This window comes from Sceloporus occidentalis, unplaced genomic scaffold (genome assembly GCF_023333645.1).
Source record: "Sceloporus occidentalis isolate IW3139 unplaced genomic scaffold, rSceOcc1.0.p SCAF_26, whole genome shotgun sequence".
In the NCBI taxonomy this organism is placed as follows: Eukaryota; Metazoa; Chordata; class Lepidosauria; order Squamata; family Phrynosomatidae; genus Sceloporus; species Sceloporus occidentalis.
The window spans coordinates 4,108,062-4,180,150 of NW_028317006.1; the positions used below are offsets into that span (position 1 = coordinate 4,108,062).

Consider the following 72,089-nt stretch of genomic DNA (forward strand, 5'->3'; position numbering starts at 1 on the left):
CCAATCCCAGTGATCCTTTCTTGCTGGAAGAGCTTACATGACCTTGTATATTGCGTTTTACAAGTCTAAATCAAGACAGCTATGTTAGAGGTGCAGCAAGAAAGTGGTGGGTCGGGCTGGTGCTGGAAAGGCTAGGACCAGGACATGCCCACCTGTCCACCTTACAGGATGAGCCAAGTCAGGACAGTTGTCCAGGGTCAGTTTATCATAAACAATATTCACCTGGTCTTGGTTGCCTAACGCACATGAAAGTTGTGTGGTCCCTTTAAATGTCTGGTGTTTCTTTTGCAAATGTACAATGGGATTCTACAGAATCTCCCCCAAAAGCATCTGCCCTGCCTCAGATATTTTGCATGCAGGAGATGTTTGCTGGTTTAGCGAACGCTGAAGGCAGGATTGTCTATTCCCTGTGTGCATGGATGGCAAGCATTCCTATTAATTTCAGTCAACCAGTCTTTGTTCAATCAGTCTTTGTTCTAATGAATGCATATTAATGTACTCGCGGAGTAGTTTAATATGCGTTCTTCTTTAATTGGCATGTTGGGGACATTAAACTGTCCTTTTAACAAACCATAGACATACCTAAGTCTAGCTCTTGACAAAGCATTGAATAGACACATTATACTGTTTGTTCTTGGTGGGTGGGTAAACTGTTTAAAGCTAGATGGCTGTGTATTTGTTTTCTGTGCAGGAAGTAATGCTGGCTATTTTTGCAGGGATGACATTTAACTTACAAGGTCTGTCTCCTGATCGTTATTCGCACGTCCGCGCTAGATCTGTGGGTGAGAACAATTGCTGGTCGCCAGATATATTTATTTAGCAATTGGCTCAGTATCTTCTGTCCCTATAGAAAGCGCGGAGAGGAAAATTAATTTCTATAGGAGTGAAATGTACTCTTGTAGGTATGATCAAAGTTGTGGATCCATGGTGGATTGCCCCATCCTATTTGTGTAAATGCATGGCAGTGCAAGCTGATTTAAAAGACATAAAATCCAAAACTTTTTGGAGGTAGTGTATGCGTTCTGTAAATCTTCTCTGCAACATTGTAAAAAAAAAAAAAAAAAAAAAAATTGAGGTTTTCTAATCTGGTATAATCCAGGGGAGATCATTTTTGTTGTTAAACAGGATTTCTCTTCTGCTAATACCGTTGTAAAGGCAACTTCTGATTAACTATTTGATTCTGATTTAAGTCTGCAGGTGAAACTGTTGTACACTGTTGTGCCTTAATGTGCAGATCCTAAAGTAGTAGTAGTATTTTGTGTGTGTGTGTGTGTGTGTGTGTGTGCGCATTTACAGTCATCTGAAAAAGAAAGTATATCATGAATTCTATGACTTTACATATTGGAACATAACAATCATCTGTTCCTTGGCAGGTCTAAAAATGTACATAACCTATTATGGTGTCATGATTTATTCAACAAAAATAAAGCCAAAATGGAGAAGCCATGTGTGAAAAACAATGCAAACTTTGATTCAGTCTCACATCGGAGGAATTTTGGCCCCCCTCTTCTATACAATGTTGCTTTAGTTTGTTGAGGTTTGTGCACATATAATGTCCTGATATGTAAATCCATAGACTTCAAAGAGGGTGTACCTTCTTTTTCACATGACTGCATTGTATCTGATTTATGAAGCACTCTCTGCCCGCTACAACGTGTGTGTGTATATGTATAATATGCCTGGGTCATTTTTAATATTGGGTAATCTATTTGTTTGTCAATGAAATGTATGTTTCTCTTTGTAACTAAGTTTGTTTTTGTAAATCTATGCTTTTGACACCGTATTAGGCTGTTGCATATCAACTATAAAAATCTAAACTTAAAAAAACATCCACGTAATTTGAGGAGCTTGTGGCTACAGTTGGACAAAAGCAAGGTTCAATACTATACTATGAATGCACATGCAATTTTGAGTTGACTCATTGGAAGTGCCTGCGAGGAAGCTGACAGATGATGAATTAACTATGTTAACACGGCTTGCTTTACTGAGGGAAAGGCATATGTCCATGAAGAAGGGCATCGTTTTCTTATTTATCGAATCTTTATCATCTTTATGTCAGACTATCATTAAATGGGCAATAACACATTACGGTATTTGCTCTACTATACCATGGCTTCCCCTTTGGACCATATTGAAAGAAAAAAAGATAACCCAACACTATCGGGGGGCGGGGGTCAAAACTTAATATGTATTTCATGTGTGCAAAATATCACCTGCTTATCAGAGGCTAAGAGCTGAGGAATAACACATGCCATGATGCTTTCTCAACCTTAAGTAAGGTAGCTTGAGTATCATGGGATATGTAGTCTACTGCACTTTGCCCATATTTGAACCAGCTCCTCTCCATAACTTGTGAAAAACAGCACAGGCTGATAGGCAGGAGTGTGAGACATTTGCTTTATGAACGTTATTCTTTAGTGATAGGGTCACGTGACCTGTGCCTACGTGTTACCGCATACTGGCTTGCAATTCAGAGTCTTTGAATGCATATAATGTGTCCTGGGGCTATAGTAGGCAGTGGAAATGCAATATTGGAGGATCTGCGGGTGGATCTGAGGTCTGAATAACAGGCAAGGTCGTTTTCAGGGGAAAAAAAAATTGGGAAATCAAGCAAATACAGTATATTGACAGGTTAATTAACCCACTTAACCCCCCCCCCCCAAGGTGTGTGTGTACAGATCTTGATAATGCCAGGTATCGGTATATCAATATAAGCAGATATTTTGATAGCATCACGAAATAGTATATTTCTAGTGTATAATACACCAAAACAAGACACGCAGTCATGCAAACACGTACAAGCCACCAGGAACTCCTGCCTCAATCTCAGAGTAATTTGACTGTCAATGGGGAAATAATAATGAACTCGCAGCAACAGCCCCGACAATTATTTAATTACTTGTGAGTCGTACGAGTTGCTGCCAATTCTGCACACGCCGGTTCATAAACCATTCCCAAAGACTGACATCAGACTCGGATACACCAAATGACTCCAAGAGGCCAACAAGTTATTGGATTTTCCCAATCTGCTTTTATTTTTGTCACAATATCTTTTTTGTTTCTTGGTAAACATTTTGCCATTGAACTGTGAAATGGCGAAACTGGAACCTTTATTCCAATGGTGGGACATTCCTGTGGGGAACTTCTGCTTAAGGAATTTTATTTATTCATTTTATTTTATATATTTTTGTGAGCATTTGGATACGGATTCTTCCAAAGTACTTTAATATGCGTTCTTCTTTAGTGAGGCTGGCAGAGACTTTTTAAGCAGTAGTACAAACTTCGTAAGTTCATGGAAGACTTTTTTTACATTGCAGCCCAAGCTACAACTTCCTACAATGGTTATTTTAAAAGAAAATGTATTCTAAACTTCATGCTATATATTGACCACCCTTAAATACATTTTTAGGATATGATACGGCAAATTGACTGTTTGGATTTTTTTTTTATTTTTTTTTTATTTTTTATTTTTTAGCATGCATGCAGCATCTTCCCACGTATTTGAATTCCAGCCAAGTAAATAACTTGACTGGCGGCACTTCTCTTAACGATCGGTACAAATATCCGCACTTGCGGTTTTTCTAAAGCTAGGCTCCCTTTCCTGAGGCGGTGTGACGGCAAAGCTAAATTACTCTGGTAGCCTTTCCTGTTGAAGAGGAAATTTTGGGGGTTTTTTTTGTTTTTGTTTTGTTTTTCTTATGGCTTAAACAAGGTGGGCAACATCAGGGAAAATCCGAAGGACTCTTTCTCACCAATTACTGATCTTGTTCCCATATAGACCAAAATCCTTAAGTTGGCCATCATATATAACTTTACTACTTATTGATTTATATAGCACCATCGTAGCGGCTTTGATGAATCTTGTAGCCAGGTTGACAGAACGCTGGAGTTTATAGAAAATCACCACCAGCTATGTAAATATTGAATTATGTTTCACTACTATGACGTTGTGAAAATCTCAAGATATATACCTTAGGTTCATGGTTGAATCTGAAAAAGTGGAATGTGTTTTTGTTTTTCGCCCTTTGTACAAATTATATAACTCCAGTGACGAGCGATGACAAAGTTCATGTGTTTGTCCTGTAGATAGTTTTTTAGAGGTATGTTTGATTGAACTTTTCTGTGTCAAGTTCACGACATTGTCATACTTTTCTGTACGGCTAGCGTTTTACTAAATATAAGTTATTGGTATGAGCAGAAATGGTGTCCTCAGTTTTTGATTTGCGTGCATAGTTTTAACACCATGAGTTATGTTGTAAAGGCGCATTCCTGCTGTCATATACTCTGTAATGCATGTTACAGGTGCACGGCCTGTTCTGCAGAATCTCCCCAAATGTACAGTATTTGTTCCTTTCCCCATCCTCCATCTAAATGCCATACAGGGGATCTCTTCAGCCAAACGCATATCCCTGCACGTGATGTAGTCCCCTCCATGAAGGCTGCGTGTGAGGTGTGGAAAGCCCTGGCACCGATTTCAGTGGGATTTCTGCCATGGATTGGCGTTTTGTGAAATCCTCACGGTGGCAAGAAATGTGGAATCATGGAGGAAGAGGGCAGCTTTTGCAGCAGGCCTGCAACTCTTGTGCCAGATGAGATCATTTATACACGTCTTGGTACAACGTGTATTAAAGTACTCGCAGATGGTTGAGATGATTCGGAAGTGTTTTTAATATGCGTTTTTTTTTTGTTTGTTTTTTTTTAATAGTTGGGCATGTCGGGTACATAGGACTATAATTGAGAAAAATGCATTTTTGTTTTTATGTGCCAACCTGACCTCCAGTTAGGCACATCTGCCCCAAGGCTTGCTACTCTGCCACCCAGATATGTCTTATACCCCCTATATGCCCTTCTGCCATGGCAGTTTCCCCCCTCTAAGACTGCATAGTGGGTGTTGTTGTTGGGGTTTTTTTTTTGTTTTTTCTCGGTAAACCATGGGAAATGCAGCTGAGAGGAACCCTTAGAGTTCACGAATGAAACCCCTGAGTTACTGCTGATGTTACCGGCCTCTATTAATGGATGGTAACACTTTGACCACATTGATGCGGTTCTCGGTAACATTGTACAACTATGTTCTGCTCTTTGGGCAGATCTGCCACTTCCTCAAACAGTAGGTTTTAATGTGTGATTATTCCTTTGTTTAGTTATATCTCACCCGTAATGAGGTGTTAAATCGACCCTTACAAAGGCTGCTTTAAGTAGAGGATATCGGAGCAGAAAACTGGTTAGGTTTATCAGGTCACCCTTGAAGAGCTTTTGAAGCAGTTTTTATTTGTTGTGGTTTTTTTGGTTTTTTTTTTTTTTACTGCTGTATAGCTATCACTACTAACATCAAGGCAGTGGGTTCCAAGACTGTATAAATTTATCTAAAACGTTTCATCTCATCTCCTTTTTATTATGTTATGACAAGTACTACAATAACATAGAAAAACATCTTACCTGTAGGTAGCACCCATCTTAATGCATAAAGCAAAGTCCCTCAAGAAGAGACTCGATGACATTCTGTGCCACGTACAGTAGAAAAAGTAAATCTAAATCCTGGGGGCAGTGAAGATTAATCCTGTATTTATTTATAAACGTATTGTGTCAGTGTGCTGTGAGCAAGTCTGTATCTATGAGTTCACTATGGAGTATCTGGGGGGTTTAAGGCATATGTGGGAGGCAGTGTGGCAAGCCTGGGCCTCAAATGTGCATAACTGCAGGGGGGGGGCAGGTTGGGAAATAAGATTCTTTTATTCGATTAAATTGAAAAAAATAATCGGCCAACTAATAGATTATGAAAATAATCGTTGGTTGCAGCCCTATATTTATACGTTATAAGTTATCTTATTAGTCTTTTCCCCATGTTACAGACATGAAATGTTTACTCTGTACATATACATGGCTTGTACATTCATAATAACACAATTGTAGTACGCAGTATAAAGTCAACATTAAGATCAAGCACTTGTCTAAATAAGTTTGGTTATTGTTTGTAAGATGTTATACCACGAGAAACACTCAGAGCTCATTTTGAGGTAGATTTGTCTATAAATGTACGGTATATATTATGAAACAGAACTAGTAGAACTTGTGATGGTCTGGTAATTAATAAGTGTTAAGTAGTATCATCAAATTAGTGTCGTCATTTTCCAGTATTAATGTGTATTTTGTAAATTTAAGTGAGATCAATGCTTTAATATGCACTTCATATTTAACAGTCCCTGGTGCCACACTAGATTGTCTCTCATCCAGTGTTCCGATCTGCCTTTGCTGGCTCTCAGGATCTTAGATCTTTCTAAGCTTGTTTAATGCTGTGACGTGACGGGCATGTCATTGGTCTTTAAGGGGTTAATGCATCTCTTAAATAGATTCAATCTCTCCTGTACTCCATCTAAAGAGGTTCAGGCTATAGCTGGTGTAGGTTACATAACTGGGCTAGCTTGCCTGGGACCCTGCATGTTCTATAAGTGTATTTCAAGTTGGGTGACCAACTTAGTCCATTTCAGGTCAGATTGGGACTCAAAATATGGCAGCCCGCTGTTAGCTGTTTTTGCTACTGGAACATTTTCTCTAGATGACTGGGACATTCTCAATACTGTATGGCACTACACATCTGTTCTAATTAGATCATTCACTAACAAACACGCGTCGTGCTAAAATTCCAACCCTACACAATTAAGTGTTTTCTTAACATTTGTTTTCTGCTAATTTTTGGCCTTGAATACATACTTGTATGTCATTAATACACAAATTAAAAAGCAAGAATAGAGGCCTGTGGTACCCCATTTTCAATTACAACACCAGAACAAATTCCATTTATAACTTTCCTGCTTCTTATATTTTAACCAGTGTTCGGCATTATTGGGCACCCTGATGCCTGGAAAGAAAACATAGATGTTTGTGTTTTTTTTTTTTTTTTTTTTGTTTTTTTTTTTTGCTTTGCTATGGATGGCTTGGCCAAGCATGCTTCTTGGATAAACGCTCTGTGGCTCTGTGGCACATTCGTTCTCAGCCCAGGACGTTGAAAAGAGAAACTGTTTTACCGGTTGATATCCACCCTGTGCTATTTGTCCTGGGTCAACATTAAGCATGATATCTTATCAACAATACTACCTATTCCCACCAAAGACTGTGTAAACTGCCTGTATTCTAACAAAGAATGAGTAAAAACAGGGGGTTTCTGTGAAGGGGAGCAGCTGGAATTTGTGGATTTGGCTAAGGCATGGGTAGAGATGACTCTCTTTCGGAGCTATTAGCGCTACAGTACTTTAAACACAGGATGCGATTCCTAAAAATTACTTACAAATGTGTGTCTGTATTTACTCCAGGTTTAAGTAAATTCCAAGTGGGAAGTGTGAGAAACTCCTGTATTTGCAACAATGGAGTTTGATAAACCGTCTGTCTGGGGATCTCTGAAGGAAAAGACACGGCCCCTACTTCAGAACTTAACAGTCCGAAAATCCAAGAGAAGCTCACGGAAGGTATTGGATGTTCGTAAAAGGCAGTTCTTGGGCCACCGGATGAGCGTTTCTGTGCCTGATATGATGGACATTGGATGTACAATTCAGGAGGAGAATGAGTACATGGAGTCTATGGTTTGTACAAGTTCTGTTTCTAACAGCCGTTCCTCCCCAGTGATGTCCCATAGTAGACAAAGGGAATACATTAAGCAGGCCAACGAAACCAGCACCTGGACGCAGGAAGAAAGTGTACGTGTGGAAATCACAGTGACTGAGACTGATGTGCTGGACTGTTCAGACTTTGAAACCCAAGAAGAGGAGATATATGGGGATGAGAAGAAAATCCTAGAGCTGATGAAGAAGGAGTGCATGGGTGATTATTTCACTGATAGAAAAAATGAGGTATGGTTTTGTTTTTTATGCATGACCTGTTTTTTTGTGTGTATATATGTATGTGTGTGTGTGTGTATATATATATATATATATATATATATATATATATATATATATATATATATATATATATATATATAATTCCTTAGTAGAAGTTAATACTTTTTACTGGGCCAACATAGAAATTCTAATGTGTGCTAATGTGGCAAGGTATATTTTTGTTTAAATTTATAAAACCAAGGTTTACAACTTAAACATTCTTTTTCAGAATTCATTATATTTTTTGGCAAAGGTAGATCAGGCAAACAAACAAACCAAAAAAACCTACAATGTTATTGGAACATGTGTGAGTCATATGTGCACAAGATCTCCTCATCCCCGGAGATGGTTTGGGAAGCTGTTTACTTAAATTGCTCTTATGTAGGCCTCCAATACTTCATTTTGGTTTAGGATTGTAATGAGTAAAATGTCAATAGCCAAGATCCCCAGTCTTTTCCTTTCCTGTAGTTGTTGACTTCTTCTTCCTGCATGCCACATGCCCATGGCTCTACACAGGAGTTACCATGGTCCTATAGTAAGAGAAATGACCTATTACAAACCCTGGAGTGCCCTAAGCCTCATCGGAGGCATTGGCTAACATGAGAGATGATTTAAGACACCTTGATTTATTTTTGCTGGCAATGCCCTTCAATGGGCAGGCTGGCAGATAAATAGAACAGCCTTTACCACTTGTGGTAGGCAATTTTAAACATGCACTAGAGAACCCATAAAACCATAATAAATCTAAAACCATAAATTAATCAGGAAAAATGGTCGGAGTAGATGGGCTGATGTTCTACATTTCTATGTAACGATAAAAAGGGCATCACTTTGCTCTCATTTGGCAGCACAAAGAAATGCCTTTACATAGTTTACTATGGGAGCTGTATAAATAGTCGCTATTTCTAACAATGTATGGTAACCAAGAGCAGTGGTTCTGAACCTTTTTAGGTGTCATACCCATTTGTGAAAAATCTTTTGATTACCATGTTTATTGGCCCAAACTTTAGGCTTGTGCAGGATGAGTTTGCATAAAGAATTTTGTATAGTTAATAGGCTACTTGAGGTGAACGCCACTGGTTAAGAACTGCGGACCCAGCGATATTATTTTTTACTTGTGTGTGTGTGTGTGTGTGTGTGTGTGTGTGTGTGTGTGTGTGTGTATGTTTAGAGATGGTTTTATACATATGGACAAACTGGCATAAGATCTACAGTTGTTTGTTCTCACTGCTCAGTGTTCTGTTTGTAGAACAGAGGTGTAGGAACCTTGTGTTTCAGCCCCTTAGTCACATAAAGACCAGCGTATGTCAACAGGCAAAAGGAAATACAATATATTGTCTTTCCCTGGAACTAAAAGCACATTTGCAGAATGAAACCTTTCGAAGCATCTATCCAGTGTATGTCTATATACTCTAACTACAGTAGACGAGATTGAAGAAGCAGACAAGGAAGTTGCTTGTTAAGCAATCTACCTAACAGGATGTGCATTGTTCTGAAATCAAAAGCCTAAGGCTTATTAGGCTTTATCAAGTAAAAAAAGTATTAAAGTGCTGAACAAACATTGAAAATTTAATAAAATGGCTTTATTGTGATGTTTGGGCTTTCTATGATACTGTTGTTGCTCCTGCATAAATATGAACATGCCTCTGAATATGCTGATGCTTTCAGTTTGACCTCTGTTTCAGTTTGGACTTCGTTATGCTTCACAAAAACTTCCCTATTATAATATAACATTGACCACAATAACCAACGTTTGTGTTCCTAGAAACAAAAACGGACTTGGTTCATTTCTCAAATTGCACTATGCACATTGCAGGACCAACCTTTTTATATCTGCTGGTATCTAGGTCAACTAAAACTACTTGCGACCACCAAGAATGTACTAATAAACAAACCATAACCATCAAGGTTGAATGATGGTGCTTATTTTATTTATTATTGAGACTAATAGGATTCAGAGACGGTTCAATAGGGGCATTTGCACATCTGAGATGACTGTGCGCTCCCTATATAGTTATAGTTTATATTGGTCTGTAATTACAAAAACATAATCAAAAAAATTATTTTATAATAAGATGTGACAAGGCAAGGAAATATGTTTTTTGTTATATTAGCTGCGTACTTAACCAGGTTTTTGCGTGTTGGATAGAAGTGAAAGCGTTAAACCATGACCATGGTTGGCAAACAACTTTTGTCCTGTGAACTACCTGACATGCTGTGACTACCCCTTGAGCCTGTGCCAGGATCCCTGCAGGGATCGGCTTTCTGTCCTGTTGCTTGCTGGCTGTATGTTGCCCAGTTCAGCTCCATCACGAAGCCATACCAGCTGTTCAGTCATGTAGGGTCTGGCATTTAAAGTGCCTAGAACAGAGGCGACAACAGGCTTCCAAACCAGCAAAATATCCTGGCATTCTTTAAGGACACCAAAGCCTGTGAGCAGGGCTGCTGTGATTTCATCTGTCTAATATGGACTTCTTGAAATGTTAATTCTGGATTTTCTGCCTATGTGCTGCATTGTACAAGGAACATGCTTGTAATGGGAATTCTCAAGCTGCCATTGCTTTATTCAAGACCATGATGCAAAATTGTAAGACTCTGTGTAGACATTGTTAGTTTGTGTATGTTTTGCTGTTTCCCGTGGCTACATTTAGACACTGATAATCCTTTTTTAAGTATGGAAAATCCTTGTTGCCTACTTGGCAAAGTATGGAAATGGGTCACAAATTGGCCATAAATATAAACTTAAAAAATTGTGTCCCCTGCTAATTGTTTAAAAATAAAGACGCAGAGGCTCGGCACTTAAATACTAGGGTGATTTTATTTCACACAGGCAACGTTTCGACACACAGGTCTTTCTCAAAGCTTGAGAAAGACCTGTGTGTCAAAACATTGCCTGCGTGAAATAAACTCACCTTACTATTTGAGTGCTGAGCCGCTGCTTCTTTATTTTTGATATATTGAAGGACTTGGTGGTACCCTGGCTCGTGCACCATCTCATTACTGAGTGCTGTGTTCCAGCCTTTGTTTCTGTCCTGCTAATTGTTGGTTCAGCAGCTGTATAGACTCTACCCATCTACACAACCGTATGCACATGTTGGATCCAGTATTTGCTGATTATCATGGTACTATATACACTTTCTAGGCAAATGTACAAAATAGTCTTAGAAACGGCACATGGATCACATAAAATTAATGGTAGACTTTTTAAATCCATCCTAACACATTCGTTCATAGTTGATAAATATTTTATTGGACGGATACTTTTATATGGTTGAAGTTTGCATGGACTGGTAAAATATGTAACTTAACATTAACCATGCATGTGAATGCACAAATTCTCTGCTACGTTCTTAGCGTTTTGTAGAACAGGGTATGAAGATCCTTACTGTTTTTAAAGTTATGATTTAAGTTATTTTTCTCACTTCCTAGGATCCTTCAGGCACTGATCTGAACTCATCTCTGTCTTCACAGCATTCAGAAGAGCTGGTGGTAAGTGTCCTTATGCTTGGCTGTCTCAAGGCCATCCTTCTAATGGCAAGATTGTGCTATCTTATGGATCTCCAACAGTTAGAAAACACCCTCAATCATAAACTGAATGCCAGTTCTGAATGTTAGACAGGTAAAGAGTTAAAATGTGACCAACCTGTGGCTCTAGAGGTTGTTTAGGAAAAAGAATAAGACAAACTCGCCCTAGCAGACTATATCTAGTTGTTTTCATGCACATTCCCTTTATTGATGTTGTGGCTTAGTGCACAAGTCATCTAGGATTAATATGTTTATTCTATAAGGATGCAGGCTTAGAAAACCATGAGGTGGGGTGTTGGCTTCCTGGAATTCAGACATTTCTACAGCAAACTAGTGAAGGGCTAGAGCTGCTGACAATCATGAATTGGGTACAAAGATGACCAGCTGTGCCTAAAACTGGCCTGACTTTCCTGGGTCACTGTAAAGGTGCATTCTCACATATAGTGTATTGTTGTGCCTAGTACATTATACTTCCCTACCAGAATCACATGACTGCCTTGCCCATCGGCAAAGTACTGTTGGTTTTCATTGTATAGGCATGATAAGTAATGAGTTTGACGTGTATGAGAGACCTGTTGAACAAATGTTTTGCATTTCCTGATTCAGCTCTATTATTTCTTGCTCGTAATATGTTCTGTGCAATGTACGCAGACATAGTTAGTCTGCAAACAAAAAAACCTTTTTTGTTTGAACATGTGAATCTTTCGGTTGAAACGTTAATGGAAGGAGATACAAAACTAAAGGGGTGCCTCAAAATTTACACAATAAATTGATGTATTTTATATAACTGTAAAAAAAGTAAAAGTATAACAAAGCCAAACGTATATAAATGTCTAGCCGTAAAAGGGTGTTTTTTGATTAAGGATGGAATTTACTCATAAGGTGTAGCCTCAATTATAACGAAATAATTGGCTGTTCAGTTTTTTGTTTTTATTTTATGACACCTGTTTGTTTTGTTATATTTTTAGCTGCTACTCTAATCACATTCCATGAACAATTATGCTTTTATTTATTAAACAGCTCCCCCTATTGTAACAACATAAGTAGTTGGTTATATCTAGCGTATTTATGTATATATTTTACCTAATTGTGGATGTCCTTATGTGGTTATTGAAATCCTTTTCAGTTGTTTTCACGGAAGGTGAATTTTTAAGTAATTAAAAAAAAAAAATCTGAAATGCCCCTGTCTTAATGTAGTATTCCATCCTATATTATAAACACACCCGGGAAAGTTTTTTTATATTGCATAATGTATATCCGGAGATGAAACCTTCCCTCTTGCTGGAACCCAGACATGAAGTGGCACCACTGTCAGTTCGCTTTGCCCTCCACATGTGGGTTCTCCCCAGACATTTTAGCTGGAATATCCCTTGCTTCTCCCATCCTATAAGCCAACACTGGGCTCAAGTATATACTTCCCTCTTTAATTTTAGCTATAGATAGGTCACTTCAAGCCTCAACAAATAGTAGGAAAGGGATGTTTTTGTTTATAGCACATCCAAGGGAATTTCATGGCTGAATTTTGTATTCTGTTGTAAAGTACAACTGTGTACCTGAAAGGACAGCTTCAGAGTTTGTGAGCCAATAGATTGTTGGCTCGTTATGGCAAGCTCCTCTTCTCAGTCTGTACCAGTATGTAAAAAAATTAATAAATTATATATGGCCAATAAAAAATATTTTACAACCCCCCCCCCCCATATCTTTTTATCACAGCGCAGTGGAATCTCTCTGTGCGTGTAATACCTACTGAACATGTCAGCTGTTTGGGCAGAAGCATCAGCCATCTGATGCAAAAAAAATGTATCTGCCCTTCTCCCAATGCAATATCAAAATGTTGATACCGTATTTGCTCGATTATAAGACGACCCTGATTATAAGACGACCCCCCAAAATCTGAATATTAACTTAGGAAAAAAAGAAAAAGTCTGAATATAAGACGACCCTAAAGGAAAAAAGTTTTACCAGTAAATGTTAATTCATGTAAACTATTTTTTTAAATAAAAGCTATGATTGAGAAAAATATTTTTTTTGTTTTTATTTCCTTGTATTTTCCAACCTGTCCCCCAGTTACGCACATCTGCCCCCAGGCTTGCCACACCAATATGGCACTGTGGCCCATGATATGCCTTTTAACCCTCTATATGCCACTGTGCCCCATGGTATGCCTTTTGACCCCCTATGTGCCACTCTGCCTCCAGAAATGCCTTATACCCCTATATCCCATTCTGGCATTTAGGGGGTTAAAATGCATATTATGGGGCAGAGTGGCATATAGGGAGGTATAAGGCATTCCAGGAGGCAGAGTGGCATTAAGGGAGTTAAAAGGCATTGTATAGAGCACTCTGCCTCCAGAAATGCCTTATACCCCTATATGCCACTCTGGCATTTAGGGGGTTAAAAGGCATATTATGGGGCAGAGTGGCATATAGGGAGGTATAAGGCATTTCAGGAGGCAGAGTGCTCTATTAAATGCCCCCTTAACGCCACTCCAGAAATGCCCTATGCCCCCATTTAACACACACACACACACACACACACACACACACACACACACACACCCTCTCTCCCCTCTCAGCCCTCTCTTACCGGTGCTTCCAGCCGGGGCAGCAGGTTGACGTCGCCTTCCGCTGCAGCCGGAAGGAGGTGGAGTTGGCAGGGGGGGGTTTGTATGCGTCCGTCGCGTATACTTTCCCCGGCTGTCAGAGATCAGAGTTCCCCGCACCGGTGCGGTTCCGGTGCGGGGAACTCTGATCTCTGACAGTCGGGGAAGGTCTACGCGACGGACGCAGACAACCCCCGCTGCTAGCCACACCTCCTTCCGGCTGCAGCGGACGTTGTCTACGCGAATCGCGTAGACGTCAACCCGCTGCCCCGGCAGTACAGCAGGAAGCACCGGTAAGTGTGTGTGTGTATGATGGGGGGGGGTGAGACAGGAGGATCCAGGTCCCCTGCAGCGGTGGGGGGATCTGGATCTTAGTCTCCTAATCAGACCTCTATTTGAGGTCTGATTAGAAGACGACCCCGATTAGAAGACGAGGGGTATTTTTCAGAGCATTTGCTCTGAAAAAAACCTCGTCTTATAATCGAGCAAATACGGTATATTATCCTCACGGCATATATGAGAATATAAAAAATGATGTGGGCCTAAAACCTTAGCACAGTCAATAGAACCACTGTGGTTTTTCTTTGGGCTTTACAACCCAACAGCAGGACTGCTGGTGCCACAAGAGGAGACTTGGAAATGGTAGGAGCCAACATGTGAAGCTGTGCTCCAGTTGCCATGTTGTAATTATCTTGAAGCATGGGGCATGTTTGTACGTATACTCGTATACTATTTTTATATATGTATGAGTATCTTGCATTATCATTCAGATAACATTATTCATATTTTACAGGGTTTTGAAGACAGTGTGAGCAGTCTTTCTGGTGTTATGTCTTATCTCCTTACCATACATTTACAGGAAGGTCGGAATCTTGTTGTAAGAGACCGTTCAGGTAAAGCCATATTTCCCAATGTTCTTGGTGGGCATCAAAGCCTTAAAAACGCATGTTTGGAAAAACTATATTTCCTCAGATTAAATTGACTATAGTCATTAAACAGTTGCATGTGTCTTTCGTGAGCATGGTCTCAGATGGCTTCCAGAAAATTATCATGTTGCATAAGTATTTAATAATGTGGCTTTATAAATAAAAGTGTATGTAATGGACTATGTTCCCTGCTGCTCCCCAAGGGCCAGGGACTGGTTTTATCTAAAGACCCCAAATTATCCAAAATGTTGTATCTCGCAAATGGGTTGGCTGGTTGCTTGTTAAAACTCTCCTTTTCCACCATTATATCGGTAAGTTCTAACATGCAGGACGATACCCTTTGCAGATCCTTGCTCAAGAACCTAATTTGCTATTCCAATTCCTCTGTTTCCAAGCAGGGAGAGAGAGTTTCTCGGTCGTAATATTCTACATGTAATTTTTTTATTTTGTTTTTAACTTGGGTAAGCTATATGACGAGGCTTACAGAGAATTGGGTCATTCTAGCTGCACGATAATAAAGTTAAAAGCGCCTCCAGAAATACTTTCATTGTGTAATTGTCTGCCTCGAAGCTTGTGCCATACTGTGTTGCCACGTGTGCTTGTTTTGTTAAAGGCCCTCTGATAACCATTTAAGATACTGCTATGCATTACCTTAAACCGTGAAATGATACATAAAGTATAACCTTACATGGATAATCCAGATGGTATACAAATAAAAGACCCAGACATAATCATGATTATGTAAAAAAACAAAAAACAAACACATGGTAAACAAATTATAGTGTAGTATGTAATACAACTTAATGATGGAGGTGAAATACTAAGAAAGCCCCTTACAAGATTAAGGGCATCGATATGACCGTATAAAAGTGTGCAGAAGGGTCCCTCTGCATCAGCCAAGACCTCCTCTAGAGCGTCTGCCACTCTCCATAACAAATCAGCTCTTACGTAAAGTAGCTGAGAATGGGTTATCCTCGTGGTTGCTGCAGTTTAGATTCACTGCAAGAGCAATCCTCAACTCAGGCTCTGTCTTCGGTTAGTGTATGTAACTTCCTACCGTATGCTCTGACGCATAACTAGGTTCTTATTTGATGTCCTCTGATAGAAAAAGAAAAGAAAAAATCTTTAAATCTTGTATTTCCCTACAATTTGTTCATTACAAGTGTTGGTACGCTAGTGCGTGTGTGCACAGACACATAAGTAGAAGTGCCTGAAAAGGGATGTAGGTGGCTGCCTGGGAGGTATGCCAACAGTACAGTTTTGTGAAAAGCAAATATCATTTAAGCATAGATTCCCCTTTTTAAAAACATGCTCATTTTCTGTCCAATCAGGACAGTGCAGTTTTGTCTGCTTAGTTTGTAAAGGCTGTTTGTTACCCTCTCTCTTGTCACAACTTCTGGTTTGAGAAGAAAAAAAACAATTGAAAGGAGTGCCCAACCTCAACACCTGGGTAATGACACGTTCACTTGGCATTACCCACTAAAGGTGCGGTACGTTATTAATGCCAGGTAATCTTGTGACCACCTGATTCAGATTTTAAAACCTTATGTAGGTTTTTATTTTTTAATGTTGGCATTCTTCCTTTGGTAACCCAAACTAGTAAGGGGCTAAAACAAAAAAATATATACAGTATATACATGTTCCACTTCATGTATATGGGTTTTATGAATGTATATGTATAGATAAAGATACAGTGTATATATAATACACACACACACTTTACACTTTTTTAACTAGCACCATCTTGTGGAAATGTAAGGTTTTGGAAAACCAAGATTTACCTTATTTGTTTTGCTTTGTTTTTCCCTTTTAAATCTGATTGACAATTGTGGAATGTTACTGTTACAGTTTTAACTTAAGCCATTATGTAAGGATTTACCTACTGAACACAAATCTTTTTTGATGCTTGTCTGTGTATGTGCTGAATTCTTTTAGAGAATGATGTTCAGCCAACCAAATGAGTGGCTGAGAATCACGAGAAGTGTGTTCCACAGCAGCTGCAGTGCCAATTTCATAATAATATGAAAGCTAACATTTCCCATGGTGCATATGATACCAAACTGGCTGAGAGTCATGGGAAATGTAATGTCAACAGCTGAAGTATTAATTAAATTATAGCTATAGCCATGGGCGTAGGAACCCCTAAAAATCTGGGGGGACAGCATTTCCCCCCATCAGATCCCCACTTTCTCCCCATCTCTCACACTATCTACCCCCTCTCAAACTTTCTTACTATCTACCCTCTCCCTATCCCCCCCCTTCTCACTAGCTACCCTCTCCCTACCCCCACCTTCTCACTGTCTACCTGTGCGTTCTCTGGTACTGCACAGAGGAAGCAGGATGTGATGTCACGTGAACTCTGCTGGGTTCCGCTTTCTCTATGCAGTACAGAAGACCCTCCCACAGGTAAGTAGCAGGGCTCGAGGTGCGGACTGCATAAGATCGGTTGCCCTGGCTGCCGATCTTACGCGGGCCGCACCTCGAGGTCTCGCAGGCCGCATTTTGCGGCGTTTCTATTGGGGGTGGTTCCTACGCCCCTGGGGGGATTTCTTCATTATCGGTCCCCCCCCACATGAGTTACTGGGGGGGGGGGGGATCTGTCCCCGTCCCCCCCCCCCCCCCGGTTCCTACGCCCATGGCTATAGCCTGCAAACTGTTCCATTGCCCAGGCAGGGACTCTGCCTGTGAAGGAGCAGCTAATATGGGTTCTGCTGGGGTAATAAAGTAACTGAGACATCCACTTCTTGTTGGAGCTAAATGAATTGAGCTTGTTGCTGCATATGAAGACTTTGGTTTTTAGCATCGTGCTGGTCCTTAATTGTAATCCATTGGCACTCTAGAAAAGTATATAGTTGAGACCAGTGTTTTCATACCACTCAGCACTTGTTGGTGTCCTCGCTAATAACCTCTATGATGGGAGGAACCTGCTACAGAACATATACTGCAATATTTAATACCAATACTGTTCTCTAAAATAGTGACACTGAAATTCTGATGTGATAAAATAAGCCGTTTGTCTTGTAATGCAGAAGGAAAAAGCTTTTTACTTTTGCATCTTTTTTTCCTTTTGTGTCTTATTTGCCTTTATATATCGGCAGCTAAACTGCAATTGATATCACCATATCAGACTATGCTCTGTACAAGAGTTCTCTTGTCTTGACCCCCTGAAACACCTTGAACCTGTTGGTTTGAGATATACAATCCCTTACGACAAATTACTGCAGTTTTTTTTCTGAAGTAATACTGCAGTTTTTTGGACATTAAAAAACTGCAATACTGCGCTTTTACTGCAGTATTACTGCACATTTACTGCGTTTGTACTTCGCTGTACTGCAGTTTTACTGCCGTTATTTTTGTATGGAAGTACAAATGCAGTACATTGACGTACAACTGTAGGTTTGCAATACAATGACGTAAAAGTGCAGTAATGCAGTTTTTCCATGTCCAAAAACCTGCAGTATTACTTCAGAAAAAACTGCAGTAATTTTTCGTAAGGGATATGCCTTCTGAAAGGGTTTAGAACTCATTTTAAGGCACAGTTGACTATCCCAAACAGCCTCACCAAACATGAATGCATATGAAAGTACTTAGAAAGTGCTTTAATACACATTTTATTCCACTGTGCATAAAAATGGTACAGCGCTTCAATGTAACTTCCCATCTCCACGATTCCCGACGGTTTTGGCAGAGAAGTACAAGCACTGAAATTGGTAGAAGAGCCAAATGTGTATGCTCGTGAGTGATCACTGGAGGACCTCACACCTTCGCTGTCCCAAGCAGGAGCTCACAACCCAGCCAGAATTTTAGGATATCCCACTTGCAACGAAAGGCAGTACAAACCAAATGTGTGTAACTGATTTAACCCCTTGGCTGCTAAGCCATTTCCCACCTGGGTGCTAAGCTGGTTTTCGGCATTTTGGTGCATCTCTCGTTTAAACGTGTTATTTTTTTTTGTTTTTTTTTTAAGCACACCCAGCAGATTCCAAATATATAATTTTTATATGTGTATGTCTCATTAGGTTTGCAAAATAAAGCCAAACATGGGGGGAAAAGTGTATTTTTTCACTTCCGACTCAATAAAAACTAGTTTGTAATTTTAATTTTTTTTAAACTCTAATATCAAAATCTGTGTTGCTAAATATTTGTAGTAGGTAACCGGTCTAAAATAAACAAACTGAGAACAGTAGACTGTTTTTCTAATATTTTATTGCTAAAAGTTAAATTTACTAGATTATTACAAAAGACATCTTTAAACTTAATGCATAGCTGCCGTCAATTAACCAGCTCTAGCTGTCCGGGATGTTAAAATATGCCAACAAAACTATATATTTTTAGAAACTACACCCCCAGCTGCAGCAAATGAGGCTTTATTTGTATTTGTATCACAAATCTGACGTGCACAACAAATAAGTGAATATCACACTTCTAAAAATATATATATATTTTTTAAATTAAAAGCGACAAGTTCATTTATGTCTTGCGCACTCCAGTTTTGTGCTACGAATACATGCAGCCCTTCATTTGATGCGCCAAGGGGTGTAGTTTCTGAAAATATATACTTTATGTACCCTAATTTAACTTTCCAGTTGTCTAATTGCAGACATCACCCCTAAATGTTTTAAGACAATTTTTTAACAAGATTCTCAAATCTGCCATATCTGAAGTTATAGTGGTCTAGACATCTGGGAAGTTAAATTAGAGTACATAAAGTATACATTTCAAGAAACTATACCCCTTGGAGCGTCAAATGAGGGATTACATGTGTTTCTAGGACAAAAGTTGAGTGCACAAATAATGATGGAATATGTCGCTTTGGCTAGAAAATGTTTTTTTCTAATCATAGCGACATGTTTATTTGTGTCTTGCGCACTCCAGGTTTGTACTAGAAACACATGCATCCCCTCATTTGATGCACCAAGGGGTGTAGTTTTTGCAAATGTGTACTTCTTGGGCCATAATTTAACTTCTTACGTGAGCAGTAATGCCACGTCAAGGCTTCAACCCTAATTACTGACCTTTCATATCTTCATTCACTCGCAGAAGCACACACCATTCTTTCCCCTTACAATCCCAAAGAAATGATGGTAAAGGGAGAAAAAAAATAAATAAGTTTTGCAGTAAAAATGCAAGGAGCGCCAGGGATTAGATGGTCAAAGGGATCATGGGGTTAAAATTTAGTATCGGCCATTTTTAAAAAGGGAATGTGACTTTTCATAGCTATATGATCACTGTGGTAACATTGGCTACCACAGTGATCATTTAGCCAGAATACTTTATTTTATTTTTTAAAGTTAAACTAGTTTGTTTAGATAATTTAATTTGGGAGGTCTCTAGGCAATTTTGATCTTTATTTATCTGCCTTTAGAGACCCCCAAATCATTTTTTGTACATTTTTTTATTACCTTTCCAACGGTATATGTTGGGGGTCTGTAGCTGCTTAGATGTCTGAGATACAGGCATCTAAGCAGCATGCCCCCATACCGCTTTAACTGACAGTTGTCAGTTATTAATAAGTTGCGCGGTGACGTCACCGGCCGGATCGGGTGGCCCCGGTGATGCCCTTCTGTGTGAGGGGCAGATTGCCGGGGTAGGTGGTCATGGGGGGTCCACAGACCTCCATTAAGGTAGGGTAGTGCTAGCGACGGCACCATGCCGTCCTTGGCAGTCAAGGGGTTAAATGACTTGTGTTCAGAATAAGGAATTGCTGAAATCTCTGCTCGGTTTGCAGCCCTCTCTCTCTCTATACATTTGCTTGAAGAAAACACAGTTGTTGGGTAATACTAGGCCATTATATGCTTTAAAGTCCATATGAGGTCCTGAGTATACTGTTAGTTTCTCTCATGTTAATAAATATGTGATATCTTAGTTTTTCTGCATGATGCATTAAAACACCAACTCAAAATCAAGGTTACGTTGGAATAATTTTGACAAATAGACATAGAATTTGACAGCATCCAGTCTACCCATTTTTTCCTGATGTAAAGACTTGTCTTAGATTCAGGATAGCTTTGTAGGTATCCAATGCATGTTTAAAATCCCTCATTGTGTTAGGTTCTAGCAATTTTTTATTTTAAAAGTATTTATTTTTATTTTAGCCATTTATTTTATGGTGCTTGCATAATTATTTGACCTCCACACATTGCTTGGTAGTCTCCTTTCACTGCTTTAAACCTTTTGGGAACATACCGCTGGGTTTGACGTGCTGTTGGAGTATTTTTTCTTTTGTAGATATGCTCCCAGTAGTTCAGATTGGTTGGGCACTACTCATTGACGGCAATTTACAAATAGTGTGCTAGATCTCAATGAGATTCTAAATCGGGACTTGAATGGGACGCTTTAGGACTTTAACCCCATGGTTCACAGGTGAAGGTACTCTATGGGAAATCCTTGTATAAACTGTGAGCTTCCAGAAGACAGAGGTTGAATCTTTAGTTATTAAAAGAACACATCATAATGACATTTTATCATAAAACCAATCTCGCCTTACATCTCATCATACAGAAAAAACTCGGCGTGGCATTTGTAGTTAAGTAATATGAAAGCTGTTAAGGGACCTCAATACTTCTGCAAGGCACGATGTGCTTGTGTGTGTTTTTGTTTGTTTTTTTTCTTCTTCCCTTAACTGCATGACAAAATACAACAATCTCAGCCACATCTTCCCTCTTTTGTATTTTGACTTTAAAAAAAGAATTTACTACATATAGTTAATGACAAAAAAAGCCATCTTTAATTGGTAATTATGTATAAATATATATTTAGCCACAAAGGATATAAAAATGCCCAATGAATATTTGAACACGTGGCAATAGCTCCAAGTTGTCTGTCAATACAGGTGACACGCTGTCATTTTGTATAATCTCGGAGCAGGCGGTGTATTCTTCTCCCACCTACTATTTGTTGCATGGGTTAGTAGAGACGTTATGGTGTCTGACAGTGAGACAATATGGTGAGATTCAGCAGCTCGGCGTGCTCCTCCTCAATTATTTTCTCCCAACATTTAACTAGGGGCTTACCTGACACTCATTCTTGCTTGGTAAATAATTTCCTCCTCTTCCATTAATTCCACAGATTAATATTTTCTTTCACGCGAGCGGCGCCATTCACCCATCAAAACTGTGTGAACATTATGTAGCTGTCAGGATGCCTAGGGATTACCCAGCATGCACTGCCCGTGAGAGAGTGACACCACACAGGCCTACTTTTGAGATGTTTATTTGGAGTGGAAGCTGACAGGCATTAAGTCCTGATCCCACAGTGGCAATCTCCTTTAATTAAAAGCCTCTTTTTATTGCAGATTTTCCCGCTGTTTTTGTATCGGAATGATTGTTAGTCTGGTTACTCTGGGGGGGGTGGGGGGGGAATGTTGCTAATGGATATAGTTGAAATTAATGTGTTGAGTCTCATATATTCATTTAATTTGGAGTGTTATAAATGTAGTAGTGGTAGTTATTATTCTGTTGAATATTGGATACATTTCATGAACTTTTTTTTTTTTTTTTAAATAAATGCCTTACACATTTATAAACTACTAGCTAGTTAAATTTTTTTGTATCTAAGAATAAGTGTTTAGCCTTAAGAGTATAATGTTTTAATTCCCTTATAGGGAAACAAACAAAAATGTTGGGCTACAATATTGTTGCCATATACTGTTCCTATGGTAAAATTGGTACCACTTTAATTTTTATATCAAAAGTATCAGACCTGCAAGTGTGTAGCAGTTATGTTTATGATTCTTCATTTATAAAGCACCAATAAATTGTGTCCCTGATACAGAGTGCAGAATGCAAGCATATTTGCTCGATTACAAGACAACCCCCCCCCCGAAATCTGAATAATTTAGAGGGGGGGGAGCCTAAATATAAGACTATAGGAAAAAAGTTTTACTAATAAATGTTAATTCATGTAAACTATGTAAAGTTTTTTTTATTTATAAATATTTTTAAAAGCTATGATTGAGAAAAATATATATATATTTTTATTTTCCAATCTGCCCCCAGGCTTGCCACTGTGCCCCATGATATGCATTTTAACCCTCTATATGCCACTGTGCCCCATGATATGCCTTTGGACCCCCTATGTACCACCCTGCCTCCAGAAATGCCTTATACCCCTATATGCCACTCTGGCATTTAGGGGGTTAAAAGGCATGTCATAGAGCACTCTGCCTACAGAAATGCCTTATGCCCCCCCCCTTAACACCCCACCCCCAAACTTACCAGTGCGTCTGACTTCCTGGTGTGTAGTCGTGGCAGCGGGTAGGTGTCTACACGATTCGCGTAGGCAACTTCTGCTGCAGCCGGAAGGAGGTGCGGTTAGCAGCGGGGGTTGTCTGTGTGCATCGCGCATACACCCTCGAGCAAATACGGTAATTAATTATATAGCAATCTTTTATATAAACTTGAACAGAAGATGTACAGGTCCCTTTTCTGTGACGCTCTTATTCTGTGCCTTTAGTTTATTGTTCATAAACCTACATAATGTTGGCTAACCTTACATTTCATCTGTTATCATTTATTTAGGTACCAGCGATCCGTACGTCAAAGTCAAACTTAACAAGAAGACACTGTATAAAAGTAAAGTCGTGTATAAGAACCTCAACCCGGTGTGGGATGAGACTTTTGTGTTGCCTATCCAGAGTCTTGACCAAAAGTTGCAAATAAAGGTGATTTTTATTTAACGTATTTCAGGAAAAACAATCAAAAGGAACAATGGTGTCTATTCATTAAAAGGGATAGTTGTCAGGAGGTATAAACTTCTTGGGTTTACTATAAATTATGAAGATCCAACTCCAGTGAGCTTCTGCTACGCAATAAGATTGGCTGGCCCTGTATAATATGTAGCTTAAATCCGTGAGGTTTCTTCAAAGTCTCCTCACTCGTTGCATTATAGAGGGCCAGCTCGGCCATTGTTTGTGGTCCGTATTGAATAGTGAAGTGAGAGAGCTTTCCCTTTAATGAATAAACCCCAATATGTTCCTTAAGTGCGCAGAAGTAGATGGTGTCTTGAGCATGCCCCAGAACATATGTCTGATTTGTTTTTTTCTGGCCTGTATTTGTGGTTGGTACATAAAACGATTATTGTGGTATGTGTGGAAATACCTTTATATTACTATCGTTTAGTTTTTCAACACAAGCTTTGAAGAGTATACAAATCGATACGCTCTTTATCGAGTCCAAATCATTATTAAACAAAAATACATTTGGGCAGTGGCTTATCACAAAACCAGTGTGATTTATTTTACTTTTATTTGATATAGTAAGGGAATTTAAACATGCATTTGGCTATCCTGTACCTAAAAGAGACTAAGGGCTTATTAAGGTTTGAGTTTTTACATCAAGAAAAAGGGGCAGATGATCAGCAAATTCCTTTTTATTAGTATATGGGAATGTCTACACTGATGGGAGACAAGCTAAATGTCTGTAACACAGCAGTCTTATTGATGTTTTTACTTTTTCAGGTATATGATCGAGACTTGACCACAGATGACTTTATGGGATCTGCCTTTTTAGACCTGCAAGAACTTGAACTGAACAAGTATGTCCTTTCAGATGGTTCCCTACCCCACTGCACCCCCAGTTTCTGCCGCCTAACCCATGCAGTCTTCATCATCTTCCCCATTGTAGGGATATCTCCATGCAAGAGACATCTTGTTACAGTTGTTTTGTACCATTTGACTCGACTTGTTGTAGACCATTTTAGCTGTGTCTGAAACTTGCTCTGAATCTGATACCATAATTCTGTGAATATGATGATCATATAACTTTTATACCATTCTGGCATAATGTAGCTATGTTTCACATGAAAAGGTGCGTTCAGCCTGCACGCAGTTTCACCAAGTCTTTATTATCCTTCTTTTTTTAGGACTGAATTAAAAACATTCCGGCTGGAAGATCCAAATAGCATGGAGGCGGATATGGGGGTGATTGTGGCAGACGTTGGGTTGACTATCAGGCTGAGAGACCCAAAGAATAATGTAAGCCTTTTATCATGGAAGCTCCTCCATTTCATTTAACTTACATAGGAATGTTTTGTTTGTGTAGAAATGTTTAGAACCTTATCGCAAAAATAAAAACCAGAGAGACTGCGAATATCGTTAATAACCTTTTTTATTATGCAGAATCTATATGCCAAGAAAATGCTGCCCTAGTCACTTAAAGTAAGCTATATGACAAGTTGGAGTTTGATACTATATTTTAAATATAAAACACTAAATATTTTGTTGTCCCATTAGCCGCTTCTAAAAAAAATTTTTAAAAAAAGTTTGCAGGAAGAATTGTGCAAAAGATAGCCTTTCAGAACAAGTGATATGGAGTAATATAGAGAAATCAAAAATGTCCTGTCGTAGGTGTTACTTTACTGCCATTTAATGAGAGGGTTACAGATCAACTGGCTAGTTCAAATTCTGTGATTAGAGAGATATGTATGAAATGTATTAATAGAATATACATTGAAAAGAAAAAATGTCGGTGCGCTAAGCTAGTCTCAGGCTCAAATAATACAAATGTATAATATAAAGCCTACCAAACAGTGTGAGCATGCAGCAAATACAGTGTGTTGGCTGTACAATGTATACAAAAAACAAAATACTGTCTGCGCTTCTCACCCTAATAAAGTTGGCAACAAATATATAAACATAATATAAATGAGAGGTTTTGGTTATATGAATTGGCCAAAACATAATTAAGCTCACCCGCCACGTCAAGGCACATTCTCAATAGGGAGAGAACCTACTCTCACCTCCTACATAGTGGGCACACAAAGCAGTTTATACTGCTACCAAAACCTTATTAATGTGTTGGGGGAGGTGCATTTTTTTTTTTTTTTATAGAATATACATTAAAAATGCATCAAATAAACTGATGCAGTAGATTGTAGGCAGCTATTCTGGTGAAGTCATTTAATCTTAACTCTATCACATCGTCCCGACCTAAGGTGCATGTGGCTTTTAAAGCTCTATTTTAAATGACCAGAATGCCTTCAATTGTCATGGTATCTGCTTGCCACAAAAGTTAACCTGAAGGGAAGCCTCTCTAAGATGCTCTGAATGATTTAATAAGTTTAGCATCCTTGTTACTTGTGCTTAACTAGCTCCTGGACATATTCCCATGTAAATTAATCGTGCTCTTTGGGCATACACTCCATTCTGAATCTCAAGTACCAACATTTTTCCTGGTGAATGTGAATATTGGCCGCACTCTCCCTTCCCACACCTGTGTTATGTCCTTATTATGAGAAGCAGCTTGAAGCACACCTTGGTCACACCTCACCACTGACCTAACTTGGCAGTGACCGCCTGGATGTCCATCCTGCCTCAAGAGAATTAAGACACTGAATTATTATGCGGAGATGCAGTACTAGAGTGACTAGGACAACAGTTCTTTTGCTCTCGTATCCTATGTCCTTACAATTTAGTTTAACAGTGTTGTTTTTCCTCTTTCATTACATGTTCTTCCAAAAGAGATGGTCAACCCGGAGGAAACTTGGTGGTTCCAAGGTAAACTACTCATTGTTGTACGCGTTTTTGCGGTAATTAATTTGGTGTCTGGCTCATTGTCTAATACTTTACATGGCTTTACATGTTGTCAATGTACCGGTTCTGCTCTTATCAGCCTCTGGGTTCTTTTTGGTGTAACTTGTTTCACTCAGGGCCAGAATTTACATTCATGGAACACAGACCATGCCTCAAACACTATACAGATAAGGGGTGTCTATTCAGTAGTAGGTGCTTGTCGAAATCTGCAATTTGTTTTCTCCTATAAAGTAACATGTTATCCCAATTTGGATCACAATAAGGATACATAAATATGTATGTTCTGGGTTATTGTATGTCCATCACAACCATATGGAGTAGGGTGTGTTAAAGGCAAAGGTAACGGTGGCTCTAAATGATTGAGGACCAGTGGGTTATAATCACAATTAACCTAGGTGTATCACGAGCATGTTACTATAATTGTCATTGAACCATTTGTGACTCTATCTGCATTTTAAGGGTATACCCCTTAGCTTTAAGTGCATCTTGTTGTTCCTAATCTTCTAAAACTATTTGATGCTTTCTGCATCATTCTTTAGAATTTGATAAATATAAGGATGAGTTTTTGTTTTGTTTTGTTTTTGGTCTGTGAGAGAAATATTTGATTTTGGAAAATAATCTAGTACTTTTTTTGCATTTTCCAAATTGGCCAAAGAGCCTGTCTCGTCTTATCACAGCTTGTCTTATACATTGTATTTTAGAAGCTGTTAATAACTGAGATAAGGCTGTTCATTCCTCTGGCAGGTTCCTTGGTTCTCAGGGCTCTGGCTAACATCTTAATGTACTGCTAATAAAATGCATTTAATGCCAAGGAATGATTACTGATTAAGAAAGGAACACAAGTTTTTCCTTACTCCAGAAGGGCGTTTTTTGTTTGTTTGTTTGTTTGTTTGTTTTTTGTTTCCTTAAGAAAGCAAAAACCAAGGTTCTGATGTTTTTAATGGGTGCATTCATCTGAACCTAAATAACCATGTGGTTTTGGGGGTAGCTATTAACGGGACACCATTTTCTTTACTTAGTGGTTCTGTGTCTTGCGCTAGCTTATTTTTATGGCTGAAAATTGTCACATTGTAAATGAAAGTAATGAACCTAAAGTGTATGAAAAGTAACTTAAGCAAGTGTGACAGTGGTAGGTATCCTTGGTTATTCTTTATTGGGAAGCTATGTCAAGAATTGTTGTTGTATAAATCTATTTAGGTCTCTAACACCGCATCACTGCTGTATGGCCAGGAGAGGGCAGCAAAACACCACTTGTAACCCATTTGGAACGTCGGTCCTATCCTGCAGAGCAGGGTTTACGGCGTATGAACGCACTGCCATTTAGCTCAGTGAGGAATTTCCCATAATGCATTAGAAAACCCTACAAACAGTTGCATGCTCTAGTTTATTGATTCTGCTACGGCACTAAAACAGCAGTACATCAATAACTATCTTTAGTTAGGAAACCCTGGCCTGTAGAAGAGTACTGGCAGTTTGGAAAACAGCGTTAAGGCGAGAGCGTAAAAAATGTGCGCACGGGGAATACAGGAGAAGTGAGAGGCTGTGGAAATACAGCAGTAGTAATGAGAGGCGAAGAGACCTTATAGAGACCTCTCTTGCATCGATGGGGGGGGGGGGGGGGGGGAAGATAAGAAACTATGATCTTTTGCACCTGTTCTGATTATTATGTTATATAGCACCAACGTGGATCGAAAAGAGATGTTGATCTTTCAAGACTGTTAGAAGCATATATTAATCACTTTAGAATTGTTTTAACACACAACGAATACAGGAGACAAAATATAAAAAGAAAAATGGTAATCAACGATAGCCTTAAAATTGCCGCATTAAGATGTGCTTGTACTGAAGGAGAACAGGACCCTGCTCTTTGAACTTTTGGCAGCTTCGGTTTATTCCCTAAAAACTATAGTAAAGTTGATACGTTTTTCAGTAATATAGACACTTGAAAGCCGCTCTCGTTTGCATTCAGAACCATGGCTTTGTTGAGATAGCTTTAACAAAGGTCATACACATCTACAGCTTTGCAAATCTTTTTTTTTTTTTTATCCTGTCTTTTTGGCAATAAAGGGTTAAGCTTGCAGCAAACTACATAAATAATTGTCAGGTATTTATATAATTTTTAGATTTGTGTTTTTTTTTGTTTTTGTTTTTTTTTTCTTTCATTGGAAACAGTGAGGGGGCAGGGGACACGCAGAACATCACTTCAAACATGACTGCTCTAAATGCTGAAATGTTCAAAGTACGACAGCAAAAGATAAAGCCTTTGATGGGAAGTGGATGTTTCCCAGGGACATTACAAGCAATAATCCAGATGTTATGGTGTAATGCAATGAGTGTCCATGGATAGACTCCGAGCCCGGCCAAGTACAGCATGCTGTAGGCCCGTCCCTCCACTCCCATGCTGTTCTGCCATATGGAAGTAATCTCCAGTCCCCTTTTTAATAGCCAGCTCAAGATTCCATTTTCACAAGCCTCGTTCAGCTAAGTGGAGCTGCTTTATGGATAGCTCGGATAGAAGCGCTTCCAAAATAAACATTCGGCTGGAAATTAGGACATACCAAGCCGCAAAATTATTTTAGGGCATATTTCATGGAAGAGCTGCCATTTCTCCCCAGCAGCTGCCAGACTACAGGATGTATCTTTTGATGCCTGCCCGATGGACAATACTCCCTAATCATATTTTTCTGGCTTTTTTTTTTTTTTCTTTTTTTCTTATAAATTGTTTTGAGAAAATTGTACGATGACCTTGAAGTGTATTAGTTGAAAATAAGTTATTTTAATTATAAAGCTCACAGGTCAAAATGCTAAACAAGAAAATAAACTATTGACAGTTTTTACAAGGCAGTCCGTCTACATGTGGTTAACACCACTGCATTTGTGCACATGTCAAGGGCGAACTCTTCTTGGGTGACGGTTCTTCTTAGGGAACATCAATGATTTATATTTAGGGGTTGTACAGCAATGCAAGCAAATTAATCAGCTGATTAACATCTCTTAGAAGAGAGGCCAATACAAATGGGAAATGAGGACTTCCTAGAGAATATAATAAATGGGGGGGGGGAAGCCATTTGAATTTTTAGACATTTTGTCTATAATCTTTTACAGTTGGTGTGTGTGTGTGTGTATATATATATATATATATATATATATATATATATATATATATATATATATAATACACATACACACTTTTTGCTAATGTGTAGGTTTCAGGGCTGGCTTTAACTTGGGCTAATCATTTTCGGTTCATTTATACTAGTTTTGTATGTATATCACCATTTAAAAAAAAAAGAAACCCATAAATTCCTCAATGCAACGCTGTGCATCATGTATAGTCTAATTTACAAATGAGGATGAGCATTTCACAAACTCTTTGGATAACAGAAGTTCTTTTGCGCACTACATTTTCCAAAAGTACTTGTATCACAACTTGTTTTTACATTATACGCCTTGCTAATCAAGTGAATTAACTGTTTAATGAGACTTCGGATTAATTGTTGTTTTTGTTGTTTTATATTTCATAGGCAATCTCAATCCACAGCCTGCAGTTGTCCGAATCGCTTAGGAAGACGCAGCTATGGAATGGAATCGTCGGCATCACGTTGCTGGAAGGGATAAACCTCTCTGAAGGAGCCTCCATGGACAGCTTTGTAAGGTTCCGACTTGGTGATCAGAAGTACAGAAGCAAGGTAAAGTTTTGTCTGGGATTGTTTTTATTGAGGAATTAAGTTTTGACATTAACACCAAATTAAGTTCCAAGAGTACAATAAAGCCTGGATATATACACCATGTTATACCTCCTATAACTGTTTTTAATATTCTAAAAGTACCTTTAGGGATACAGACATTGTTGAGTGACGGTTTAAGTATCTGAAATATGGGGATCTTGAAACGGGGATAAAGTGGATTTTTTGTTTTCCCTTTTAAACTATACTGTTCTAAAAGAGGTGCGCATACAACCAGTCAGATACCAACTCAGGCCCGTAATGTCTACACATATAGCTACTTATAATTTGTTGTCCACCATCTTACTAGCTGCACCATGCAGTACGACTACTTGTGAGTGACCTCAAAGTTGCATTTGGATACAGTTTTTGTTCCATCTGAAGAAGGGACCCCTGGGGTTTTGAAAGCTTGTGTGTCTCTATGGACATTGTCTCACTGAACGGTATCTCGTACTTCTTTGGGATATTCTGTATGGGGCCAACACTGTAATATCCATTTGTTGTTGCATAATTGGATGAGAGAGATTCCTCTTGTAGTAAACTCCATGCCTTGTTAGGCTGTTGGTGTGATGATAATAAATATGTCCATGCATGTTTTCTAGACACTTTGTAAGAGCTCAAACCCTCAGTGGAGGGAGCGCTTTGATTTCCACTACTTCTCTGACAGGATGGGAATCTTGGATATTGAAGTCTGGGGAAAAGATAACCGAAAACATGAGGACCTGATGGGGATGTAAGTCTTTCAACTGCAAATATGTTTGGGTTGGTCAGCCTGTTTCCCTCTCTTCTTCTTTCTCATCTCTCTAGACGTATATGTAAACCTACTAATTTATGACGGCGTGAAGAGTAACTTATCTTTGCTCTTTGCTGTATGTACTTGATATCCCTTATGAATGTAAGATCATAGGTCAGCACTTGTATTCTTTTGCTTTTACAATGTTTGCAGGTTCCTTTGAATTAACTCTGTGTGAATCAATCTTCTGTTCTTTTACAGGTGCAAAGTGGATATTGCTGCTTTGCCATTGCAGAAGATTAATCGTTTGGAACTGCCTTTGGGGAGCAACCAAGGCTCCATACATATGATGATCACGCTGACACCCTGCACTGGCGTCACAATTTCCGATCTGTGTGTTTGCCCACTGGCTGATCCTAGCGAGCAGATGCAAATTGAGGAGAGATATGTAAGCTGCTTCTTATAGTAACCCTGCTTACCTTTTCCTTTCTATATTCCATGCGTTCCAATTTCTGCTCTTGTATATGCAGTATGTAGAGGTTAGAACCAATAGGAGGGATTTCTGAGAAACGGGCATCCCTTTTTGTTTTAGGGGACTTGGCACTTCCCATTCCAGTTTCGAAGGTAACCATGTGTTAGTGTAATTTTAGAATATTGTAAAAATTGTCATTGCTTTTTTGTTTTGTGACATTACTTTGTCTTAATTTCCAGTGCCTGAAAAACTCATTCCAGAATTTAAGAGACATTGGCTTTCTCCAAGTTAAAGTATTGAAAGCAGAAGATCTCTTAGCAGCAGACTTTTCAGGTATCCCAGCTCCTTGCCTTCGTACATCTGAACTGTGTGAACCAGAAGTGTTACTCCATTGTAGCTTTAATATTTTTAAACTATTTGATGTTTAGGCAGTGGAAGGGGTTAATTCAGCTAGCTTGCTTGTCTTCTCTTCCTGCACACTGTACAGAAGCTGAGCTAATTTGAGCCTTTATAGGGACGGTTAGGGGAAAGCTATGTGCACATCCCTGTTTACTTATTGAATATGAATTGGATGCTCCTCTTCTCTATCGCCAAAACACGAGCAAGTTCAATTTGAACCACCATATAGAAATTTTGATGCTGGAGATAATCGTTTTGTCAATGTGAAATGACTTTTCTGCTTCATTGACTAGTTTTTATACATGCGCATGTTATTTTCACAGATTGCGTTTGTTCGCTGACCAAAAACAGTGCTCGGAACACAAAATTACAGGGTGAAATTGTGTGGGTTTTTAAAAACAAAACATTTAGTTGTTTTTTGGGGGTTTTTTTTTTACCTGTGTTGCATTTTAAGTAGTTTCTGTTGTATTGTTAAAGACTTTAGGGCCAACGAGAACAGCAGTGACAAGTATGTTTGGTTTTTTGTTTGCAACACGCCGCAGAGAGTAAATTTTCTGCAATCAGCTTTTAGTTCTAGTAACGAGTAGTTATTGAGCAAATTACTTTAATTACGTTCTAACTTCATCTACATCAATAAATTAAATTCTATAGAATTCACCTGGCAATGAGAATTCTGGGTACAGCAGATGTTGGTAAATGGGGGGGGGGGTTATGAGAAATAAATAAGGACAGGGAGGGGTGTTTAAAGTGCAACAAGCACAACAGCCAGCTAATTTTTAAGAATATTTATTCTAATTAGGGTAAACTTCGGCCATAAACCTATTCAGCTAGGACTTCCTCTTTGGTAGAAAACATATTTTTTATAATATGATAAATGCAGGGATTACATTGCTAATGAAAAAAGTAATTTCTGGGGCATAACTGTGATGGAATTTATTGCATCATTAGAGGGTGGAATGGTATATATGGGTTTTCAGTCTCACAGCAGCTACTCAACATAGTGTGGGTCTTGCTGGTTTCAGCTGTTACCGATCCCTAAATATATGGAGGACAAGTGGAGGGAACACCTTTTTAGTGATGGCGTGTAACAAGTTTTGTGGAAAATGCCTATAGGAGTACATTTTGCATGGACTCCAATGCATTATACCCCAAGCAAATCAGTGCATGGATTTATATGCTTTTTCTTTCCTCCTCCCGGCCTTTAGTTTAAAGCCGGAAGTGTACTTAAATTTATTTACAGTAGCACTTCCATTAAAATGCATATACAATCAGTCCATCGCATGTTTGCTTGCTGACCGCTGCAATTAGTTTCTGCAACTCCCATCCGTTTCAGTTAGGGTTGCCACCTTTCTTGCAAAAAAATATCAGCCATGCTAATTTGCATAATTATATATGCATGACATCACAGGAAGTGATATAAGAGATACAATACATATGCGGAGGAAATTTTCCTAAATCACACAAACATTCAAAGAATAAAATCACATAACTATAAATAAAAACTAATAAATTAAAGGGAACACTAAATACAAATACATCACCCAGGGTTGCTCCAAATACCGGCTGTGCTGGTGAAAATACTGGCCAGGTGGCAACCCTACCTATAACTTTTGCAATGAATGAGAATATTTGCAAGTGGTTAGGGAAGTTTTTGTCTATTTATGACTCGACAGATTTTTTTGGGGTCAATTAACATATTTGCCTAGTTTCAATGTATTTATACGGTCTCAAGGGATCTCCAAAATCTCTGTGTCTGGGCAGATGCTTGGTGTGATTGTGACCAAGCCCCCAAGTTCCCCAACCCCCAATGGCAATCTGCTGCATTTGTTTCAGGCCTAGATTTGCTTCCAATTGGCACTGTTTCCTGTCACAGAAACAAACAAAAAGTGCACCTACCTTGGTTTTCTTTCCTGAATGCTGGCAGGAGTAGGGACATAAGGCTTTTTCCTCCGCAGGCAGCGAGCTTACACAGGCCGGCCGGTCCGCGGATGCTGCCAGACTCCAGAGCGCCGCTGGGGGAAGTGACGTCATGAAATGAAACATCACTTCCCCCTCCCCAGCGATCAGCCTCGGGCTCATCCACAAACGTGGCACACAGAAATAGTGCTACGCTAAAGACGGAGCTCTGGGCGCTTCCTCTCCTGCCAATCACCCTGGCGTTCTGCCCCTGCAAAAAATACCGGCCATTGCATAGCCGGTGTTTTTAAAATACTGATACCGGCAGGGTGCTCTAAATACCGGCTGTGCCGGTGAAATACAGGCCAGGTGGCAACCCTAGTTTCAGTGGGCGTGCTAAAGTGCTTATTCAGGAAGTGTACTTAAGTATACTTCCTGCTTTTAGCAGAGGCTATATAGAACGGAAAAGAAACACCTTCACGAGTGGGTAGGTCTTGAAAAATGAATATAAAATAAATTACAGTACCCTACAAATCTTGCTGCTCCCGCAGATCAACACTCCTCATAAGTGTTATAACAAATGATGTATAGGCAAAAGTCGGGGCGCATAGATATGTGGGAAAAAATAAAACAAATATAGTGTAATAAGTAAATACGAAAAAAATAAAAAATAAAAATAGAGATGTTAGTTGCACTCACAAGTGTATAAGAAATTGAAAGCTCGTCAAAAATCCATACTCTCTTTCGTCTTAGGAGCTTCTGTGTAGAAGATAAGAAACGAAATAGTGCAGTAAAAAAAGATATTGTTTAATGAATATAGATTAAAAACTTACAAACAAGTAGGCATAACAACTGGGTTATGCGTAAGAGCAGTGTCCTTTATAAAGATAAGTGGATGGTCATCAAGTCCATGTAAAGTCCAGGTTTTCAGTAATTGTAAAGTTTTCCAAAATATCTCAACGCGTTTCGCCAATATAGGCTTCCTCAGGAGAAAATTTAAGAAATCAATCTGTAGCAGAACACAGAAGCTCCTAAGACGAAAGAGAGTATGGATTTTTGACGAGCTTTCAATTTCTTATACACTTGTGAGTGCAACTAACATCTCTATTTTTATTTTTTTCGTATTTACTTATTACACTATATTTGTTTTATTTTTTCCCACATATCTATGCGCCCCGACTTTTAGCAGAGGCTGCCAGATACTCGAGTTCAAAAATTGGACTTATGTCTCGTTTTCCTCTTCAGGAGTTCATGCAATAAAATGGAGTCCACTGTTTTATAACTCTAACATCGTAACATTAATAATAATAAATGTACTCAATTTGCGTGCCATAAAAATTGCTATAGAAGCCATGCAAATATTATATATGATCACAAAAAAAGCAATTTGAGGACTAGTTATAGTAAATGGTGAAGAAGCAATATTTTTGCCAATATAAGACTAGTCTGTTGTTGATGATGATGACAATATCCCCAAAGAATCTCCTTAATTGATGTAGTTATTCTAAATTTTGGGCCTGGGGCATTTTATCGGGTGCATCTTCTATTCTGGACAATACGGTAGATTGGTGGAGAGCATAAAACTCTGGCAGTGTCTCTGGATTCAGCCTTTAAAAAGCAAATGTCAGTAACAGGATCTTAACCTGAAATCGAAAGGCTCAAACGATCAGTTTCCATAACTTTTCATCATTAACCGCAGTTGAGCAATTTGGAAAAAGCCACTAGTGCAACATATGTAGAAATAAAAAATCAATGTAGGCGTACTGCACCGGAGCCATAAACCTAAAAAGCAGTTATTCTGTCAAGATAATGTTTTTTTGCTGATAGTCTGTTTCGTGATGGCTGGTAAAGTTTATGGATAACCAATGTTAGTTTCACTGCAGAAATAACAACCGCTAATACACGGCACTTAAAAACAAACGGTACTCGGGACTAGATCCATTTTCCCCATGGTTAACCGCTTCAGGGCCGCAGCCTGCCTTGACGACTGTAACGCTGTCTGAATGTTCTGGCATCCCGGGCGGCTTCAATACATTCCTAAATTCTTATAGGTTTATTGAACATCCAATATGATTTTGGCTAAAAAAAATCTCTAAACAAGGTTTTTGAAATGTATATGTGTGTTTGTGTATTTATATATAAAATATATTTGTTTTTCCTTGTTTTTTGCAATGGTTAGAATATTCAACAGTAATATTTTAGGTCTGCAAGAAAAACGTAAGGTACTTTGAGATGTAAGGAGAAAATACTAGAAATCCTTTATGGGGCAATTTATTATATCTGCGTTTGTAACCCAAAAGCAATATTTCTCTCCAGGAAAGAGCGATCCTTTCTGCGTTCTCGAAGTGGGAAATGACCGGCTGCAGACACACACTGTTTACAAAAACCTCAACCCAGAATGGAACAAAGTTTTCACTTTGTAAGTAAATGCAGTTTTATGGATAACCATAGGCAGACGTCACCTTTTTTATAGGCCATCTAAAGTACAGATATAAATGTCTGGAGTAAATGCCTTCCTGCAGCTGCTTTACTGGGATTCCTTTGGATTCCATCTAGTATGAAAGTGGTAAAGTCATCCTTTAACACATGTACATGTTACACTAACTGATTTTTATCAGTCTGTCCTAGCTAGGGGTCATCACGCCTAAAAATAATTGGCAAACTTTTACTTGTGTATTCCAGATATATGTCCGGTCACTTGTCTGTTTTATGTTATAGATTTGGTATCTAATGCTTTGCAATAATGTGTATTTTATTATTATTTATTAGTTTGTATAGCAGTGTAAGTGTACTCCCTAATGTACACGCAATTTTAGCACATTAATATATTTATTTGCGCCTGATGAATGATCTAGGTTGGGGGGGTATAAATGCATATGGGACGATTGTGCAGACCCCCCCCCCCATGCATTTGCATGGAAGACACCACAAGATAATATAAAATCATGCGTTAAAGTGCATATGATGACTGATGTGTCCCTTTAGCTTAGGTAATGTTGAACCAGGGGACCTCCGATTCCTTTTGGAGTCCCTGTTTTATTTAACTCTTTGGGTCAAAACTGGATAAGGTTTTTTTAATATCGGAAAACATTCTCCAAGTTGGGTCTCCTTTTGATAGCAGGTCTGGAAATGCTGGTAGTCGTTTACGTTTATTTTATGCTTTTTGCAGAGACAATTATGTTTATGTCTTGTAGCCCTATTAAAGATATCCACGATGCTCTTGAGGTAACTGTGTTTGATGAAGATGGAGACAAGGCACCTGATTTCCTTGGAAAAGTAGCAATTCCTCTACTTTCCGTAAGTTACTGCCAGAGCGCCTACATGTAAAACTGTGTATGTTTGCACCTATTGGACACCTCTATTTATAAGTTTAGCCCTCAAATATGCTTCTGGTGAATTGTTATAACTTTGTTCTAGAGCAGGGTTTCTAAGGTTTTATTATTATTATTTTTAATATTGTAAACGCGTACTTACATGCACAATGCTTTCATGAAGTGCACCTAATTGTGATTAGATGTAACATACCTGCCATTTGATTTTAGGACTCTACGTGTTTCTTAATTCCATAATACAACATAGAACACAATAGCATTCATGTTTACAATTCTACATTACATTTGTACACGCCAAAAAGAAGAGAAGCAGCTCATTGCATCATTCTGGGACTTGGTTAACTGGACCGCTAAAGTATCTACGTAAAAAATCCCCGTCCTTTCTATCCAGCGTATCATGCAGTGATCCCTGTTAAGCTAGCTGTAATAAAAGTGCTGATGCCTACACGGAAACCAGGTCTTCTCGCTGTGCTTTGTGCCGGTTTTGATCTGTTAATGTCTCCCCGAGTCCTCATATCATTGGTGTTATTGGAAGAGCAAGGTCTGAGCAGATGCTCATGTGCAGCACCACTCCGTGCCAAATGTTCTGTAGGATCGGCTAGCAGAACGTGCAGGCTCATTTCAGAAGCTGACAAACGTCCGCTTTTTTATTTTTTTTGTGTGTAATTTTATATGGGCTGGTGGATGGTTCTGTCTCTACACCTGTATTAAAGGGTCATTGGACTTTTAGGAATGAAGATCATTTGGCTGGTTGTGTTGTGCTTATTTGTTAATGTGTCATTATGTACCGTCGAGCTAGCTGTGCGTCTTAAAACAACATTTTGTTCATGATGAAGTATGGTGTTTAACCCTGCAGTGACAAATGGCATACTTTATTACCCCCCCATGCAAATTACGCTAGATGATGTAACAATAGCATTGGATATTTATTTATATTTATAAAAGGGTGTGTGTGTGTATGTGTATATATATATATATATATATATATTATACACACACACACATTTCAAGTGTTATTGTTACATCATGAGTCCATATATTAGTAGCAAAGTACATGTATGCATGTTTTACTATTAAGTTTGGTTGAACATGATTTTTACAATCAAGAGAAATTTGTTTCGGGCAAAAAAAAAAAAATACAAATGCACTACACATATACAATGTTTACCCATAATGGTGCTGTTTAAATCCATAAATAATAAAAACATTTCTTTTTAAACTCAAAGGTAAAGAATGGCCAGCAAGTGGGTTATTTATTAAAAAACAAAGACTTGAGTAGTGCCTCTAAAGGAGTTATATACCTAGAAATGGAGATCATCTACAACCCGGTAAGATGTGCCAAGTGCCGCTTTAGTTATGTTTTAAACTTCTAGATCGATGTATTTGATTTTTTTTTTCTTTTTTCTTTTCTTTACAGGTCAAAGCAAGCATCAGGACCTTTAACCCACGAGAAAAACGCTTTGTGGAAGATAACCCCAAGTTTTCCAAAAAGGTTTGGCACACAAAAATGAATTATTTTACGGACAGACACTGAGTTTCCCGGCCACAATATTAACATTCCGTAACTGGCTTGGAATAAATGCCTTACTTGTAGTAGTATTTTTCTCATGGTTGACTACAAGCACTGTATTAAAAGCAAGGAAACATGTCTTATCAGGGCTTCTATCCAGATATCTTGCAATAATATATTTCTTGATGAAAAATCTTGGAGCAAAAACTCACTTTCCACACTGTTTGAAGGGTTAAGTTGTCTTTGTGTCCGAGGGTCAGATTTCTCATAAATGGTCAGCATTGCAGTGGGGTCTATCTGAAGAAACTGTTGCATTTAAAGGGACAGTGTGATTTCCTTGATGGCATGGAATACAGAAAGCGTTAAAGGATTGGTTTCAGACATATTTGCCCTGATCCTGCTTGGTAGTTTGGATTTGGCTTTGACACGCTATGTACTACACTAGAAGTCTCATCAGATTTGTCTGCATCATTATAAAATGGGGCTGTGTACTTAAACCAGTCCTAGTAAATTTGAAGCATTAAGCTTTGCGTATCAGTTACACGATGACTTGTATGCTTAATTTTATCTCGTCTTGAATTTGTTTTGTCTTTCATTTGGCAGATCTTGTCAAGGAATGTTTATCGTGTCAAGAAGATTAGTTTGGCGATATGGAATACACTACAGTTCATAAAGAGCTGCTTTCAGTGGCAATCTACAAAGAGAAGCTTAATAGCATTTTTGGTAAGTTCTTTTATAAAAAAAAAAAAATTAAAAAAAAAATATACAGATATCTATATCATTTGATAACTGCGTTGAAATGAATAAGGTCTTCCGGCTTTGTGTCATGGTCCATTACTTTCAACTCCACCTTGTGCAGTGGCATATTCTTGCCTATGCCAATTAGTGAGGGGTTTCTTCGTACCCTCCTCCCCAACATTGTTATAAGAGAAGCTTCTGCATTATAGTGTTTGTCCACTGGATCTTTTGTTCGGTTAAACTAAACCTACAATCACAGCCCTTATAAATGGATAAATACATCTAAGACATCTCTAGGTTTATACAGTTGCTTTGTCTTTGACTACTGCGTGGAAGCTGATTCTGTTAAAAGAATAACTTGAGTATCATGTTGCATTATTTCATTGATTATGACTTTGGTAATCTCTATATTTACCGTAAAACAGAGTAATACCAGTATTCCTCTCAATGAAACCTGTTCATTAACCATTGACTAGAATGTCATCACTCCCCTTTCAAATAACACACTTACTGACATTATCCCTTCATAAGGCATAGTGCCATAAAACCCCCAGGTATCGTATGCATGACAAATACTGAGGGAAAACTTCTAGAGGTCATAGTTTTTCTACATCCGTATAACACATACTACTAAAATGAATATTTTGAAGTGTTAATTTACCACCTGTAACCCTATGTTTTTGTTATCTTCAGTGTCCTTCTATTATAGAATCTCAATACATGAATGGTCTTCCTGATATTGTTGAAAGATCTGCCTTGAGCGCTCACATTTCCAGTTAATTGAATGTTGCTTTATTCTATTCTGTCCCATGCTTTATTGTCGCTTATTTGTAAGCTGTCATTTTTATTGGTGTCCCTGGCTGATCCTTTGCTGGCTGTCTTTGGGTGGCTTGCGTTTTCCATTGTCTGTCTGAACTTGGCAAGCGCTCAGTCCCTTTTATTGCCATATGACGTGGGTGTTCTCCAAGCAAAGCCTATAATTATACCCATCCCAGGTGATGGTTACAAGTAAGGCAGAGTAATAATTTTTGCTGACTGATCTGATACACTTCAAAATAAACCTATGTAGTGGTCGCAAGAGAGCAGGGAAGAGGCGTTGTAGTGCGAGATGTCCCTATTTTCACTCAAAGGTTATTGTTAACTTCTGTCTCGTTATTTAAACAGTTAACTGGTTTTATGTTAGCATACTTTATTGTAGGTTTTCTATAGTATAATTTGTTCTGTTATTTTGGGGGGGTTTATTTGTTTGCTTTGCCACTAATTTGACCTAATATTTTGATCACTACGCCCACTGAATTTGAGCAGTACTTATATGCAGAAACAGATATATCTTCATATACTTTAATAATACAACCTAAAAGGTTGCACCTTTTTAAATGCTGTACACTGAAAAAGTATATGACATACAAATTGAATTTTGGTGTCTAAGACATTAAATCACTTCAATTCTTTTTTTTGTTTATTGATGAAGGGGGGACAAACTTGGGAGTTTAATGACTATATTCATAGCCGAGACCACCAGTATCTACAGGATTTCTGTGTTTTTTCAAAGAAGTCCTGTAGAGATCACATAACCAGACTGTACGCGGACAAGCCTTGTGCTGGAGATATATTGACAATTAATATGATTGGTGTTAAAACTAGCAATCATTTCCCTAATGCCATACTAAGTTATGTAGAGAGATACATGTGCAAATTACTCATCCATTTCATGAACTTGTAGTGCAGAAAACTTTAGGTTAATTTCAGAAATATCCACGTTTGCCCATAAGAAGCTCATACTATGATTTCCTACTTTTTAAAAACATCCACGCATGTTAAGAAGGGTTTGTGACGTACGGAGTCCTGTAGGTGGCACCAAAATCTCATAAATGACTTCCAAGCGCTAAACACATCGCGATTTTCATATTATTCCTCCCTCCCATAATCTTTAGGATGGACCATTTTTAGAAATGTTAAACTGTTGCTAAATCACAATGGTCCTAAAGCTATGTGGGTTTTATTATGAAATATAATCTCTAAGTATATCATTATTCAATTTAAATTAATTTTTGGACAATAAGTCTATTTTTAGAAATGTTAGGGCACAGCACAATTTTGATTCCCAACTTTTTGTACTCAGATATTCAGTTTTGTGTTAGAATGAAACACTAAATAAAGTCATGTGGAACAGAAAGTTCTCAAATTCTTCTGGAATGGTATAAAATACTGCGACACAAGTATTGAAACAAACTTGGCACCACTTTAAGTTCGTAAGTGAAATGTCTTTGGTGAAAATGTTATTGACCTAGAAACACAGAATTTGATAAGAAGCATTTGGTCCATCTTGCCTGTTTCGTGATGTAGGGACGCAAACCTTAATTCTTGGTCTTGTCTTACATTTAGAGTAGCCATATGCTATCCAATACATTTTAATCACATCGCATCACTGCATGTCTCCCCCACTTTGGCTGGGAAGCTATTTCATTTATGTGACACCCTCTCATCAAAGTAAAACGTTCTTGCATTATGACCTTGTGTTCTAACATTTCTCAAATTTTGAAATAAACTCCCCTCCTGTGCTTTGTTCCTTTATGTATTTAAATGTTTGTCACATTTCCCCCTCTTCTCTTATCCATGCCATACATATTAAGATCCCTTAGTCTTTGCTCTTATGAGGAGGGCTAATTTCCTAAAGCAAATCTGGTTATCTGATTTTGGGCTGAAGTCTCTTGCTTCTTACTGATGCCCCATGCACAGTAATGTCTACTGGTAGATCTCTTGCTGGGTTTCAAGACAACTGAGACTTTGTCTTATGAGATGCATTTTATTTGTGTCAACATATAAAGTGACTGTAACAAGTAAATTAACTCTTTGCAATTACCTAGTTCTCTGCATTAATTGTTCATGAAATGTGATCTGACCTACATCTAAAACACAATGTGATTAAGCTAATAAAACATGGCTTGACAAACCCTGGGCCCCAGTTCCCCGTGGCGACTAGAAACCAATTCCTGGCGCCCAGGGCTGTGTGTGTGTGTACTGTAGTATCAGAGTGTGCATATAGTGCTGGATTCAGTCTGTGTGTGTTTTTAAGCTAATTTTTTTTTTTTTTAAAGCCATTTTGTAGATTTACATTTTTGATGTTTGGAGTCTGTGTCCTGCTACATTACACAACTTCTACTGAGCTTCAGCTGGTAGACGGCTGGTGGTGAGGCATTAATGCAGCCCTAAATCATGATGCTCCCTCCACTGTTCACCGTTGGGATGATATTTTCATGTTGGTATGCGGTGCCCTTTTCATGCTGTACTGCTGTATGTTCTTCCTCAACAGTTCAATCTTAGTTTCATTAGTCCACAAAGCATTTTCCCAGTCGCTTTGTGGAGAATCAAGGTGCTCTTTAGTAAACTTCAAACTGGCAGCAATGTTTTTCTTATTTTATTTTGGAGAGCAGTTAGTCTGCGGTGTCCTGCCATAGACTTAATGACTGTTCAGTGTTTTGAGTGAGGTAGACTCATGAACAGCGATGTTAACCAGTCACAATGATTCCTTAAAGCTTTTAGCTGTTTCTGTAGGGTTCTTTTTTACCTCATTAAGCATTCTGTGTTTTGGTCTTGTGTTGGTTGTCTTGTCTGGGCACCCACTTCTAAGGATAGTAGCCAAAATACAGAATTTTCTGAACGATTTGTCTGTGGACTGATGAATATATAAATTATTTGAGATCACTTTGTAATCTTTTCCAGCTTAATCAATTTTTTATTTTATTTTTTATGTGGAAAGTAGCTCCAAAACCCACCTCCAATCCTGTTTCATTGATTGCACTCCAGGTTTGCTAACTTCTGACTCCAGTTAGCTTTTGTTGAAGTGATTACCCTAGGGGTTTACATTTTCCAAGCCACACTGTGAATGTTTGATGTATTAAATATGGACAAGAACAGTACAATAATTTGTGTTATGAGTTAAGAGGTTGTTTGTTCATTTTTGTACCTTGCATAAAGATCATGTTTTAGGATAAATTCATACATAACTACGGGTAATCGAAATGGTGCTTACCTTTTCTTGCCACTATAAAAAGACAATCACCTATGCTTTTGTTTTCTTAAAGGTCTCTTCCAATGTTTCTGAAAGCTATATACACTTCCATTATTGGGGGAGGCCAATGACATCCTTCACATGTAAACCCCACAATGTTATCCTTTAGTGAAGCCATGTTGTCAGCCTGTCGCAGCATACAAACAAAATACTTGTATGTCTACAAGGCATAAGGGTTTTTTCAGTGAGAGTTGTAAGGGGAGTTGTTGTTTCAAACGACTTAGGCATTCCTGAATACATTTCTGTCACACAGGTGACATCCTACATGCCAGCAATAGTTTAACCAAGTGCACCATTTCTGTATTTTGACCCCACCCCAACAGCAGTTATTGTTTAACATTTAAAGCCTGAATATATTCTTAGCGCTGTACAATGTTATACAAAAAATTATATATTTTAGCATAGAAAAATACATATTTCAATGTCTACAAACTAGAAGCATAACACTCAAATTATTTTTTTGAAGATTGAGAATTGTTTGGTTTTTTTTAGGACTATTTAGGAAGCCATATGCAGACTAGCAGCCCCCTTGTGCAATGTTGAGCGCTGCATCTATTAAGTATATTAAGAAAAAGTTTTCATGGTTGTGTTAACAAAACATTTCTTCTAAATTCAGTTGTTAGTGAATTTGATTCTCTTTACATGCCAAAGTGGCTGCCTGTGGACTGTATAATCTAAAAATGCGTCATTTATGCTGACTTAAACAGATGGGATAGTGAATAGCCACTAAAACACAGACAGGCAAGGGGTTTTTTTTTTCTTTTTTTTTTTTTTTTGAGTATTTCAGGATTGCAAAGGAGACCCTCTCCTCTATCAGTCCCTGAAAACTTTTTTGTAGTTTGTCTTTATTTTATTTGTTTTTATTTTTTGTATCCCCCCCCCCCGAAAAGCATATTACTTCAAATACGTGATTTAAAACAAAAAAAGAAGAAAATGCTTAGATTGCATTAGATAAACATATATTGAAATTCTTGGTGTACCTTCTTGTGAAACCTTGTTAATGTATAACTCGGGGTAATTTAGTGGTATACTTTTTAGTTCAGAAATATTACCATTATTGCTAATTTACACAATCAGACTTGACATATAGCACACAATCCAATAACTTTTTTGTTTTCTTTTCATTGCTCCCAGAATTTGTTTTTTTTTTTTGAGGTCATAGCAGCTTCTCATTCCCATAAACTATTGGAATAGTTTCAACTATAAAATCTTTTTTTTTATTTTTTTTATTGAAGTTCATAGTGAGTGAATGATCCATATGCAACTGCAAAATGGGGACATATTAGGCAGCGGAGCCCCATTTCTGTGGTAGGCTGGGTGTTATCGTCTGTATATAAAAATTAAAAATTCAAACAAAAATCTGGCCTACAAGAAGAACAAGCCCTTTGGGCATATGGTTCATTATGCATATTCGTTTAATTACAAAAACACTTGGGATATCTTCTCTGCTGCCCTTCTTTTCAACTTGTGGAGTTGGAACAGTTTCCTAGCACAAAATATGTTGAACAGGCTTGCGTAATATGACTTGTCGGTCTCTCATTAAAAGTAAATGGTCTATGGAAAAGAATTTAGGGAAAACAACCAAATGGTTAAGATGGAAAACAATACTTTTATGGCATCTTAGCATTATTTTTTTCTTTTTCTTTCAATGAGCAGAGTGGAAAGACTACTAAGTTTTTATATCACTTTTTATATTCTCAGGCAGGTTTCAAAATTAAATTTTTATTACACATATAATATTAGTGTCTACAGAAAGCTGCATCTACCATCACTGTCTAAGGGGTTTATTCATTAAAGAGAGAGTTGGCAATAGAGCTGGATTTCAATTGACTGACTTCACTTTATACTATGAAAGCCCATCCCCTGTGAGCTTTTGCTCCAGGATGAGCTTGGACACCCATGTATTATAATTCATACTGGTAAATCGGTGAGGAGTTTTTGTTTTTTAATCGCCTTATGAATTGAACTGTATATTATCCGTGGCCAGCTCAAACCATCTTGCAAAGGGAACCGGCCAGTTGTGGCCCTTCATAAGGCATTGCAAATGATGCTCGTTAAACGGATTTCTATAGTGTGTAGGCAACAGTGCTATCCATGTTTTTGTGTAGCGATTATATGTAGTGTTATATTCTTGACACCTATACAAGGAACAATATTGATGTTTTTCCTTTTTATTCAGCATTGTGGAGACGGGTATTTATTTAAAAGCCATTTTTAAAGCCATCCATGTGTTTTTCATTTTTTTTTTTCTGGTTTTTGTTTTCCTAGTAAGAGATCATCCTGTAGACAAAGCTTGGCATATTTTAATTTTTTATTTTTTTTTTATTTTTTTTTTTTCCTCCTCTACACCCAATTCCTTCACTGCTGAAGAACCTGGCACCAATCTTCAAAACTCTTCAGAGGCTTCACTGATGGGACAGTTTTTGTTCCACCCATAACTGTGAATCACACAAGATTTAATCTTTGAAAGTCGAAACCGTGTTTAGCGGTCATTCGACCCATCTAGCCTGCAGAATTTTCTGCTATGAAAGCCTAAGACCTTATTCGGCCTTTTATATTTAGTATCTCTATTTCATAAGATTGTTTTAAATTCCATCAGGTTTGCTAGAAGAGAAGTAAACTTTCTTAAATTACATTTTGATAGCTTTTTATATTAATCCAGACTAAAATTATTTAACTTGTTTACAAGCAGGTGAGATCTAGTAATTCTTAGTAAACTCTATTGAAATGAGTAATGAGTATAACCTCACCTTCATTATTTCTTTGCAGATCTTTGTGTTAACGATCTGGAACCTGGAGCTTTTTATGATTCCTCTGTTTCTGTTACTCCTCTTTGCTTACAACTTCACCATGATTACGACGGGGAAGGTCAGCACTCAGGACAACCTGGTAAGTTAAGGCTGATATTGATTTAGTTGTATTTGTTCGTGCTGCTGTACCGAGATACATATGTTTTGCCTTCAGGAGACGGAGTCTTGATTGTGTTTATCCCAAGGCAATGGGCTAATTAGCTTATAGAACATGTCCCTAGATGCCGGGCATCCTTAAGGGAGCAATATGATTGTTCACCTCTAATCTCTTTATGTCTGGAGGAGCCATTTGTTTCCTTAAGATCCTGCTAACCAGTAACTGCTTGAAATATAGAACTTGCGATAATATCTGGCTGTTTAACCTCTATCCTTTCTGGTTGTTTTATAAATACCTTGGTTAACTAAGGTTTATTCACGTAGCACCTTTCAATAGGTGTATATGGAGTTAGGATTTAAAAACACTCATTAATTTGACTCTCTTCGCAGGAGGGGATGGATATCGGGGAGGATGACGAAGATGATGAAAAAGTAAGGTTTGCTTGTGTGTGTTTTATAGTAAAAGTACATTTTGACCTTTTGGATATCTCTATAATGTTAGTGTTTGCAGTGTCTCTATGGCAAAATATTTTTTTCTAAAATATAATAAAAATGTGTGCGTGTGCCAGAAATCTTAAAATCACTTAAGACTTCCCAAATGTGTTTTTGCTTGCTTTCTTGGCTACTATTATGGCAAGTGCTCAGACTCCAAACACTTCCTACACTGTTATAGATGGACTGATAAAAATAGTTTAGATAAGTGAGCGCTCAGTGAAGCCAGCAAAAGTATTTCAAATTGTGTACTGGGGCATTAGCAAAAATGCAGTATGGTGTGACAAACTACCCTCTCTTTTCACTTATCAGTATCGGCTGTTTGAAAAAGAGTACCTGGGTGCAGATTTCAAATATTTATGTACTTGAATGTCAAAAACACGATAGCTTTAATCAGGGCTCGACAAATCCCAGGTCGCCATGGCGACAGAGAATTTTGTCCTGGCGCCTAGGTTTTGTCAGCCTCTTACATCCAGAAAAAATTGTGGATGTAAGAGGCTGAGTCACCACACGGGGGCGCTGCTGCTGTCTGCCCAGGAGTCTGGGCAGACAGCACAGCCACACAGAGCCCGAGCCTGAGATCACTCCCACGGAGTGATCCTGTAGGCTGAAAACACGGTTGCTGGAAAACCAGCAATCGTGTTTTCAGCTGCCACAGGCAGCTTCAGGTAAGGGGGTTGTGTGTTGATTGGGCCCCCACACAAGTGTGGGGACCTGACCCAACACCCCCCTGCTGCCTGATCGCTCCATGAGAGCGACAGTGCAGCGTTAACCCCTTCAATGCCGCGATGGGGGCATTTAGGGGTTAATTCCCGTTTTGTACGGGACTCTGCTGCTGGTGGTCTGCCTGGAAGCCCAGGCAGACCAGCAACAGCAAAAACGAGCCCCCACAAGCCCTTTGATGATTCCTGTAGGCATGGAAGCCTACAGTCATCATCAAAGAGACTCCCCCCTGCAATGGCTGGTCTATAGACCAGCAATTGAGTCCCAGCTGCCAGAGGCAGCTTCAGGGACAGGGGAGAGGGTTCTTTGGTCTCCCCTTGAGTGTGGACACCAGCCCCAACACCCCCCTGCTGCCTGATCGCTCCATGAGAGCGACAGTGCAGCGTTACCCCTTCAATGCCACAATTGTGTATGACACATTCGTGGCATTCCAGGGGTTAACATTTGTCCCCACAAGCTTGTGGGGACTAAATATCAGTCAATGCTGTGCTCCAATGGAACATCAGCATCGAAAGAGTTAAAAAAAATAAAAATACAGCACTGACCTGAAAGTCCAGGGTGCTTCCAGGTCAAACGCTGTGATTTTAGTAAGTGGGCTATGATGATCAGATCACTCCTGACCAACTGTTAGTTTAAAAAAATCCTGGCTCCTAACTTTTTTACCTGGCGCCTAGATTCACAACAAATTTGTCAAGCCCTGGCTTTAATTGTTAAATCTAATTAATATGGCTGAAAGCGTATATATCATCCAGTCCTTCAATTGAGCAAGAGCACAATATCAAATCTGAATTATTCACCTGCTTGCTAGTCTTCAAACTAAGTCATGTCGAAATGCCCCTACCATGGCAGAGGCTTAACATTAATCAATGGAGGTTATTTTATAACAATTATATTGTTGTGCCTGCCATGGGTTATCTGGGGCAATTGTAGAACTCCCTTGCTGGGATGTCTTTAAAACTAATGGGGCAAGCCTCTCACGTACAAAGAAATAGTCTTAATTTTAGGGGGACAGATCTTTTGGGGAAAGCTGCTTTGAAGTCCGTCCTGTTTGCATTTTGGATTCTTTCTGATTTATTTTGCCTCCTGCATCACGTATAACTCTGCTAAATACAAGTCAATTTCAGATATTTGGTTTGTGTCCTTATCAGTATACTATATTTGCAAATGGCCCCTTTGAAGTGACTCCTAGGTAGGTCCATTGACTGTGCTTAACCTTCTGTATAGTATAACAAATTAAAAGATCATTCTAAACACAAATTTACACCGCATAATAAAAGTGTTGAATGATCTGTGCCAAAAACAAATCTGGCTGTATTGTGCGTCTGTCTTTTCCCTGAATACACAGGAATCTTTTAAGAGGGTGCAACATAGGAGCTTCTGTGTTCCACATCTGGCCGTGGAAAGAATATGCAAAATGTAACTTAAAGATGTTAATTAATTCTGAAGCTCCTTATAGAAACAGGATGTTCTTTTGACTGCGTATGATTGACCACTGGTTTATTTTAATCTTTGCTATAATAAGAGGCACAGTTCATGTAAGAGTATGTACTAGTTTATGCTGGTTTATCACATAATTTCTAATTTCAATCTCTGATTTATTGTGTGCTGAAGCTGAACAGTGCTTGTTTCTTTGTCTGGTCCTCATTTTAGTTGAACCAGTGGGAATATTTACTATGGCTGGAATTCAAAGCTTTGTTCTTCGGTGAAGTGGTGGAATTTGATGGAACGAGATATGGCTTTGACAGCGCATATGCCTTCTCAAGAAGGTGTATCAGTACCCATGTATTTTTTGTCTACATCTCCTGTACACAAAGTTGACTTGAACTGCTTTTTTTGTTTGTTTGTTTTTTTTTTTTATCTTTAAAGATGTTCATATCCACTATGTAAACAAAGGATGTAGACATGTGCATGGCAAGCAAAATCGGTTTGGACGAAATTTTCATTTTTTTTCCCGGACATTCATTTCTAAACTAAATTTGGAGGTCTTTTGATTTGGAACGACATTCGGGAGGCATTTCAAAAAGGGGGAGGCGACTCTCCTTTCATTATAGAAATTTTAAAAATGTTCCCCAGAGTAAGAACGGTCAAAGAGGTGCAGTAGCAGTAGAGGACACTGGGCCTGGGCAGGCAGACACTGGTGGGACATGATAGGCACATGCAGCCCTGTGAAGCAGGACTGGGTTCCCCAATATTTTTTATATATATATATATATATATATATATATATATATATATATATATATATATATTCCAAAAATAGTTACCGGCACTCCAGGGACTTCTTTAAATAACTGGAGTTTCTCGAGTAGTTATTTAAAGAAGTCCTTGGAGTGCCGGTAACAATTTTTGGATATTGTATGATTTGCTGTTACAGCTACTTGGCACCAGGCAGAAAAAGTGGTGATTGGAGTCAAGGGCGTAGGAACCCCTAAAAATCTGGGGGGACAGCATTTTCCCCCATCAGATCCCCACTTTCTCACACTATCTCCCCCCTCTCACACTTTCTTACTATCTACCCCCCTCCCTTCTCACACTATCTACCCTCTCCCCACCCCCCCTTCTCACTAGCTACCCTCTCCGTATCGCCCCCTTCACACTAGCTACCCTCTCTTCTCACTAGCTACCCTCTCCCTATCGCCCCCTTCACACTAGCTACCCTCTCCCTACCCCCCCTTCTCACTGTCTACCCCAGGTGTTTTTTCTGCAGTGGGCCACTTCATCAGAATTGTATACGTGTGCGGGCCGCACTCATTTTTCACTGTGAGAAAATATGGCCTTTAATAAAATATGCAGATTAAAATAAAGTAAATGACACAAAACATTTACTTTTCCTCTCACTGATTTCTGGGCCTAGAAAGTTTTGTGACTACAAATTCAGGACTCAGGATAATTAAAAATGAAATAGTTCTATTTATTCTAGGGATGCACCAAAATGAAAATTCTGGACCAAAACATTAACGGTTCACTTAGCCAAAACCGAAAATGACCCCCCACCTTTAAAAATAATAATAAAAACTCACATTTTTAATAAAAGTAGGTAACACACCACAATTGGACAAAAAATATTAGCAATATGACTTGGCATGATAGGAGTGTGATTGCTAACATCAATCAGTCCCATCATGCCTAGGTTCCAGCACTTACACATCCATGCTATCACTCACACACTCATTCATTCATATACTCATTCATTCCCTCAATCACGCATACTCATTCAAACACCCTCCCCACCCCCTTACCTGCACTGCAGCTCCTCGATGCTGCTCACAGGCTTCAGCAGAGGGCGCGGCCTCCCTCTGCGTTCTCTGGTACTGCACAGAGGAAGCAGGATGTGATGTAATGTCACGTGAACTCTGCTGGGTTCCGGTTCCTCTGTGCAGTACAGAAGACCCTCCCACAGGTAAGTAGCAGGGCTCGAGGTGCGGACCACGTAAGATCGGTTGCCCTGGTTGCATTTGCGGCGGTTTCTATTGGGGGGGGTTCCTACGGCCCTGGGGGGATTTCTTAATTATCGGTCCCCCCCCCCGCATGAGTTACGGGGGGGGGGTCTGCCCCCCCCCCCCGGTTCCTACACCCATGATTGGAGTGCAATTGTTAATTTTGGACTTGTATGTGTGTGTGTATATATATATATATATATTTATTATCTCTATATCTGGTTTGATAGATTATATGACAGAAAGATAACAAAAATTGACTTGTCCACAAATTATAGGTTGGCTAGTAGCATTAATGGGCAACTGCTTTTAATCATCTAAACTCTACCCAGGAAATGGGGGAAAATGTCTGCTGCAGTGTAGTATTGTGTGTATTACTACAGCTTCTCCAATCCACCGTACAACAATGCATAAGCTGTCGTTGTCTCACGCTCCATCTCTCATCAATCTGCAACTGCTGCTACAGACAAATTAAAATGGCGTCTGCACACTATTGCTTGTCCCTTTCCCTTGTAAATGCTGATTAGAGTGAAAAAGTAAGGAAAAACATTCAGGAATCCCAACAAACAGATGTTTTGTGGTGTATTCACTAAAAATTGTTGGTGGCATTTACCTTCTTAACTAGGGTCTCTTAAGGGCCAAACTCAGAGATTCAATATACGTCAGCCCAAACCCACTGAGATTCTGCTGCAGGAAAACCTTGGGTAGTGCACAGTAAAAGTTATTTAAGTGATGCAGCGTACGTGGCCAGATCAGCCACTCATTCTGGAGACATTAGCTTGTGTTGATCCTTCATAACTAATAAAAGTTCAGTTAAATCTGCAAAAGTTGCAGGTAAATCATTGAGGTGGCGTTGAAGAAACATCACTGCATTGACATTCCGGATCTTGGCCCATCTTGCTGCAGCTGGCTTTTAAAATCCATAGCGAATGGTAATGTTGCATCTCGACTTGCCTGCGACCCTTGTTTTTGTATATAAAAAGCATATGAATCTACACACTGAAGGAAAAGATAAGTTTCCACAATATTATGCATAAAGAGGACAAAACATTCTGATTTTGGCAGGGTTTTTTTGTTGTAAACCTCGCCGACGCTTTAAACCAACTTTGCCCTTCTGAACTGTCTAGAAACTTGTCAAGCCCTTAGGAAGAAAACACAACCTCTTGATCAGCCCTTTCTTCTCCATCGTCTATTAACACAAGTCCCGTATGATTGCTATTCTGATTCAAATTGAATCAACATTGGCTTTTCCTGAGCAGCTTGGTAGTTACAGCAGAAGTAATGTGGTACTTGTTAAACTGTGTTATCGCCACATTTCTTGGTTCAATCTGAAATGTGTAAATAAAGTCAGCATGATGTCTCTGTCTCTGCCAGACAATCGTGCTCCCTCTGTTCATTTCAGCAGGAGCAGGCTTGTCCTGGAAGATCAGCCTTCCCAACGTATTATTTACAGAAAATTTTCCATTTGACAAAGAGTCAGTTGAAAAATATATAACAACCCAGGGCCTTTTATAATTTATTTTGTTGCCTATTGATCTATTTTTATTTATGCTTGGCACACAGTCTCTGGGGTTTTTGCCGTCTTATATATGTATAGCTTATGTGTATGTAGATCTATATAATCTAAGGGTGTTCAGGCTTCACCAACAGATGACATTCTGAGAGAATGCATAATCGATAACCCAGCATACATATATGTATGAAAGGAGATAAAAGTAATGCTAATTCATTAGACAAACTTGGTGTATATGGAATAAAATCCTTTCATGCTATGTGTGAGTTTGTTGGGTATGGCATGTATATATTGACTTATTCATAGAAAATAGTATTATATGACACATTGGGGGTTAGGTGGAGGGTCTAGTGAAGGGTTATCCCTAGAAACCGACTCCTGTAAGCTGCAAATGCTTCTATTCAAAAGGAGCCGGTTTTGTATTTGTAATTTGCCAGCCTGATATCATGATTTTATTGATTAATCAACAATGTATTAATACATTTACATGTTGCTAACTGCTAAAAGATGATATTGCGTGTGTGTAAGTATGTATGAAAATATATATATTTTTTTTTCCTTGCTTTCCTAGGAATCCGAAAAAAAGAGCATAAGAGACCGGATACAGATGGTACAAGACATTGTAATAACTGTTCAGAATGTCTTAGAAGAAATAGCATGCTTTGGCGAAAGGATTAAAAAGTAAGTTTCCATTTTAATGACTTTGTGGCATAACACTTTTGTATGATTTCAGACAGTGGCATATTCTGGCATAAGGCTGCAGGTCCAGGGGGGACAGCTGCCACTCTGCAGCATTACAGGGGGTCTCCCTGTAACATTCATAAGGGAGGGTCTGCAATTAGTGGACTTTTAAACACCATGCAGATTGGCAAAAATGCAAGCACCGCATGTGCTGTTTGTTAATCACAAATTATCAGGGTATCCTAAACCCCTCGCAATACAAGAATCACACTCCCCATTAAACTCCTATTCAACTCCCTAGCGGAGACTTAGGGCTTTGTGTTGCAACAAATCCACAGTAGCATAGTCAAGTTCGATTACCCTCTAGACTGTCTTGTTGTATACCTAGAGCATCCTTCTCGTGGGTATAATAATTATGACAATAACCCAGACTACTTGCATTCTAGTTCTGCCCATTCTGGACAAATTTTTTCTTATTTTAAAAACATCTCTGTATGCAGTAATTTAGGGTAGCAATGTAGGTTACCATTGTAAGCAGTCATTATGGTAATTGGGTCACTTTCAAAATACCGCACCAAGCTGAATGCTTATGGCTATGCTCATTCATAGACTCTCATTAGCCAGAGGGTCCATTTGGAAGAGTAAGACCAAGTATAACCTGATAGGTAATCAAAATTTATGAAAATTAGAAAGCTGTTTCAAATGATGCTGTAATAAAGTGTTTTAGGAGGAGTTTTTAATTGCATTGACGAGTGTTCTACAACACAAGTCATCTTGGTTTAAATGTTAGTGTTTGATCTATGTCAGAAACGTGTGGTCAAACGGCAGCGTTTTCATTTTGTACTTTTCAGGGTATGCGTTTTAATTGTCAGTGCATTTTCCTGTAAGAGGTTTTAAAGTCATTCAAGGAAAAAAAGGCAATCCAACCTTTCCAAACTCCCCAGGAGCTTGACTAAACTCCCTCCTGATTACACACCGCTGCATCTCCTGTTCAGCATGAAACTTGGGCAAGCGGTTATTTCGAGAGGAGCGCTAGTTCCATAGGGCTTCAAATTAGAATTCCACTGTGAAGCGGCAAGAGCAGTACAGAACACTTAAATGGTGATGGGAGGTGGACCAGCAGCCCCATGAGCTCTTGTTCAACCGCTGTCAAGGCTCATACAGTGTTGTTTATGCATGGACATGTGCACTCATGTAAGAGCACCGGACAAACAGAGTGCTATGAAGATATCTAGTAAATATATTGATTCTCTTGCAAATGGATTCCCTGTGAGCAAAATATGTGTTCTTGTGACATGCGCTTAAAGCATGTTCATAAAGTATTAAACGTGCATCTAAACAGTGTTTCTACTATCTTTGAAAATGAATGAAGCCTGCATAAGAGGAGATTTTTCTAATTTGGTGTCTGTTGTACACAGTTTTGCTCATTCAGGGATCCATCTCCATTGACTAACAGCTGAAGTGATATTACAGCTAGATCCTGTGTCAGAACAGAATCCTTATAAGAAGTTTTTGTTCTTTATACATTGAACTTCGTTAAAAAAAAGGAGTCTGTTAGATGGTCTGAAGAGGTTCACGATGCCTTTAAAAGGACCGGTCTTCATAGAGCCTACAAAGTTTTAAGACCTCAAATGTAGAAGCGTCCGCTGAGGTCTTTTCCATGAAAAGTTCCTGAGCGCTATTACAGTTAGTGATTACAATTGCAAAATTGACAATACCATTGAAATTGACAATAAAATTAGCATGCGTTAGGACATACTAGCGGCAAAAGGAGAAAAGTGAGGATTGGTCTTGAAAGCTTAGGTGACTCCATCCTACCGAATGAAGCCTGGTCCACCAAAAGCTATCACACAAATACTTGGAATATATTCTCTGGGACCAATATGGGATTCATTTTTGTGTCTGTTACATGCAACCTCTGGAGATCAGATCTGATGCGTTATCAAGGAAACTTATTGGCTTGTAATTCAATACAAAGTTGTGCCCTAATTGTAGTACCTATACGGCAAGGATGGAAAGCGTGTAAAACTTTGTTTTCCAAGAGGTATGCAAAGCACCATGGGAGTTGTAGTGCAACAGCAGCTGTTAAAATTAAAAGTGTATATTTATTGAAGAGATGGATGACGTATGTGTCTGTTTAGAGCTAATATTCTGGCTCAGAGATGAGAATCCAAGAATTCCTTTATGGAGAATGATTTAGAGTTGGGTTATTATCTAAAACTGTTTCATGTGATGATTTTAACATAAAATTACGCTTGGATGTGATTATAGATTTTTGTTCTTATTCAAGTACTCACTGCCTGCATTGGACTGTATATAGATCATGTGACTGTAATTATGTGATTGCTTAAACCTCATCATTAACATTTTTCCTTTTGACAGCACTTTTAACTGGAGTGTTCCATTCCTCTCAATTCTCGCCTGCTCTGTGCTTTTGGTGGCCACAGTTATTTTGTATTTTATACCTTTAAGATACATCATCTTAATTTGGGGTAAGTTGTTTTTTTTTTTTGTGTTTTTTTTTTTTTTTCTTCTTCTTCTTCTTCTTTGCCCCAGTGTTCTTGTCCCGAAACTGTGCATAATACTGTAGACAAAAAGATATTTCTTAGCTGTCATTTTAGCAATTGGCTTTGAATCAAGGAGGGTCGGCTGAGATTCAAGGGATGAAGCTTCTCATCTCACTCTTGCTCATCTGTACATTCACAGTTTGGTGAATCGACCTTGCACTAAGCGCAGTACTTAGGGTGATAAGTTATCAATGCAGACCTTTTACTAGACATGCATTTTTCCAAGCCCATATCGGTTGGCAAAAATTGTTGAAGTGAAAGTTATGTATTAGATGAGTGCTAGACTCTATATAAAGCTGGATGTCCTTTTTTCATTTCCCTCCTGAGAAAGCCATGTGTGAGTAATAAAAACCCCAGCAACATGATTCACACTCATTCCTAACCTGTGAATTTGCTCACCTTGCTTTGTTTGGTATGCTGGTACTCTTCCGACAGTTCAGAACGACAGAGTCTCATTTTATGTTTTGTTTTCGCAGGCATCAATAAATTTACAAAAAAGCTTCGTAGCCCATATGCCATTGACAATAATGAAGTTCTAGATTTCCTCTCCAGGGTACCATCGGATGTTCAAAAGGCAAGTAAACGCTTCTAAATTCCAGTTGTGTAGTTGTATAGGTAGCGTATTCAAAACCATTAGCCTGTTTGCTGTAAAGCGCCTGCTACAGATATGATGCCAGAAACCTGTCCAGCGTATGCTCTGGTAAGAACAGGGTTATTAGAAGCAGCAAGTGTATTACTTTTTATTGTGGCACAAAAAGGGTTACTGCTCTTGTAAACAAAATTGCTTCCCTTATATGAGGATTACATTTATATTTAGGAATATGCAAGGGTCCTTTTAATCAAAATGTCCTTCTCAACATAGACTAGGTAGCCTTGAAATGCTTAGCGATAGCTTCCATAAGGCTTAAGTAACGTCACTATAGAGTTATTGTCGCGCCTCATCTGATATAGAGTATAGCTTGGGCAATAGTAGCGTATTAAAGTAAGCGTGGAGAAAAACTCTCACAAACGTTTACAAACCAGATCACCCTATCCTGACTAGCAAAAAAAAAGACAAAATCATGGTCACACAAACATATCACTTGATGGAACAAAAGAACCATTTGCCTCATCTAGTCTGTCCATTTTTTTCCCTGAAGCAAGAGTCTGACCTTAATCAAAACAATTTCCACTTACCAGAAGTGATACACATTTACTACAATCATCACCGGCAGTTCTGTGTAGTCACAAAAGTATCTGAAATGTTTGGCTTGCGTTTATTATTATTATTATTATTATTATTTGGCATAAATTACAAAGCAAACTCTAATAATAAAAAGCGTTTTAAAGAGTCTACATAAAGCATAAAGGCCCTTCTAACACTTAACAACAGGCAGCTAGTTTGACAGTTCAAATACAGTGTTACAAAACACACAATGGAGCCCACGTAAAAAAAAAAAAAGTTACAAAATATTGTATTAGTGTTTATTATGATTGCTTTCCACCTTGCCCTTCTGATTATAATCGGACGTATCCAAAAAGCGCTAATGCTTCGGTAAAATCAGAAGAGGCGATGAAGACCTCTTCCTGTTATTGTATTAAATAAATTCCCCACGGTTTTCTGTGCACTTGCGCATGTTTATGTTAATAGGCATATACTTAAGCTATTACTTTTCAAGTATGTTTGAGGAAGCTGGGGTACAAGAATTATACTCTGGAGGCTGTTTAATAGCCCCAAGTCCATAAAAGATACTAGTGTGGCACTGGTAAAATCAACTAATAGCCATACGACTTACAGGTTTACATATAATATTTGTACATAGTAAATTAATTGCAAGTCAGATTTCTTGTTTTTAGGAAATTATTCATTAGCCTTCATCTTCATCAGGTTCTTTGGCTCTCTCCTCTGGGAGCCATTAACTTTCTCTGCAAAAGCTTGAGGCCTTTAATAGTAATCGCCATGCCTATTTATTTTTACAGGTGCAGTATGGCGAGTTAAAACCTTGTAGCAACCAAGGTGTCCCCAGGAAGAAGCGGAGCGGGCTGTAAAGACATCTTTACCGTTTCACGAGAAATAATTAACACTAATTTCCACCGCTGCCTAAACTTTTTAAGGACACATTGTAGAGAGATGACATCTCCAAATGTTCTGATTCATATTCCCAACGATTTTGTAGACAGAACATGCCATTTGTCTTGCAGTCAATCATGTTTGTTTTTTTTTCCCTAAGTGGCTCTTGAAAGATAATTTATTGCTAACAAAAAAAAAAAAAATGTCATGCAAAGGAATGAGAGAAACAAAACATTTAATGGTGGGAATGCCTAGTTTTTTGTTTGGTTTTTTTTTTACCTAGATTTTTTTTATAGCTTTTTTAAAATATTTTTTTGGAAGAGATTCTATAAAAACTGCCTTAAAACATTCACTCGGAGGTACCTGCTATAAGCTCTTGCTTGTCCCATACTGTACACTTCCTGATGTGTCCTCAGACCGATGGTCAAAAGGGATTTGTTTTGACTGAAACCCAATAAGCTTGCCCTGCATAATGTATTGTTAATGGAGGCTGGGTATTGGGCCTCATCTCAGCGATTGAACTATCCACGATGCAGGGCCACCTCAACCCTTCTGGCAGGAGAAACACACTGGAGTTGGAGCTTTATAATATATAGTCGTAAAGCGTGCCTGTTTCAGCTGTCCTGTAAACTTTGTGTTAAATTAGCCCTAAAAGGGAGTCTGTTTCCTGTTCTATACAGACCACTAATCTATTAACCATTTATCATAAAATTAAATCATCAAATCCAGTTGAAGGCCCCCGATCTCTGCCGTTGCAAACAGTCCTGATTGAAGGGTAACCTGTTCTTTGTGGATTAGCGTGTTAATCAGAATTGTGGAGTTGGTGATTAACACAGCTATGGTTAACCAATGATACCCTCATAATCTGCCCTGTTTGTGACAACATCCAACTGGATTTCAAAGCTCCCCCCAAAGAAATTTATTTATTTTAATTTTAAATAAAAAAAAGGGAACTTTGCATTAGCACCTTTCTCGGTGCCAAATTATGTAAATAGCTATGTAAGATAAATATGTATATTTATAGAATAACTTGCACTTTCTGGACAGACTATGGGAATCGGTTGAATTATTTAACAGAGATATATATATATATATATATATATATATATATATATATATATATATATATATATATATATATATTGTATACATATTAGACTGTAGGTAGATGTGGTATAACATTCTTCAGAAGAAAAACAATACATGTCTAATTCTGTTAAAGAAAATAATTTGTACCTTTTTTATGTATTTTATATTGAATTTACTTCTGATACCAGCCATTTGCCCATTTGAATTTAAGATTCAAATATTGTTGAATGTTCAATAAACATGCCAAAGAACTGTATTTTTATACTTCAAAAAAGGTCTTTAAAAAAAGAAAAAAATGTTTAATTTTTAATTCCCACAAAGACCAACCACCAAATAATGTTATTGTTGTATGAGCATTTGATTGAGGGACTTGTCTGTTTCATTGTGGGTTGGATGAGTTTAGTCATTGTTGTAGGTTTGTACAGACATATTTGACCTTGATGAATTTATTCAGGTACTTTTTAAAGGTCAAACACTCCCTTGTGTGTGTTTCGGTGTATACTTGTTCTTTTAAAGCAATCCGAGAATTATTTAAATACGTGTTCGGTTTTTTTTTTTCTTTCTTTCTTCAAAAAGCGATATTTTTAAAAAGGTGTATATTTGTTACCAATTAAACAAAATATTTTTTTTTTTTCCATGGAAATCAAAGACAATCAGATTTTATAAGGAATTGCTTGTTCTTCAGATTTTGGGAATATAAATGCTTCATTCTTGTTAAGCAAGGTGGTAGCTTTCTAATGACTGTAAAACTGTCTCTTTGAAATGTATAGTCTGTCATCACCTAGACCTGTATTTTTGTACCAAATAAAGATATTTTTGTTGTAAATGAGCGATTATATATGGCCCAGCGTGGCCCAGTAAAGTTGTATTTTGAGGAAACCCTTGGAGTGCTTTGCATTTTTCTTTCTAGGTTCTGTTAACATTTGTAGTTGTACTTCTTCTCATAACCTTTAGCGTTATCTTAGCGTCTAGTATCGGAAAAGGAACCATTTCTTTTGCATATTATCCAGAAAATAAGGGCTGTATTTCCAATGAACCAGACAAGCAAAGTGCCATGTTTTTACTTTTACTGGCCTTGTGGTAGATGGAAGAGGAGGACTTAAAAACCCCACCTGCTATTGTCCATTCTTCACATATTCTGGCCAAAGGAAGCGCTGCCTCCTACTTAGTCTTGTGTCGCCAAGTTTACACCCGTGACATTTGTACATTTTATTGAGAGGTGGGCTTAGTTGATTTTGCGCCTGGAATGTTAAGTGGGTCTTGGTTAAAACTCTCCAAAAAATAAATATTAAAGCTACCTTATGAGAAATATTAGCATTATAATAGAGCCGCCTCTAGGTATGACTTATAATGGTGCTCACAAAATAGATTGCCATTTGGTCATTGTTACCCATCTGCTTGATGACGCATTTCACTTTTTAGTACACTTTTCATTCTTTAATTTTGTCTTCCTAAACACATACATTTCTAAGATGTCTGACTTTGAGTTGCTGACCTTACTACATTGATATAACTTTTTCCAGTCCGTTTAAGTGTTGTGCATTTATCATTGCCAATCGTATTCTACATATTTTTGGTATTCCCGGCGCATTCTTAACTGTGATTGTCCACTAATTAAATCACTGCTCATCACAAGTGCTTCTTTTTATGCTGTGATAAGCATCCAAAGGCTGCTACTGATCAATAACCATGCTCCCTCGAGGATTACAAGGAGTCCATAGTTGAGTTGGGCAGCAGGATTAATTGGCATTTCAATGTATTTTATGTTCAAGACATTTAATTGTAAATATTTGATTTGTGTTCCTCTGTAGCGAATCTAAGAAAATTAAGCGTGGATGCTTTATTTTTCGTATTAAGACGGATGCATATCATCTTGATGCAAGGAACATCATTAGCAGATATGTGATTCAGGGATTACTCTGACTGTCTTTGACTTGAAGTGTAATACTTTTTTTTTCCCCTCCTGCCTTGTCACAATGTGAATGTGGATTTTTTTTTGCTACTTTCACGCAATGTAGCTTTTGTAAGTGAAACACTCTGCAACACAATGACATGTTACCACATTAAACAGCTAAGCATCACCCTTTGAGCGGGACAGAATATTGGTCTGTTTTAGTTGGCTAGTATAACATGGGCACCTATATGGCTAAACCAGTTGGGTCTAAGACAGCTATTTCTCCTCCTAGCTTAGAAAGAAAATGAATTCAGGTGGGGTGGTGTCACAGATATAGTTTACCTAGGGTAATAGGCTTGGACCCATCATGGATGGTTTACTTCATTAACCCAACCGCTAGGGTAGGATTGATATGTTTCGGTTCGTATCAAAGAATTGTTCCATATCTACCAACTTTTGAAATAGTCTCAACTTTTGTTTTATAGATTGTGGTTAGAGATGGACTATACCAAGACTTATGTGAAATTGTAAACTACTAAGAGCTATTGAACTATTTATGTAAATCGGTCATTTAGGACTAGTCTTTCCAAAATTCGGAGCTCTTAAGAGAACATCTGAGAGGAAGCAAAAATAGAGGGATTAGGCTCCCAAAGAGGAACTATCACTTGTGTAGGTGGACACTAGTGAAGGTGTTAACATATTGAAGCACTTACGCAGACTAACTGCATTTTTCTGAAGCATCTGTTCCGGTACAGTCATGACATTGACCTACGAAAACAAGGGAACTTTGTCTACCAGAAATGCATTTGTCCTTTTGATAGAAAGCTGGTTTAAATTCTAGACGGCAGATGGCTGCTAAATGCAGATTTCTCTGATGCCATTATAGTTGAAAGTGGAGTTTCACAATGTTGAATTCCGTATCCTATGTTTTTACATTTTATTAACAAATGACCTTGAGGTGGCCATTGAAGTCGATGCCAAATTATGTAACATGGGTTTGACAAGAAAATTGCAAGTAAAGGTCAATACTGACATTACCAAGGCTGTAGGTTTTTATCATTCTTATTTAAACATAAGAATAAGCATTTAAGATTACCAATACAGATATATTAAGAATATGAATGGCATATTAAGAAAAAACATGGAGTTGTATTGTGCACACAACAGCAATATTCCAATTCCTTAATAGATTATATATGTTTTGGGATTGGTGGGGCAACTGTTTCTTTCAACATGGGCATGCATTAAGGGAACAGTTTAGTGTCCCCCAACACCCTTACTATATCAGAATGGATATTAAGATATTCTGTGAGTAACCCTAACCCTGAGTACTTTAATATGCATTATTCTGAAACAAAAATAACACAATTACCAGACACAGAATTTACAGCTGTTTTGCCAAATCTTCTTCCATGATCTTACATTTTTATGTGACTAGTTAGCTATTTAAACTGTCCATCAGTGGCAGTAAAATATGTTTAATGAACTCAATAGGCTGCCATTGAGGTAAATGGGAAGACTTTACACATGCACACTGGGGTCTAAACCGAGTCAGCGGTGAATCTGAAAGAGAGTACACCATGGGCAGGGCATTTAGCTGAGGAGTGGGAAGCTGGCAAATGCATTCGAGGGAATTCTGCTGAATCCCCCAAGCAGTCACTGAATGGACCACACAAAAATGTAAGGGACCACACACACCTTTTGTGTTGAAGTGCGTGGCTAGAGTGTGCCTTTTAATACAATGTTTGATCATAGGAAAAATAAAACTACCAATTCAGTACAGCAATACAAGACAGTAGAACTTTTTAGTTATAGCCTTTAAGTTATGCAGCATAAAGCCCTGATGCTCCTGCGGGGTCTTCTGGTATAAATGGTACTCCATGTCAGAAGAAAAAAATGAAACTATTAAATACATAGAATGTTTATATTATTAATAGGACACCTAGCAATATGTGCATTAAGTAGATTTTTGTTACTTGAAGCAGGAAAACTTACATAAAGTTTTGCATGCGAGTTCCTTCGCACCTGTTTTCCCCCCCAGTGTGATTTACCTGCAGTAAATCCAGTGTTCCCAGTTGTGGAATGTTGGCTTTTACTGGCTGAACTTCCCACACCATGGGTCAGAAATACCCTGAGCTGAAGTCAGAAATGCCATAAGTGAAGCCATAGTATTGTCAGCAATACAGAGCTTGCAGAAGGATGCTTGATGCCAATCCGTGTCATGGCCGAGAGCAGAAGGGTTTGTAAGAAGTAGATTCCCACATAGAGGACTGTGGGTAGGTGAGAAATGAATTGTAAAGTGATTATTTATGCAACAAATATTGCATAATGTATTCCTCTCTTTCACCCATTACTAAAACAGACTATCACACACACTTACACTAAAACATGCTTTCTCCATCATATCCCACTCTATCTCTCACACCTCACTTTCTCACACACTATCCTACATCACGTTTACCTAGAGCGTTTTCTACTACCTGCTCTCATGTGTGATGTTGTGTTACATGGCCTCGCTTTGCTCCTGCCTCCGAGAGTGGCCTGGTCCAAGTCATACTGGCCCTGTTTGAAGAATTTTGGACAAGCCCAGGCGGCAATTGCCCCGGCCCACGTGTCAGCCTGCTCCTTGTCCTCAGCTGGATCTAAACATAGTCTGTCTGTTTTAGTGAAATGTGGGTCCGAATTACACAAAGTAGTAACAGAAGGTAAGAGTTACTCACAGTATCCAATCAAGTTTCATAGATTATTTTAACTAACAATGCTTCCCCTAAACTTCAATCCACCCCCCTCCTGTTCTATAAATAAAAGCAATAGTGGTCATGACATACAAAAGTGTGGCGCATGTGTACACAAATGACAAAAACAACACATGCAATCACTGGCTATTACAGCTCAATATTGTAAACACAGAGAAACCTCATAATCCCACATCTGTCACAAGCATCTGCAAATAACACTCGCATTTGGGAAACGCAGAAGTGGCAACAAGAAAATAAGTAAAAGTCATTATAAACCAGTTGTCCAAAAATGTAAGCAAAGAAACCGGGTTAGATGGATGTGGTGTGAAGGTTAAATCTGTTCTTACACGGTGTTCTTTCAGCAGTTTAATAGTGTTTTAATGCGCCTGTCACCGCTTGGCTTGAATGATATGAAGGGTGTTCACTTTCAAACCAGTCAGGACCCGGACCTTATGCATTTCCCAGTAACATTTGATTGCCAGAATGTTTTTTTCCTAAATGCCAGATTCTAATTTTATTTTTACAGTGTTTTAATTTTAACGCTTATCACCCTGAAAGTAAAAATCTTAACCCCTTTTTGTTGCTGCTGGCTGAGGTTAATGTGAGTTGGGTGCCTAGTGGACTCCAGCTGTTGTGAACCACACCATTGGCCGAGTGATCTCTTTCTTCTATGCACGTGTGATCTCTTTCTTCTATGCACGTGTAATCTGCTTGCTGATCTGATGTGAAATATGTAAATCAATTTTGTGTGGCTATGAGAAAATTCTACTGGTTTGCTTGGACTCCATAACGTTAGGCTTTCTGCCAAATGTTGCAATGCTTATTTCTGAGTTCCCAACAAAAAATGCCATAGGGTGCATGTGTACAAAATGAACCTAATCCTTGTCATGCTCAGCCAAAGGGCACTTCTGGAAGAGATGTAACACATAGTCCTCACAGAGTCTTCTCAATTGTAATTATTATTTATTGTTTTATATAACACCATCATATTCCGCAGCGCTGTACCATGGCTTAATAAAACAAAACAGCACAAGAAGTAGTTGTGATTATTCACACACACACACACACACACATTATAATGTACAATATATATATATATATTTAAATTTATATTGTACACTATAGAATCTATGAATACAGTATCTATTATACAATATATTTTGTTTAATTGGATTAAAACAAACTTCATGTCTGCCATTTTATAATTTTGCTGAAATTAATATCTAAATTAAAGACTGGTTTAGATCATAGCACATTACCAGTTCATGAAAGCATACGTTTCTTTACAACACTACTTTCTTAATTTATCTCACTATATTTTTTCCCAGTTTTCTGGAAATGATTCTACTTATCACAATAGGAGGACGTGGAAGTCTTATCTTTCTACAAGAAGAAGGAATACGTTGAATAATATGATTGTATCATTGGCACACTTTCCGAATGATGCAGATAATCAGTTGCCTGTCTGTATGTGACAAATGGGCATAGAACAGAAAATCCATCATAAAATATCATTATGTTATGGATATTGTAGTTTAATTTACGCTCCAAGAAAGACACATAATTATTCTAGGTAAGAGACTGACAACCGTAGACCCACAAAAACATTTAAAAGAGAATCCTGATACTCAGTCCCCAATGTCTACCCAGTGAACATTCTTCACTCTTGTACACTGCTGGTGATAAGTCTAAATATTCATTGCAAAATATCCTATTTATACATTGACCTACAGGAGCTCCTGTCTGGGCTCCAGATACCGGTCACCAGCAGGGCTGGGTTTACACTGCAGTTGTCCTCAGGCAAAAGAACGACATTACCTGTCCTAGGAACGGCATAGCCGGGAACACACAAATTGGGAGACACATGCCCCAAAATGACGTATGAATGCAGGAATGGGCAGAGCTACAACCTCTCTTTTGCCTCCCATAGCACCCTTACACAAGTGATATTTAGGCAGAACCAGCCTGGGGAAGATAAGCACCCTGCCAGAAGTGACACTAAAGGTAAGTGTATTCACCATCAGCCCTGGCCCAGGACATGATGGCTAGTTTGGACCCAATTCTAGATAATGTGCCTTCCTAGGTTTATGCGCCTTGTAATCATCTCATCCATATTTTTTGTTTACATGACAATTCCTTTGTACAAATATTGAAGTCCCCAAGACTACAATGCTTTACTCTGCAGAGCTGCTTGACCCTATTTGTTTTATTTGATGGTAGGCAGGAGTGTCTTTTGGCTGGGAGCTGTCTTAGGCTTTACTCAGTTAACCACCCCAATTGCCACCCAGCACTTACCTCCATGGCATTTATCCTCTAAGGTAGGCGCTGGGATTTGACATAGTATCCCTGCGTTCTGCATTCTCAAGACACACTGAAATTTAGGTATGGACTCTGTGCCAGCTTGGGCCAGTAACAAGGGAGATCTCTGTACTCCCCAACAGCTCATGGAGCAGTGGTGCTGCCGCCCCGGGGGGGGGCCTAGGCTAGAATACACTACTTCCTATCGGTGGGATACATCTAGCAGGCGATGACAACCTTCAAACCTGAACCCTGAAGCTATAGGAGAATCCACTGTGAGCAGACAAACACCTATACCTTCATAACTTGTGTAGCTTTTCTAGTGTGTTATTGACATAACACCATTGGTACAAAAGTTAAAAAGTGGTAGCTAAAAATGTGGAAAAAACCTTTAAATTGAAATTTTTATAAACTAATAAATAACATATACATGCATCATACTGTCAAACTGTGTACTCCACTGTCCGTGTTAAGCACATAGAGACATAGAACAACATGGCCGACCCACTGTAAAAATTCCCAAAGTACAGTTCCTGCTTTGAAACTGTGGACAATAGTCTGTTTTCTTGTGTTTCCTAACTAGCATCTCACAGAATCATGAATTAATGTTTCCTGTCATTTTTAATAATATGACAGCAAAGCCCTTATTTTAATGCGCTGGCATTTAACATGCCACAATATTTTAGTTTTTTTCCCATTTTTTTTGCATTCGGCCTGATGCTGTCCTGTTATTACAGCTGTTATGAAGTTCTGACAAAAGGGCACATTTCTTCCTCTGTTTCTCCATAATTGCTTTTTACCGTATCTCTGAACCGTAACCATGGTGACGCACCACAGTCATCACAAGAAGCTTTGTTATTTCCCTTGTGTGAATGAAAGACAAAGTGGCAGAAATATCTTGTAAATTTGAAAGGGGGCATAGATACAAATCTTTCATTCTTCAGGGAAATGGGAGAAAAAAAATGTAAGGATTATTTTCTTTTAAAAAGTACTCATTAATGGAGAGAGACAAATTCATTCTGATTAATTTTTATTTCTGCCGGGCCAACGGGGAGCAAGAGAAAACTGGAAACCAAAGTTGCTGACCTTGTGGAAAAAAAGGTCCTGTTGTTATAATAAAAACTAGGAAAGAAAAGGCTCAGTCATTCCCATCATGGTGTGTGCCACGCATAAGTTTTTTATTGTTGGGATGTTGAATAAGGCTCACCATTATCATACTAATAGACTGACGTCTCACTTCTAATAAGAATACATCTCCACATCACAATGAATTCATTTATGAAAATGGATTGTGCGATCAGTAACTGAAGAATCTTAATGAATCAGCATAGAAGTTTTTTTTATTTTAAGGTGAGTGAAAGTTGAAATCTGCAAAAAATAAAAAATAAAAAAAAAGCCAGTTATTTCTGAGAGTGTTTCCAGGACTTTGATGCCGGTCTGCATGCATAAAGTGACAGGGCATCCAGTTTACATGTCATTTAATTACATTAGAGCACGGGCAGATTCTGTAGCACTATGGAGGCCATTGAGAATGAACAATAGCATTTAAGCGGACAATAAGATGTAATGGTACAGAAGGTAAAGGCCCTGCTCTTGCAAGCTGACAATTGGTTGTGATGGAGAAATGAAACAGAAGGTGAGGGACTGTTAGGGTGCAGAAGATTTGATTGTAGTGGTAGTGAGGTGGAGAAGGTAGTGGCGTGGAGATCCAGAAGGTGGGAAGGATAGATGGTTTCTTTCTAGATTGTATGCCTCGTTGAATAGCTAGTTTTAGAATAAGTTTGGTAAGAGTGTGATAGAACAAGAAAATATCAGAGAATAGGTATGGAACTACAAAAATATTGATATGGGAGTGGGGAGAGAAAATGAAGAAAGGAAGAGTGAAGTATTTGGCGATAAGAGCATATATATGTATATATATATATATAACTCATGTTAGATAATGAGTTTAAAATTTTATTCTGGAAGGTATGGGGAGACAGTGGAGGGACTGGCACAGTGGGGCAGCAGATGAATAGTGAGGTGTTAAATTAGTCTTTCAGAATTGTTCCACATGGAACAGACAAGTTAAAGCGGAAGTCATTTAGTAGGCATACGATTTGTACAAAGCAATAGATTATTATTAGTTTCTTGTCTGAGGAAGGATACATTTGATAGACATCATAGAGGTGGTACAAGATTCAAGAATAAATGATTAATTTTCTGAAGTAAGGAGGTCTAAGTAGAGAAGAGTAAATACCTCAGAACTAAGACCTGACGCACACCAACAGAGCTGTATGAGGTGGGAATTAGTGCCACGCTAAAATAAGGTTACAGAGGTAGGATTTCACATAGATCCATGTCACCGATGCTATGAGAATTAAAGGTTTGTGGGAGAATTGGTTGACCAGCATTGTCAGGGGCAAAGGTCCAAGAGGATGTAGGTGATAAGAGCATGTGAAGGGAGCATCAAGAGACACGGGAATACACCAGTAGACACAGAAAGGTAGAAAGCAGTTATGGGTATTCTGTATGCTACTACTCCATAGTAATTATAAGGTACCAGGGCAACTTAAACATAATAATAATGACAATTGGGACAGACCCACAAAACTGTAAGGCTGTCATATATAGCAAGTGAGCCATGATAGTAAACAACATTCCCACAAGAAATGTTTAAGTTCTTCCCTAAAAGAGACTTAAGTCCATTCTGAAGATGATTATTTTCTAAAAAGGACCAGAAGTAGAAACCAATGAACTGTTAAATCTGGGCTCTTACTGTGACATTAAATAGTGTAAGGTACAAAAAAAGCCAAAAAAGTTCTTAATAAAGGTGGGTCTTCAAGTTACATTTGTTTCTGTGTTTAATGGTACTAACTTAATTGAATTTGAAGTTTTCATCTCAACTCACCAGATACTTTATGAGCTAGTGTCAGTCTGTGGTTGCCACAACCTTCTCAACAAAGACTAGTAATTGCACCTCAAATGCTGAGAGTGAGTGCACCTGATAGTATTCCTTTAGAGTGGACTGTCAGGGCTCCTGTCTGGACTCCGTGAATTCTTTTTTCAAATTGAATACATTATTATGGGCCACAAAGATAACAGCACATGCTCCATTTCTGGGTATTTATCTAGTAATGCATACTTTGGAACCTGTATAACAGAACCAATTCTCAAAATCAAATAACAAACCTTACCAGAGGTCACCCGGCTTTGTATTTTTTTATTCGCGTATTTTTCTTTAAGCAGCGGCTACGCAGAGTCAAGTGTCTTAACTGCGGTCTGTTAATAATAACAACGGTAGATCATGAAAATATTAATTTTCTAAAGTTAAGGATTTATGTGTTTTCATAGTATTAAGCCTATCGTCAATTCTAATATCGCTTGTTTAGTTCAACAGATTCACCCATTCACTTCTGATTTAACCAGGAGTTATATTGTTACGGCAGGCATAGACATGGGAACATCAGGGTCATTGGGCAAAATTCACATTATTTACAAAGTTCTTTTATTTTACCTTTGTATGCAAATTTTCATTACTCACATCTTAATGCATTTTCAATATAATTCATGCATCTTCTTTGGGATTTTTCACCTTGAGCAGAAAATTCTTTTGTGATAACAGGTTCCCATTAGCCGAACAAAAACATTCTTTGCTTTTTAGAATTTAAGCTTGCGTTTGGCTACACTTAGTCACACAGTGGGTCTATAGAGAGACGTGTAAATACCGTGGATGTTTATCTGTTTTCTGCATTGAAGGATAACCACTCTTTATTCAATTATCAGAGTACAGAGATTCACTAATGTGAGACCTTTCCTCTTTAAAAGTCCTTGGAGTAGTTTGTTATTATGACATAAATGGGTTTATAGTGAGGCAATGGCATTTTTAAAAGGTTCGTTTTGAAATCCTCGGTTCTACTGAATCAAAACGTGGCCGCTTTCTTAAGTTGATTTTCGCGACCTACTCTCAAGTCACAAAGAAAAAAATAACAGAGCTTTTGTCTTCGGTACCATGATGGATTCTAACACAAGTGGGAGAACGTTCTATAAGAGCAATACACCATTACTCCAATCCTATTGTATACCAATAGCCATACACTGATACCTCAACAAAACACTAATCGTTTCTGTCAATGCCAATTATGACCTTGCGCTTATTTAGATAAACAAAGGGTTTAATCATCGGCACAAACGCATTTTTTCTTCTGTACAAGTAAACTGTTTATGAAATTGTGTAATGTACACTTATCCAGATTGCCTTCTATTGAATTTTATGCGCATAGATCATTCTGGGATTTAACAACGTCGTGTAAAGGATCGTGGTTGTGTGCCTGTACATGCCCAGCACACATGGCACCTAATTTTTATCTCTATGCAGGTTTAATGCTGACATAGAGGTGATGGGGGGGGGGATATAACATTTGAAATAACTTTTTACCCATTTTTCCTAAGTTTAACTTTGCTTTTCAAAGTTTTTCAGTTCACAGAGGAGATTATTTCTGACCTTGTGCATTAGGAACATCATTGATTGTTGTTTCTGGTAGATATTAGAATATCGTGCCTATAGGACTCGTGGATATAGTTGAATTTGATTGCCTTCTTGTTTTTGCAAAAATAAATAAAAACCTTGTGAGGAATTGTTTCCTGCAGGTTGAGGTCCTTGGGAAACCAGGGTACAACATACGGTTGGACCTCCTTTCCCCATTGACCCACAGTGCGCGGCGGAGCCCCACTGCCCAACAGGTAGATGTCACTATTAATATGACATAGGGGCTATCCCTTAATTCATGCTCTGCTACAGTGCATGTCACTGGTGCAAATGCATTTCTGGTCCTATCATGCATAAGCATCAAGGATACTAAAAATTTAAGTCAAATCTCTAAGTTTTCTAAAAACACATTTTACTTTTTAATACATTTAATAAACGCATGTTTAAGCAACCAACTTACCGTACTTAATGCAGTATTTGCCAGAATATTCCTACTTTGTTCCTTAGTTATTACTCCGTTTGGATGTTGAAATCTTTGCGAATAGATAATGGGGGATTTTTTGGGATAGTTTTTTTCTTTTTTTGCCACATATTTTAGCTCTCTTGAGCTTGTCTTCATAGGTGGTTTTAGGAAGGAAATATATTTTCTTTAATGTGGCCTGGTCTGGGTTTCAGGGAGATAAAAACTTTTTGTAGTATTTGATGATTATTGCTTCTAATTATGTAAGACCAAGAAAGATTGATTCTCTTCAGGAATCTTGGGACATTCAGCATGAACTTGATCGGGACTGAAGACCCCAGGCAGCTGCACATGAATTCTACTGGGGAATAGAGAGATGGGGTTAGGAACCTATCCTTGATGGGTCTGCACAGCATAGTTTATATATATGCCAACAATGTGAATCTGTGTTAGGAGTTAAGAGATTTGTATCCATGATTAGTGGAAAGTCCAACATGTAAGTTAAGTAATACCAGAAATTTAATTAGATTTTGCATTTTGTTTAGGGAAAAGTATGCCTGATTCCTTGTGCAATTCAACACTTGGCAGTGCTAAGCATCACCTAATATATTCTTTAGTTAAGTCGCAGTTGCTCTGCACCGGATCATTGTGGAATTACATTGGTACAATGACAAGTCATTTGTATTTCTTTTCCACAGCTCGCACATACCCTCGAGGGAGTGAAAAGTACACTGATTTCTCGTCTTAAAAGCAAGTTCCAACATCATTTAAAAATACATATCAGCAGCAAAGCCGCTGAAATATTGAAAATAAAAACTTAATTAAAAAATAAAATAAAGAGATATGTGTCTCCAAGGCCAGAGCTATTCCAGGAACACCTGTCATTAAACATTTTTCTGTCCATAAAACTAAGAATGTCCATAAAACTAAGAATGTGCACCAATCTTACATTCAGCCTTTTAATTTTTAATGTACCCTCCCCATCCCCACAGGTAGCTATTAGAGAAAGTAGCTCTCTTCCATATAAATTACAATAAAAGGAATTCTAAATTCTGGAACTTAATATCTTGGGAAAATTCATGGGGTTATGTTTGAAATAAAGTATAAGGAATAAAGTTTATTATATCTCATGGGCCAGTATCATAATACTTTACTTTTGCCACTTCTATTATACTTAGTAACAGAGATAATAAGATGGCGCGTTAGCCAAGAATGACATGTTTGGGATTTAAAGTAGACACATATGACTCGTTCAATACTATGCCGGGTGAATAGAGGTGACTGTAGCTACAGATGAACTCATATGTCTGTTCATTTCTAATTCAATATTCCACCATAAAGAAGAAATTGTGTTTTATGTTATATAGATTCAAGGCAGTAAAACAAAAATAATTATTATGTTATTTCAAGTTATATTTTAATTTGTAGTTAAACTGGATTAT

General features: G+C 38.3%; 1 protein-coding gene across 1 annotated transcript; it reads left to right on the forward strand.

Moving 5' to 3' along the window:
- Nucleotides 1–7,358: 7,358 nt before the first annotated feature.
- Nucleotides 7,359–57,678, forward strand: LOC149300029 (multiple C2 and transmembrane domain-containing protein 2-like). The gene is made up of 22 exons (XM_089485510.1): nucleotides 7,359–7,841; nucleotides 11,301–11,366; nucleotides 14,792–14,891; nucleotides 23,444–23,586; nucleotides 24,382–24,458; nucleotides 24,786–24,897; nucleotides 26,383–26,418; nucleotides 29,979–30,143; nucleotides 30,782–30,912; nucleotides 31,174–31,360; nucleotides 31,624–31,717; nucleotides 35,996–36,098; nucleotides 36,874–36,976; nucleotides 38,238–38,339; nucleotides 38,429–38,503; nucleotides 39,125–39,244; nucleotides 46,101–46,220; nucleotides 46,628–46,669; nucleotides 52,974–53,083; nucleotides 55,466–55,575; nucleotides 56,127–56,224; nucleotides 57,610–57,678. Exons 1-22 carry the CDS (start codon nucleotides 7,359–7,361, stop codon nucleotides 57,676–57,678), a joined length of 2,646 nt encoding a protein of 881 aa, XP_089341636.1.
- The last annotated feature ends 14,411 nt before the right edge of the window (nucleotides 57,679–72,089 follow it).

What these genes read in the sequence shown, in the direction of transcription:
- LOC149300029 (XM_089485510.1), top strand. Translation starts at nt 7,359, where the DNA reads ATGGAGTTTGATAAACCGTCTGTCTGGGGATCTCTGAAGGAAAAGACA. An exon ending in GAAGCTTAATAGCATTTTTG is followed by an intron (nt 39,245 to 46,100) that starts GTAAGTTCTTTT and finishes ATTTCTTTGCAG; the next exon opens with ATCTTTGTGTTAACGATCTG. An exon ending in TACCATCGGATGTTCAAAAG is followed by an intron (nt 56,225 to 57,609) that starts GCAAGTAAACGC and finishes TTATTTTTACAG; the next exon opens with GTGCAGTATGGCGAGTTAAA.